This window comes from Phodopus roborovskii, unplaced genomic scaffold, assembly GCF_943737965.1.
Source record: "Phodopus roborovskii unplaced genomic scaffold, PHOROB, whole genome shotgun sequence".
Lineage (NCBI taxonomy): Eukaryota > Metazoa > Chordata > Mammalia > Rodentia > Cricetidae > Phodopus > Phodopus roborovskii.
Genome location: NW_026126605.1, coordinates 2,340,883 through 2,406,097, shown reverse-complemented (window position 1 = coordinate 2,406,097; position 65,215 = coordinate 2,340,883). Strand labels below are relative to the sequence as shown.

At 46.0% G+C, this 65,215-nt stretch overlaps 2 protein-coding genes across 2 annotated transcripts; both read left to right on the top strand.

Moving 5' to 3' along the window:
• Positions 1–14,732: 14,732 nt before the first annotated feature.
• Positions 14,733–19,916, top strand: Hmox1 (heme oxygenase 1). The gene is made up of 4 exons (XM_051205924.1): positions 14,733–14,871; positions 15,939–16,430; positions 17,906–18,005; positions 19,049–19,916. The coding sequence occupies exons 1-4, from the start codon at positions 14,752–14,754 to the stop codon at positions 19,165–19,167; spliced, it is 831 nt and encodes a 276-aa protein (XP_051061881.1). The 5' UTR covers positions 14,733–14,751; the 3' UTR covers positions 19,168–19,916.
• Positions 19,917–24,490: 4,574 nt separating this feature from the next.
• Positions 24,491–46,346, top strand: Mcm5 (minichromosome maintenance complex component 5). The gene is made up of 17 exons (XM_051205919.1): positions 24,491–24,587; positions 24,677–24,851; positions 25,021–25,147; positions 25,231–25,359; positions 28,964–29,136; positions 30,586–30,741; positions 31,983–32,149; positions 36,462–36,633; positions 37,658–37,769; positions 39,018–39,161; positions 39,449–39,514; positions 39,730–39,906; positions 41,575–41,687; positions 42,710–42,838; positions 43,770–43,912; positions 45,056–45,183; positions 46,004–46,346. Exons 1-17 carry the CDS (start codon positions 24,491–24,493, stop codon positions 46,103–46,105), a joined length of 2,310 nt encoding a protein of 769 aa, XP_051061876.1. The 3' UTR covers positions 46,106–46,346.
• Positions 46,347–65,215: the final 18,869 nt, after the last annotated feature.

Genomic DNA, 65,215 nt, shown 5'->3' with positions numbered 1-65,215 from the left:
CACAGAGATCTGCCTGCCTCTGCTTCCCGAGTGCTGGGATTAAAGACATGTACCACCATCACCCAGCCAATGTCTAGTGTCTCTTATTAAATCACTCTATGTCTTATTTTTCATGACACGGCTTCTCACTAAACCTGTACCTGGCCAACTGGGCTAAACTGGCTAGCCAGCGAGTTCCAGCCATCCTGCTGCCTCTGACTCCCAGCACTGGCTTTAGAAACATGTTTAGGTTGAGATTTATTTATTCTATTTTACAAGTGTTCTGCCTACATGGATTATGTAAACCACATGTATGCCTGGTGCCCATGAGAAGCCAGAAGAGGGCATCAGATCCTCTGGAGCTGGAGTTACAGAAGGTTGTGAGCCAACATGTGGGAGCTAGGAATCAAACACAGGGTTTCTACCATTTAGGGTGTGTAGGGTGATACACATTTAGAGTTCTCTGAATAACACAGAAGCAGAAGGCACTAGGTCCTTGTCATTAGGCTGATGCTGCTTGCTTAGGTTGGAATTAAAAAGTTACAATCAGCTACATGACTGAGTTCACTAGGGAGAAAGGGGGGAATTGGACCCTGAGGAGGATGGAGAATTTGAGTGGGGGCTGTGCTAGATGAGTGGGAGAGACTCACACTCTCTGGAGTATCAGCCTATGGAAAAAAGAGGGTAGGATTTTTTTATTTTGCTTATTATTTATTTGCCTTTTCTTTAGGTTGACATCCAATTTTGCAAAGTTGAAAAATAAGCTGCTTTGATTTTGCCTCTCCAGCTCCTCCAGTACTCATCTTAAAGTGAGAACCACTGTTTTTCATAAGGCCACAGTCCCAGCACACCAGAACCTGTCACGTGGCCTGTCCTCCCCTGAATTCTAATCTAACATCCTTGGATCACTGGTAATTTGATGAGCAAGCAACTTTCCCAAAGTCACACAGATAATAAGTAACTCATTTGGGACCAGAAAGATCTAGAATCTCTGGGGACTGCTCAGCACTCACTCAAAGTCCTCCAAACATCTCCCAGGAGCCTCTGCTCATGTGCTCACATGCCACATAGGAAACAGGAGAGGACAGCTCCCAGCCCCTTCAGCCATCAGTATCCAATCTCAGAGCACAGGGATTGATGCTACATAGTGAGAGTTACCTCTCACCTCTATCACATGACATTATCCACACCACTTGAGTTCATCCTGAACCCAGTTCTGCCCCAGCTTTATGAGCCTGGTGTCCCATCTGGAAACAGTGTGTTTAAGGTAGCAAGAACCGGTACCTCCCTGCCCCCATGGTTGTCTGCCTGCCCTGTAGAAGCTGACTGGTATATGGGGAAGGGAAAGCAGCTGGGCTGGTGAGGCTGAGGAAGAAAGAGGAAGTGCAAAGAAAAGGAAGGGATGACACAGCACTGAGGGAAAGAGCATGCTTTGATTTTTGGACACACCTGTGTCTGTGTCCATCAGGGACTAGCTGTAGAGGCCTTAGGGCTCCAGGCTGCTAAAGCTACTGCTGTCCCCAAGCAAAGCCTTGGTTTCGAGTTCTGGCAACATAGGAAGAAGAAGAGGAGCCAGCAAGATGACTTCCTGAGTAAGAGCACTTACCATCAAGCCTGACATGAGTTCAGTCCTCAGAACCCACATGGAAGAAGAGAATCAACTCCAGCAAATTTTTCTCTGACCTCCACATAAGAAAATGTAAAATAAGAAGATGAGAAGAAGTCATGTTTAATCCCACAGTTTATTTCTAATGGTCTCAAAGCCAGGTATGGAGTTGATTTTTCTTCTGTTGTTTAGTCATGCTGCTCATTGCTCCCATCTCCTGCTCTAGGAGCCATCACTATGTCTATCATGCCCACACAGGCCTATGCCAGAGTCTCGTCTCATGTGAGCAGCAGAGTTTGACTGAGGATTGAGGTGCTGGAGGTGAACACTAGTGAGCTAATCACAGGCAGCTCCATCAAGTTTACATTGAGCCACCTCTGCCTCAAGCTCAGGGTCCACATCCCTGATGAAAACGCCTCAGTGCTTCAGTAGCCACCAACTGCCAATAGCTCCTCAGATAGAGGTGGGACATCATGGGTCCTTCCCCAGTCCTTGCTGGGGTTTGGGGCTGGTTTGGTCATATGAAAATCATGTTCCAGCTACTGTGAGTTTGTTTACATGTGCAACTGTACTGTAATGTCCAGGCAAGGCAATTGCCTCACAGACATCCACTCCCTCTGGCTCTAACAATCTTTCCGACCCGTCTTATGAGATGATCTCTGAGTCCTAGGGTTGGGAGAAGGGGGGTCCGATTTTGACCTGAGTACTCCACTGTCTCTTCTCTGCTCATTGGTCTGTTCTTAATTTCCATGTTAATATCCATCTCCTGCAAAAAGAAGCTTCTCCGATGACAGCTGAGCGATGCACTAACCTATAAAGCTAAGAAATTAGGTGGCACACACTCTCGATCCTAGCACTTCCAAGGGAGGGAGATCTTACCGACTGAGCAGGCTCCTGAGCCCCACTAGGCATGACTTTCACAACTAGTGGGTATAAAATTTTTTTGTTTTGTTTTGTTTTGTTTTCTCTACTGGAGATGGAACATGGAGCTTTGTGCATGCTCTAAAATGTGCTACTTAAAACTTTGTGTAAAAGACAAGAATGGGATTAAGTGGAAGGAAAACAAGTCTTTGCTGAGCAGTGATTTTTGGTTTTAGCATATACGAAGCAATTTATTAACAGAAAATAACTTGTTTAAATAATTATTTATTTAATAATTGGAGGGGGGTTGTCTGTATGAGGGCACCAGATCCCCTTGAACTGGAATTATAGATAGTTGTGGGTGCTGGGAATTGAAGAATCTGACAGGCATGGTGAGGATGCCCAGCTCCTCACACTTCTGGGCCACATCCTGGGCAGGCATATGCCCAGGCATCCTGGGCTGCATACAGAAGACTCAAATCTGTGGGCTTTCTGTCCTCTCCAGACTCCTCCCTGATGAACAGGATTTTGATGTTGTTTTGTTTTTTGCTGACAGGGTTTGTCTGTGGAGCCCTAGCTGTCCTGGAACTCTCTTTGTAGATTACGCTGTCCTGGAACTCAGAGACCCGCCTCCAAGAACTGGGATTAAAAGGGCAATTGACAGATGGGCGTGGTGGTGCAAACCTTTAATCCCAGCACTCCCAGGCAGAGGCAGGCTTACTTCTTGAGTTTGAGACCATACTGATCTACAGAGTGAGTTCCTGGACAGTAAGACATCCAGGGCTGTTACACAGAGAAACCCTGTTTCCGGGGGGGGGGGGGGGGGGGGGCCAGGCCTGTTGAGCAGTTTTAAGACAAACAAGTGTGTGAAACTGCAGCTGGTTCCATGTTTCTGAAGCTCTAAACAGGGTCCGCAGACAACTTCTCCTAAACATGCTTCCAGGATTCAGAGAGGGGAGGAGGAGGGAGTCAGGGTGTAAAGTGAGCCAGCTGCTTCCAAGGAGCAGCAGCCTCAGCCGACTTGGCCAGTTGCTCTGTGGTCCTAAATAAGCCTTTAGGACTGAGCAACCCAATCCCCAACCCGGGCTGAGGCTTTTGTGCTGAGTCAAGGTCCAGGGCAGCGTGGTGCTGAGTCATGGTCCCAGGCAACGGTGCTGAGTCACGGTCCCAAGGTCTGTTTTCGCTGAGTCATGGTTCAAACTGCTCCGGATTGAACCCTAGAGGCGGAGTCCTGGCAGGAAGGAGAGCAGACGTGCTTAAACTAGCACGTCCTTGGGGTTGCAGAGATGGGGCCACCTCGGTTCAGGCTCAGATTCAGCCCTTAAAGGCGGAGAGCTACGAATGGACATAAAGCATACAGCTGGCTTGTGTTTTTGAAACACATCAAGGTGACAAAGCAGAGGTTTAGGAGAGCACAGAGGACAGAAACAACAAAGCTGTCCCTCAGATGCATAGGATTTGGGTATAGTTTGAGCTTATATAACGTGTGTATGTAGAATTTTAAAAAAAGAACAATTACCCAGTGTTGCAAATTGAATCCAGGGCCTCACACACTCTAGGTAGTACTCTACTGTCCATCTGCACTGACATTCCCCGGCTTTATTTAGAGTTTGAGTGCTAAGGACATATGTCAGTTGGCAGAGTGCTTGCATAGTAAGCAAGGAAGCCTTGGTTTGATCTCCAGCACCCACCACCTGTGGTGGTACAGGGGCATAAGCCCAGCACTCAGAAAGTGGTAGCAAGAGGGTCAGTTCAAAGCCCCTCTGGGCTACATGAGACCTTGCCGTTAATAAATTAGTTTGAAACAACAATTTCCAAGCATATACCACCACCGCCCATCCAAGTATGCCATTTTTGTATTTTAAGAATGTTTTAAATTGCATTTATTAGTGTGTGTGTGTGTGTGTGTGTGTGTGTGTGTCTGATGGCATTCAAAGGATGATTTTGTAGAGTCAGTTATCTCCTCCCAACTTTTCAAGGGTTCCAGAGAGTGAATTCTGGGAGTTGGGATTACTTCCATCCACTGAACCATCTTCCCAACCTCTTGTTGGCACAGCAATTATTTTGTGCTACAAGCTTAGGAAGAAAGAAAAGAAAATGCTCTTATTATATAGCCCCTGCTGTCCTGGAACTCAATTATCTCTGCCTCCTTAGCACTGGGACTAAAGACATTCACCATTATCAATAAGTACAAAGCTTAGTTGAAAAACGACCAAGGTACCAGGAGGTGGTGACGTACATCTCTAATCCCAATACTCAGGAGGCAGAAGCAGGTGGATTTTGTGACTTCAAGGCCAGCCTGGTCCACAGAGTTCCAAGACGACCAGGGCTATGCAGAGAAACCCTATCTTGGAGAGAGAGAGACCAAGGTAGGGTATGTTGGCTCATACCTGTAATTCTAGTACTTGGGAGTCTAAGGCAAAAGGCAAGTTAGCAAATTCAAGGGTAGCCTGGGGTTACATAGTGAAAACTAGGCCAGCAGGGCTATGGAAACACAACCCTTTTTCAAAACAAAACTACACACACACACACACACACACACACACACACACACACACACAAAATAACAACAAAGGCAGGAAATCCAGCTTCCACATGGAGGAAACCAGCCACAGGCTCGGAGGAAAGCAGTGGGGTCCCAGAGTCAGGAAACAGGAGCCAAGCAATTCTATTTTGTCTTTTCTGGTATATGGACCAGCTCTTCCTATAGCCTCTCTACCTTGTTATGGATACCCTAATCGCTTAGCAAACTCACATAAAAGTGCCTGCTCCAAATGGTTCTTCTTTTCCTATTTTTTCAAGACAGGATTTCTCTGTGTATCTCCATCTGTCCTGGAACTCACCTTGTAGACCAGGCTGCTATGAAACTCATAAAGATCAGCCTGCCTCTCCTTCCCAAGTGCTGGAATTAAAGGTGTGCATCACCAACTGCCTGGCCGAATAGTTTTTGTCTCTGCTTCCTTGAGGTCTCCTGTATCACATACTTTTATGTTACATACATGTGTATACTTTCTCCTTGTTAATCAATCATGTCAGTTAACTCCCAGACCCAGATAAGAGCTCTATACTTAAAGCACTTTGCCTCCACTTACAGTATAATGAACTATAGCAGTTGACTTTCCTGTTTGCAGCTGTACAGTAGTACAAAGAAACTGTCATCTAGGTATAACTTGGTAAAGAATTTAAGGGAAAAGGACAGTGGTCTGAAGTTTACTATTTGGTGAGGAGTAGGGACAAGGGTAAAGGCACACAAATAAATTTAGCAAAACTCATGTGTATGAGATACCCTGGCAGGTGGATCTCTGTGAGTTTGAAGCCAGCCTGGTCTACAGAGGGAGTTCCAGGGCAGCCCAGGCAGAAAAACTCTGTCTCAAACATGCAAACAAATAAAGGTGTACAGGAATTCTTTGGAGCTTTTTCATGTTTGTTTGTTTACTATTGCTGCTTTTCTGGGCATTTGAAATTATTTCCCCAGAAAAGTTTATTTGTCTGTGTGTTGAGTAGGCATGTAACAAGTCCCCAGACCTTAACACAACTAACTCCATGATGGAAGTACCATTCAAGCCATATAGACAGCACCACCTGCCAAAATGAAAACAAAGACCTAATCCATCAAAGTCCAACATAGTTCAGGGAAAGTTTCTAAATGAACTAACCTTGCTTTTTCTTTTTCTTTTTCTCTTTCTCTTTCTTTTTCTTTTCTTTTCTTTTTTCTTTTCTTTTCTTTTTTTTTTTTTTCTTCTGTAGTTCTGCTTTTGGCTAATTGTTCATGTTAAATGAAGTATGTCGACCCAGGATATGGATTTGGGCTTAAAAGCTCACCCTGAGAGAGGCTCAGGGCTACACTGGGATTCTGAGCACCCAGCGTGTTACCTGGCTGGTTAATAAATCCATGTTTGAGTGTTTTCTCTGGTGAAAGCCTCACAACAGGGAGGCGTGCACAGGTTGAGGTCAGAGGACAACTTTGTGGAATTGTTTCTCTCCTTCTGTCTTTACATGGGTTCTAGGGATCAAGCTTTGGTTGTCAGGGTTGCTTGGCATACTCTATCCACTGAGCCATCTTTTTGTTCCACCCTATTTTTATTTTATTTCATTTTACATTCCAACCACAGTTCTCCCTCCCTCCCCTCCTCGAATTCCTCCCAGCCACTGAGCCATCTTGCCAAATAAACAAATGAAAAGAGACATAAGAAGCTGATATTCACAATTTGTGGTGCAGAACAAGGTTTCAGATGCTAGTGACTTCCCCACCTTAATGTGTAGACTTTTGCAAATTTCTAGACTAGAGATGAGCTGAAACTGAATGGTGGAAGGGGAACTGGTTCTCTCTGACCAAATGTCATAGTGGACACTTCCTCTGCTCTTCCCCTGAGCCATGCCCAATTCTTATAGATACTAACTGACCCAGCCATCTCCCTCACAGAGTGGATGATATTTTTAATTTTCCTTTTGTCAATGAGGAAATAGAGGCTTCGTGGTTCAAGTGCACACAGCTTTCATCAGATCCTGCTTTGAGCTGCAAAACTTTGCTTGAAGTCTATTTCATTAGCATTTACAGTGCCCTCCATCATGCACAGTCAAGCAAAGCCAAGACTTGAAGTTATAGCCAGGTTCCACATGGAAATATGGCATTTGTGGTCTAGGTGTCCAAACAGGAGACCTCTAGCCTGCCTGATGCTGAGGGAGGCTAGGTAATGTTTGGAAAGGATGTGGCTCTATCTACCTACATTCAGTATTTAGGCCCAGTTGGTTGCTCTAAAGAGGAACATGCAGGATGCCAGGTACACCTGACTTCATGTTTTAGGTGAATGTGTGGCCTCCAGGTAGGGGTTGAGCCCAACTTTCCAAGCCTCCTACATTAAGTATGCAGACAATGCCTGTGTGGTGTCACCAAGCTCTGTCTTAGGAAGGTGATGCCCATGTCATCAGTATTGGGTTGCATACAGCTAGGTGGGTTGCGGTGTCTGGGGCACAGGGATCTGGAGGCTCCCTAACATGACTGGGAATAGAAGAAAGGAGGAAAACTTTGGCTGAGTCTGTAGCTTCACAGAGCTATAAGAGAACTGTAACAAACTTTATATATGTACAAAGTATGGTGAGTTCAGGCTCCATAATCTATGGAAACATTCCCACTGTCAAGGTTCTGAGCATATTCATCACTCCTAAGGGTTTTCTCACCTTGGTGAGCCTGGCTTTCTGCCAGGTAACATGCTATCTGATTAATTTACTTGACATTTTCTAGATTTTTATGTTAGCTTAATATATGTTATATTAACACACATTTATGCATGTGTTATCTTATGTTAGTTATATATTTTTATACATGTTCTTATGTAAATGGAATTCCACAGTTAAGTGCCCCACCCCCTTTTGGATTTTGACACAGGGTCTCTTTGTGTAGCCCTAGCTGTCCTGAAACTTGCTGTGTAGACAGGCTGGACTTGAACACACTGAGATCTGCTTGGTTGTTCATCCAGAGTGCTAAGATTAAAGGCGTGTGCACCACACCTTTTTGTCTTTATCCAGCATAATTCTTTTGAAGACATGGGTGTTGAGTATAAATTAGCAGTCCCTTTCTGTTTATTTTATTCATGTTTGTCCATATCATAGGTTATCTTAGTTTATGGTGAACATCTCTGAACAGTCTCTAAAAATCTAAGTCCTTGCTTGGACAGTATATGGACATTTAGTGCTTGAAGAAACTCCAACAGAATGTTTTGATCTAGGAACCTTTTCCCTTTACCTCCTAGGCTCTCTGGCTGGAAATAAAACAGAAAACAAAACAAACAAACAAACAAACAAACAAAAACAAGTGAAGCTGTGTCTGCTGAAACATGGCTTTAATCCCTCCCAGCACTCTGGAGGCAAAGGATCTGGAACTGTTTACAATCACCTGTAACTGATATTCTAGGGGATCTAATACCCTCTTCTGGCCTCCTTAGACATCAGGTACTCATGTGGCACATAGACATAAATGCAAGCAAACCACCCATAAATCTAAAATAAAATAATTAAAATAAAAGACACCTTAGGGGACTTTCTCTGGGGTTGGAAAATCTAATATTTTTGTATATTATGATAATGCTAAGCCTGCTTTGGGGCAGATGAGGGAGTGAAGAGCACAGAGCTTTTGGGGACCTTATTATCTTCAGTTCAAAATATCCTTGGCTAAAAAAGCATGTTATTAGGGTAACATTCTAATAACCCTCAATAAAATGTTTTCAGTAGCAATAGGAGTCATCCATCTTCTTAATTAAGCCCTTCTAGTAAGTGTGGAGTGATCTCACTGTGGGATGAATTTGTGTTTTGGTGTTCTTTCTCATACCTAGTGGGTATATTGTGGATAACTTGTTGGATATGTACACCATATGAAGATGAATTGTTGTGATTGGTGTCATAAAAAGTTAGGGGAGTACAAGTGGGACTTCTGGGCAGAGAGAGAGAACTCTGGCGAGAAGAAAAGCAAATTTGTGAGCAAGAAATGGAGAGGAAACAGAAGGTATCAGGTAGTAGAGAGATAACGCCATGTGGCAGAACATAGATTAATATAAATGGGTTAATTTAATTTATAAGAGCTAGTAGGACAAGTGTAAGTTAAGGCCTAGCTTTCATAATTAATAAGTCTCCATGTTGTTATTTGTGAGCTGTTGGTTCTGACAATAAAGCTTGCTACAGTAACTCCTACGTCTTTGGTGAATTGGCTGTTTTTCCTACTTCTACTTCCCAAGGCATGCACCTACATTAGTCTCTGGGAAAAAGTGGTATTTTAGGGGAGGCTAGCAACCTTGAGGATAACAGTCTTGCTGGTCCAGGGCTGGAAAGCACTTTTCTGAGTCTGGAATGCTTGGTGTAGGGACATGAAGGGAGTTGAGAGTCTTTTGCCAGGGAGGTGGGCTCTGCTATATCTCCAGGGGCCAGATGTGCCTAGATAAAGACCTTGCACTTTACTCCAGGGGCAGCAGGGAGTTGATGACAGGCATTGACCAGGGGTGGGCAGCTTCCTCTGTTACCACCTCCATGAAGTCACTGGAGGAGAAAGAAAAAGTAGGGATAAGGAGGGGTCCAGCTCTCTGATCCAGCTGTCCACGAGCTGTCTATCTATGTGAGGGTTTGTCATGGGGCTCTCTCTACCAGGGGTCAGGTGCCATTTATTCTGCCTTTCTGCTTTGGGCAGCTGTTTCATTAGGAATGCTCTTTTTCTGACCTACATGTGGCAGCATGTATTTCTCTGCCTGTCAGAGGGTTTCTACCTTACTTATGGACGCTCCTGTCATCGGAATTCCATGTCTTGGTATCGGGCAGGCTATTGGGAGTTTTCTCAGCTTTGGTCTGTATTCTCTGTTGGTACACAGTGTATATAAAGGCTGCTTATCCCACATGTCTCCTGCTGGTCTGTCTTAGGCATGGTGTAGTCAACATGCCCTCGCTTGAGGATTCCTGCTTGAAGATACCCACAAATCCCCTTACTGTCATCTAACTGGGACAAAAGGCACAAAGAACACCAGACCCCACCCAGAGCCAGGACCTCATTTTCCACAATAGCCTGGAAGCAAAACCAAAATCTTTGCCACCATCCCTTCCCCCAATGATGAGTTGTGGTTTCCTCACAGCTTTGTAGCTGCTTTTATGCTGTGTCATGGTTGTTGCAGACAAAGGGAAGACAGATTTTGCTGAGTCACCCTCTGCTTCCGCAGCTTTCCTCTAAATAGTTAGTTGGTAAAAGGGCAGCTTTAGCCTCAGGCAGGAGGAAATGAAAGCCTCTTGTTTGGTTCTAAATTGTTTGTAACACTTCAAACTGGTGTGCACACACATACACACACTCCCACATCTCCAACAACCCCCCAACACACACACACACACACATATATAGACACCCACACACATACATACAGACACCCACACACACATACACAAGCACACACACACCCACACACACCCATACATACACGCACAGAGTTGCTGGTATTCACCCTATTCCTCTCAGGTGCAGAAGCTGGCAATCCCATCTGCTGGATGGAAAGCTGACCCCTTTCTTAGGGGTCTATCCTGAAATCCACCAAGGGAACCTGTGAGATGGGATGGGTGGGAGGTGGAGCATGGGTAAGGCTGGATACTCCTGTAGCAGGAGTTCCCCCATCTTTCTAGCTTCCTGAGGCTGCCTGTGCATGTCAGCTTGCAGCTGTGTCCCCCAACTTTATAGGAGGCATGTCAGCATCTTTCTGTCTTCTTCTGCCACTTTCTTTCCTCATCCATCAACTGCATCTGGACCCATCATGCACTTTGTAATGACCCTGAATCCTGAGGGATGGTCCAGGACAGCCTCACATCTGCTTCAGAATTTTCCTCTGGTCTTGATATGAGGGTGTAGACATCTTTGAGGGGTGGGTATTCAGCTAGCCACTGAAGCAGGAAGAAAGTCATGGACTGGGGTCTTTTGGTTGCATGAGGCAAAGGACTCCAGAAAACTGAGTCAGTATGGGCATGTGGGGTGGGGAGCACATTCAGTGGGGCAATGGGAGGGGCTGGGAAGGGACCAGAACAGCCTGCTCTGGCTGCTTCTGTCCCCAAATTCTGTGTAGCCTATCTTCTAGCTACATTTGAGGCTCCCAGAGAGTAAGTCAGACCCCAGGAGTCTGAAACTCAGGGTAAGCAAAGGTTGTGTTTCTAATGGGCCACAGTCTGAGTCAGTGAGTGCTTCCTTCTTTGGGTGTCCCAGCTCCCCGTGTCAAAAAGGAGACTCACAGTGTGAGTTTCATTTTCTGGGGTCCTCAGAATAACAGACTCTAGATCTACAGATTTCTCATTATCTCCTCCTAAACTCCTGAACCCTCCATGACAGGGCTTGGGATAGGGTATTTAGAAGGGAGGCCTGGCTTCTTGTTACCAAGGCTAGAATCCTTGTTCTACCAATAATATATCTGAGTGACAAGAAGATTCATTGACTTCACTGTTCCTCATTAGAGTCAAGTAGACAAAAGAGAGATAGAAACAGTGGTTGAACAGCTCTTGTGGGCTATTGTAGGGATGGGTTGAGCCTCTGCACACAACAAGCACTCTGCAAAGGATGATTAGGACTGCACTTTGTGACCATAGCTTGGTTTCAGCCCTTTCTGGAAGCTTAGTGTCATGACAGCCCATCAAGAGCCTTTGTCCAGCCTCATTCTTGCTATTATTATTAACTGTTCAGAGTGGCACAAGTGGCACAGTACTCTTTACCAAGTACCACAGATTCTTGGGCACATGCAGATGAGCCTGGGCCATCCCATCTCTCTCTATGGGGGAATCCATCCTTGACAGGCAGTTGCCAACCTCCATTCACCATTTTTCAGAGCCAAGGATATGCAACCACCACTCTAAATGATATTCCTAAAAACAGAAGAAGAAACAAACAAAACTTGAAATCCTTGTTGACACGAGAAGTCACTTCTGAGCTGGAGAGATAGCTCAGAGGCTGACAGTACTTGCTGTTCTTAAAGAGGACCTGAGTTTGGTTCCCAGACCCGCATGGGCAGCTTCCCACCACCTGCTCTAGGGGACCCATCCTTTGGCCTTCTCCAACATTTGTATGCATGTGGCATAAATGCATATAGACACACATTCGGGCCCACACACATACACAGTCAGTACTGACTTCAAGGTCCTCTGCTCTTAGGCATCAGGAGTCATGGTGTGGACCAGGTTGTAGAAGAGTGCTGAGTTCTATATGAGAACCCTAGTAGCACACTTTATCCCCCTGCTCAGTTTCCCCACCTGTGAATCTTGAGCCATCTACCCAGCATGATATATAGGGATGAACCATAGAAGAGTTAGTCTCAGCAGGTGCTGGCAAACCAAGCAAGGACTGAGTGTCCATAAAGAAGGTGAGAAAACCAGCTGTCCTTAGAATTCTGGGAGGGCAGACTCAGGTAGATTCAGGGGCCTCTGGTGGGTCAGTCCCCAGAGTTTGCCCACCAGCATTTCACTCTGACAAGTGTTGTCCATTAGTTCTGGAACCTTCCAGATTCCAGAGGGGCTACTCCTGTCCTCTTGTAGAGAGGGTTCTGGAAAGGATCCAAATCCTGCTGACAGGCAACTCACTCAGGTTTCTTTTCTTTTCTTTTCTTTTCTTTTCTTTTCTTTTCTTCCCTTTCCTTTCCTTTCCTTTCCTTTTCTTTTCTTTTCTTTTAAGATCCTGTAACAGTGCTTGCCAGAGTCATATGACTTATTGCCTTGCAGACCAGGCCAGCCCGCCCTGGGGCGGGGTGTTGCAACACAAGCCAGAACTCGGGCTCAGCTGCGCGGTGGCCACGTGACCCGCTTACTTAAAGGGCTGGCCCCGGCAGCTGCTCACAGTCGCCTGTCACCTCCAGAGTTTCAGCAGACAACCATTGAGTGGAGCCTGCCGGATCACAGCCATCTCATCTCGCGCATAGCCCGGAGCCTAAAGCGGACAGACCAGCCTGAGCCAGCCCAGCCCAGTGATGGAACGTCCACCACAGCCCGACAGGCAAGCAGCTGCTTGGGGAGTGTAGCGACCTGCGTCCCCTGTCTCACCTGCCTGGGAATGCTGCAGGGCTAGGGGATGAGTTAGCGCCCATTCTACCTGTAGCAATGGGCAGCTGGAGGAAGAAAATGTGATTCACCCTCTGACACCCTGTGGGTGACAGGATGGGAGTGTCCTTGTGGTATCCAGGTTTGTGGTCTGGTGAGCACACTACTTGAGTCCTGGATCCTGGACTCGGTATTCTAAGGGGGCGGGGAAGATGTTTGGTGCTCCTAATGGCGCGAAGTGGTCACTTGTTAGGCTGGACATAACCTTGGTTGTGTAGTTCTCAACCTCACAGGAGAACTGCAGGTACAGGGAGGCAGCAATATCAGGACTAGAGGGGTTTAGGCTAAGATTGGGTCTCTCTCTACACCCCCTCCCTCCCAGGGTTGGCCTTGAACTCAAATTTGCTTCCCTTTGCTGGGACTAAAGATGCTCCACTACCATACTTGGCTTCTCCTCCTCCTCTTCTTTTTGTTTTTTTTCTTCTTTTCTTCCTTCCTCCCTCCCTCTCTCCCTCCCTCCCTCCCTTCCTTCCTTCTTTTCTTCCTTTCCTTTTTTGAGACATGGTTTCTCAATGTAACAGCCTAGGGTGTCCTGGAACTTACTTTGTGGACCAGGCTGGCCTTGATGGAACTCACAGAAACTCACCAGCCTCTGCCTCCCAACTGCTGGGATTAAAGGTGTGCCACCACCACTGTGTTTCATTTACTGTGCATGTAGAGTGGCCACATATGTGCCACACTAAACATGTAGAGGTCAGAGGACAACTTGAGGGGGTCATTTTTCTCCTTCCTCTAAGTGGTTTTTAAGGAAGATGGCGTTATCAGGCATGGTGGTAAGTGCCTTTACTGGCAGAGTGATGTCACACTGTTTACCCCTGACCCCTGTCCTTTAGCATTAGGAATTGAACTTAGGACTTCAGGTATTCCAGGCAAGCACTCTATCACTAAGGAACATCAGCCTTTTTTTTTTTTTAATTAAAGACAGTATCTGAACTAAGTTGTCTAGGCTGGCCTTGAACTCTCAAATACTCTAGCTGCAGAACTTTGAGTAAAGCTGGATTACAAAGACTGTTTAATGCAGACACTTTGACTATAATGTGGGTGTGTGTGCACGTTTTTGTTTTTGTTTTCTTCCTACATAGCCCTGGTGGTCCTGAAATTCACCATGTAAATAGAGCAGCCCTCAAACTCACAGAGGTCTGCCTGCCTCTGCTCCCAAGTACTCAGATTAAAGGCTACATCACCATGCCCAGCTGGTTGAGAATTTATAATAGAAACTTTTTGGAAGAAAAGCCTTCATGCTGGATCCAAATGCTTATCTGGGTGTCTACCTTTAGCCAGACAGTGGTGGTGCATGCACTCAGGAGGCAGATCTCTGAGTTCAAGGCCAGCCTCATCTACAAAAAGTCCCAGGACAGCCAGGCTACACAGAGAAACCCTGTCTCGAAAAGCAAAAAAAAAAAAAAAAATTCTACCCTTCTACCCTTTATTGAACATGATCATCCTTATGACTCCTCTCTGTGGATAGGCCATACCTTCCCTCCCTTCACTGGGAATAACTAGAATAGGAATTCTCCTAGTGTTTTGAGAGGCTACATCCCATAATATTTAATGGCTGCTGATTATTTGCATGGTTAAGACCATGGCTTGGTCTAGCTTGGAGGTTGGACCTATCTACAGGTCCAGTCTGTGACGGTGAAGTCTCAGCATTCTAGGTTGAGCTTGGGAAGAACCATCCATAGCCACCCTTTAACTGTCCTTCCTTCCTCTACAGCATGTTCAAGGATTTGTCTGAGGCCTTGAAGGAGGCCACCAAGGAGGTGCACATCCAGGCGGAGAATGCCGAGTTCATGAGGAACTTTCAGAAGGGCCAGGTGACCAGGGAAGGCTTTAAGGTATATGACATGTAGGTTGTCCAGAGCATTGGAGGAGGGCATAACACATATGCCTAGGGCTCAAGCCAGTAATTTAATGGGGAGGTTGGAGGTAGGGATGATGAGGGCTTGTCCAAGGAAGTTATCCTACTAATTTTGACACTAGCTCAGAGAAGAGACGATAGGATCACATATTAAGTTCTTGGCTGCTGTGTGATGTTGACAGAGTAGCCTGGGCAGCAGGACGGTTAAGTGAACACTTACTCTATGTTATCTCAATATTGAGGAGTAGATAAGAGGTTAAGAGGTATTAGGTGGAAAAGACCAAAACCAAACAGGTGGAAAAGACCAAAACCAAACAAAGATGGCCTAATTTCAGAGTGTGTACTCTTGACCTGGTTAACCTAGGGCCTTGCATGAACTGGATGGGTTCTCTCCCACTGACCTACAATCCTAGTTCTTGGATTATTGGACAGAGCCTCCCTACATAGTTCAGACACTCTCAATGCTCCTGAATCAGTCTCCTGAGTATTTGGACCACAGGCATGTACCACCACACCTAGATTTTTTTTTATTCAATTCCAATTTGTTTCTGAAGGCAAGAGGAAGTTTGCCTTAGTCCTGCAGTGTTCTATCCTCACAGTGAGATTGTCTAGCTCATTTAATCTCCTGAACTCATCTGAGAAATGGGGTTTTGACATCAGGGCTTTTAAAAATACTCAGTGTATACAATAGGCTCTGATTTTGCTGTTTCCTGGCACAGTTGTAAAATTGATGTCTAAGTAGGAAACACCAGATACAGCTGAGTGGTGGTGGTGCATACCCTTAATCTCAGCACTCAGGAGGCAGAAGCAGGTTGATCTCTATGAGTTCAAGACTATCCTGGTCTATAGAAAGAGACTAGGACAGTCAGGGCTACACAGAGGGACTGTGGGTTGAAAAATCAAAAAGAGAAGAAATAGAAAACATGAGACACACAATCAAGAACTCTGAACTGGGTGGGGGTAGGGGACTGTGGGCTGGTGGGGACAGGAAGCCTTCCAAAAGTCAGTCATGAAGGGACCTGAGAAATCGGCTCTGGTTTTCAGCTGGTGATGGCCTCCTTGTATCACATCTATGCGGCCTTGGAGGAGGAGATAGAACGCAATAAGCAGAACCCAGTCTATGCCCCGCTCTACTTCCCTGAGGAACTGCACCGAAAGGTTGCCCTGGAGCAGGACATGGCCTTCTGGTATGGTCCCCACTGGCAGGAGACCATCCCTTACACACCGGCCACACAGCAGTATGTGAAGCGCCTCCATGATGTGGGGTGCACTCATCCCGAGCTGCTGGTGGCCCACACATACACCCGTTACCTGGGTGACCTCTCAGGGGGCCAGGTACTGAAGAAGATTGCACAGAAAGCCCTGGGCTTGCCCAGCTCCGGTGAGGGCCTGGCCTTTTTTACCTTCCCCAACATCGACAGTCCCACCAAGTTCAAACAGCTCTATCGTGCTCGAATGAACACTCTGGAGATGACACCTGAGGTCAAGCACAGGGTGACAGAGGAGGCTAAGACTGCATTCCTGCTCAACATTGAGGTGAGCTCTACTGCTCTTTCAAGTTACATTCCTGTTATTGGAGGGTCCCAGAGTCACAGTTAAGTACAAGGACTTGGGACCAGGGACCTGTTTTGCTTCTTACTAGCTGAGTGATTGTGGACAAATCTCTTCATCTCCCTTTTCCTCAGTTCCTCTATTTGTAAAATAGAAATAATGATAGCATCCATCTTCACGGTGTGAGGGGTAAGCAAGTTGATGCAGTTCACCTTGGGGAAGGGCTAGTATGGGGTAAGCCTTGTGATGTCATTGCTCTCTTGTGTTGTGGGACATGACCGTCATGGAGATTGCATCCTATGACAGTGGAGTGACTGTAAGGGTACTTGTGCATTTGAGCATAGACAGGTTGGCTGTAAGGTTTTCAGAGGCTGAAATGCTTCAGATGGTATTTGTTTTGGAGATCTTCCTACACATCACAGAGGTATCTCATTTCTTTCTGCAAATGCCTCAGTATAAGAAAGAGGAAAATGTGGGCCTAGAAGTGTTTATTTTTTTATTTATTTTTTTGCCTGCATGTATGTATGTTTGGAATTACAGATGGTTGTGAGTTGCCATGTGGATTCTAGGAATTGAACCCGGGTTCCTTGGAAGAGCAACCGGTGGTCTTAACCTCTAAACCATCTCTCTAGCCCCTAGGAAAGTTGGTTTTGAGCAAGGACCTGAAAGATAGCACTGGATGGGTATAGTGTCCTGTTGATGGGATGCTATGGTAGTCAGGGTTCCAATTCATGACCTCCTGGCTCCCCACTCTCCAGCCTGGGATCTTTTAAAAGGTTCACCAGGCAAGCACCTGTTAGAGAATTATCCTTTCAAATCTCATTCCAACCACATCTAAACCATCTGTTTCTTTCTGAGGATATGAAGCTGGGTGGCACATATCTTTAATCCTTGCACTCCTTGGGAAGCAGAAACAGGCTGTTCTCTGAGTTCAAGGCCAGGCTGGTCTACAGAGCAAGTTTCAGGACAGCTAGAACTACACATAGGCAACACTGTCTGCAAACAAACAAACAAACAAACAGACTCAACCCAGCTGGGAGCTGGGTCTTGATTCTGACCCCTAGTCAATCTCAAGCAAGCCCTACTCCAGGAGCTGTGGATTCCTCACCTGAGGGACACTCTAGGGACAACTATGGCACATCTTTAGCAAGGATGAGCTCACCAATGTCCACACATTCAAATGTTGTTTCAGATGAGGCAAAATGGCTCCCCCTTGTGGGCACACATAAAATCATGAATTCCAGATTGAGGACAGCTGTTACTGGTGGCAGTTGGGGCACACAGGCAGGGGAACTAGCCAAACCTGTCATATCTCATTAGGCAGGTGAAAGATGCCCGGGTGTGTGGTAGTTTTCTTAAATTGTGTCATTTCTGCAATATTTCATAGCATGCTTCCAGCTCTGCCTGACCTGGGGTCACCACTGAGTCTCATTAACATGGCAGTATGTTTTGTCTTCTAGCTGTTTGAAGAGCTTCAGGAGCTGCTGACACAGAACCACAAGGATCAGAGCCCCTCAGAGATGGAGGGCCTTCGCCAGCGGCCGGGCAGCATGGTGCAAGGTAAAGGTGCCCTCTTGCCTCTGGCTCTTCTTGGCAGGAACATAGTCCAGCTATCTGTCTCTGTGATTTCTTTAGTCTCCTCTTTTCTGAATGTTTTAAATTAGAAATAGGGTACAAACAAAAGGGCCCAGGGTGACCCTGGGTGAGCTGTAAGGCTTTCTACCTCAGTTTCCCCACATTGGGAAGTCAGGTGGTTGGGCTCTAGTTACATTGGCTGAGATGTACAGAAATCTCTTAGAAGTCACTAGCGCAGAGAGAGAAGCATTTTTTTGAGGCAGTCACCCTAGGTTATCCAGGCTGGTCTCAAACCCTGGGATCAAACAGTCATCCTGTGTCAATTTTTCACAAGTAGCTGGGATTGTGTTTCTTTTTCCAGACCCACTGAAGGCTCCCGGAAGGCCCCCATATGAATCAGGGCTTTGAGAGCCTATTTTCAGTGCTGACCCTCCAGGGGACGCCAGAAAGACATGTAATTACTCGATCTTGGGTGTCAGCCCCCTCTCCTGTGCCTTGCTTCATGATAGATGGAGCTATCGTAGACTTCCAGAAAGACCTAAGCAACAGAAAATGTACCTTCCCTGAGCCTGCCACTTCTGGGACAGTGTTGCCCAGGGGTGGGTGATGAGAGGATGGGCAGGATAGGTTATGTCAAGCTGTCTTACTCAATGCCATCCTAACCCACTTTTGCATAAGGGTCTCCCCATTGGGATGGGACCCCATGGCCCTGTTACTAGTAGTATTGTTTCTAGTGGGCTGAAATGTGACCAGTTGATGGAATTAGCTACTTGGTTGGGTCAGGGGACTTTCCCTTATAGACATGACTGAGCATGGAAGAATGAACAGCTTGAGAGAACAGCTTGAAGGTATTCAAGCAGCAGCTGGTGGATACTCTGTGCTACAGCAGAATCGTGGCCTTGGCCTGGAACCGTACTAGAGACAGACACACTAAGTCTCCTTTTACTCTGTGTAATTTAATGTCATACAGCCAGGGCTGCATGTGTTTGACCTTTTCCATCTTTCTCTTTCAAACTCTACACCTGCAGAGACATCCGGAGGGAAGCCCCAGATCAGCACGAGTCCATCCCAAACACCACTCCTCCGATGGGTCCTGACCCTTAGCTTTCTGATGGCAACAGTGGCAGTGGCAATCTATGCCATGTGAAAGCAAATGTGCTGCCCCAGGGGCTGTGAACTCTACCAGTGAAGGGCCTTCTCTTCTGTATGAGAGAATCTTGCCTGGCTCCCTTCTTTTGGGCCTTAAGAAGCTTTTGGGGCTCCTAGACCCCTCCCTGTGTCTCCCTCTCTCTCTGCAAAGGAGGGAGATGCTTGACATATTTTTCCCTCACCAAAAGCATATCCAGACAGTGGCCTGAACTTTGAAACCAGCAGCCCCAATTCCTTCTGCAGATCCCAAAAACCATAGCCTGGCCAGGCGGTGGTGGCACACACCTTTAATTCCAGCACTCAGGAGGCAGAGGCAGGCGGATCTCTGTGAGTTTGAGGCCGACCTGGTCTACAGAGTGAATGCCAGGATAGGCTCCAAAGCTACACAGAAACACCCTGTCTCAAAAAACTAAAAAAGAAAACACACACACACACACACAAAAAAAAACAAGGCCTGAAGTGGCAGCTGTTCTGAGCCCAGTGCCTTGGTTGCTGGCATCCATGTTAACTGGCCATGACTACTTTCCTCTGGCGTCATGGCACTTTGATATCTGTGTGCAGAGATTTTCTGTCTTGTGTTTCTGTCTTTTTATTATTTCCCCCAAATGGCGATATTTTGTGTTGTTTTATTTTTTCTAACAAAGTGGGGCTGTCTTTTGAGGGGTGGGTGGGAAACAGGTATTTAATATTTGTAACCTTGTTCTCTGACTTTTGTGTGAAATAATAAATAACATTAGCTGACAGTCACTACAAGTGTCTTCATGTCTTGCTGCCCATGAAACAGGCCCTACCCTTCTCTTGTCTCTTCCATGCTTGGCAGGAGGGCAGGTGATGGTGACATTGGTAGCTGCAGTCTTGGACTGTGCTTGACGTGGGAAGTAAGCTTTAAACAGTTGGGCAGATCTTTGTGTGTGTGTGTGTGTGTGTGTGTGTGTGTGTGTGTGTGTGTGTGTGTGCAGGCCAAAGGTCAGTCTCAGGTGTTTAAGGAACAGTTCACCTTGGTTTCTATTTAGTTAGATAGGATCTCACTATATAACCCTGGCTGGCCTGAAACTTGTTATATTATGTAGACCAGCTGGCCTTGAACTTACTGAGATCATCCTACCTCTGCCTCTCCAGTGCTGGGATTAAAGGTATGTGCCACCATACCTGGCCAGCCCACCTTCTATTTAGAGATAATGTCTCACTGGTCTCTAGCTCCCTAATTCGGTTAGAATGGTGGTCAGTAAGCTCCAGGGTTCCTCCTGTCCCTGCCTCACCAGTGCTAGGATTACAAGCACACACACACCATGCCTAACTGGCCTATCTTTGGCTTCAGACACATTTACTGAGGCTGAAATGGGCAGATGCTGGGGTAAAGTTGTTATGCTTTGAATAATGGTACTTAGGGATAGAGGCAAATACCTAGGTTCAAGTTCTCTTTCTAACTTCGCTTGCGGTGTGTGTGTGTGTGTGTGTGTGTGTGTGTGTGTGTGTGTGTGTGTGTGCTGGGATGCACAGCCCTGTACTCACTATGAGGATACAGTCCTGTTCTTTCACTTTTATGTAGGTTCCAGAAGTTGAGTTCAGGCTTGGGCAGCAAGCATTTTAACTGCTAAACCATCTGCTATTTGTCTTTGGAGTTGGTCAGTTAACCCCTCTGGGACTTAGATCCACTACCTGTGACATTAATACAGTGATGTTGACCTCACACCCTTGTGTGTTGAGAAGCATGTTAAATCCCAAGGCCTTCCATCACCACAGCTCTCGTATGCAGACGGAAGCCAGTGTCTTCTGATTCTTGTACTGTAGGAGTCATATGTCAAGCTTGTGTAAATCCTCACAGCAAGCCTGCCCAAAGTCAGAAAGGATTTCAACCCAGGTGATGAAGGCCATGCAAACACTAAACATGGCTCCCACTGTGGGAAAGTAAAACTGTTCACTGAAGGCAGAGCAGGAGACAAAATAGCTGCTTTGTAACACAGGTACCAAATGTCTGGGAGTCAGCAGATCTTTGTCCCTCATATTGGCTCTATTACCAAGTCTGAAATCTTGGGTACATTGTTTCAAATCTCATTTTGCTCATGGGAAAAAATGAGCAATACCCCTCCTTCCACTGCTGATGACGGAAATACAGTGATGCAGAAACTCCAGAACTCCATGAAGGTACTTAGCCACAGAGCTCAGAGCTTTATGCCAAGAGGTGGGAAAGGCATTCAGGAGAATTCAGATATTCATACAACCAAGTAGGCACAGAAGCCATTCTTTATGAAATAAAGGCTAGAGATATAGATATATGCAAAGTATAGACATCAGATAGTAATGGTAGTTCCTACTCTGGACCCAGTTTCCTCATCTATAAATATATTCATTGTGATAAAATAAGAAAGGTTGAAGGGGAGATCCTGAAGAAATGGCTCAGCACTTAAAAACACTGCCTGCTCCTACAAAGGACCCCAGTTTGAGGTACCCACATAGTAGCTCACAACAGTTTGTAACTCTAGTTCCAGGGGATCCAACACCCTCTTCTGTCCTTTTTGGTACCAAGCACACATGTAGTGCACTGATACACATGCAAACAAAATATCCAAACATATAAAGTTAAACCAAAAGGCTGGGGATGTAGCTCAGTGGTAGAATGCTTACCTAGCATGTGGGATGCCCTGAGTTCACACATAGTATCTGAAGGGTGGGGAAGTAAAGGGAATGAAGAGGAAACAAAGAGAAATTTTTTTTGAATTCCACAAAAGAAGAGTTAAGTAGTTTCTATCAGTTGTCAAGAGATGAACAAAACCAGAGATTAGTTAAAACTGGACAGACTTCAAAGAGGAGTAAAACTAGCAAGAGGAAAAAAAATCCAGCATGAACTATTATATAGATAAAAACAAATATCTTAAACTTAAAAAAACCAACAGTTAGATGGTGGTGGTGCACACCTTTCATCCAATTACCTCTGTGAGTGGACCTCTGTGAGTTGGAGATCAGCCTAGTCTACAGAGCTAGTTCTCAGACAGCCAAGGCTACACAGAGAAACCCTATCCTGAGAAACAAAAATGCAAAACAAACAAAAAAAGAAAAACTTTGAAAAGGAAATGAGTAGATCAACACATCCCATTCTCCTCCCATTTTAGTGCGTGTAGGTTCACTCCTATAAGCAGCTGAACTTCAAAGTCGGCAAGTTGCCCATTTAACTGATTTGAAACACTTGCCAGCATTTGCCTATCCTTAAGTACATCTATCCATTCAAGTTTATTTATTTATTTATATTATTATTTGTGGTTTTTCAAGACAGGAGTTCTCTGTGTAGTTCTGGCTGTACTGGAACTGACTTTTTTTTTTTTTTAAATAAGATTTATTTATTTATTAATTATCCATGTGGTTGCTGGGATTGAACTCAGGACCTCTGAAGAGCAGTCAGTGCTCGTAACCTCTGAGTCATTTCTCCAGGCCCTGGAACTCACTCTTTATACTAGGCTGGCTTGGAATTCAGAGATCTACCTGCCTCTCTCTCCCAGGTGCTTGGATTACGGATTAGAGGTGTGTGCTGCCACCACCTGGCAACTTATTAATTTTTAAGATATATTTTATGTGTATGACTGTTTTGCCTGCATTACATGTTTACTGTATGTATGCCTGATACCTGTAGAAGCCAGAAGAGGGCATCAGATCTCCTGAAACTAGAGTTATAGATAGTTGTGACCACCATATATATATATGTATATGTATATGTATATGTATATGTATATGTATATGTATATGTATATATGTGTGTGTGTGTGTGTTGGAACTGAACTTGGATTCTATGTAAGAGCAGCCAGGGGTCTTAGTTGCTGAGCTATCTCTCCAGGACTGTCCGTTGCTTGACCAGAGTGAGCATTCATCACTCTGACTCTTCCTAAAACTCTTTTCTGTGCAGTAAGTCAAGTATCCCATCTGAAGGAGGCCCCAGCAAACCCTGTGGAATTACACCCCTGCTGTTGGTGACAACTGTTGAGAACAGACTCAGGGCCTAGATTTTGGTCAAAAAGAGAATAGAACAACTTAAAATAGAATGTGCCATATCTCTTGATTTACTTGATATTTTTTATAAACTACAAAAAAAATGCTCATACTTTACTCTCTGTAAACACACCTTTGAGTGGCTGTGGCACAAGTTTCCTTCCATGTATATAGTAGGAACTCAATCAAGGGGAAACTTGGCTGTGCCAAGTTTGTCATTTTTTTCAAGATTTTTGTTTGGAAATTTGATCATGAATTTCTAACGTTTTAAGCTTTGCCAAAGAATTAAAAACTTTCTACCACCATTATCATTCTCCTGAATTTGGATGAAAGAAAACACCTTTGGTAGCTTAGGTTTGTTGATACCATCTGTTCTATCTAGGGGCAGGCAAGTGAGCTGCCTAGGACAGCACCTCCTGCTGGGCTGGGGCAAGAAGACACCCAGTTACTCTGAAAAGGGTGATTTTTTTCTCATATAGTATTTACGTTTTTTTTTTTTTTTTAATTTATTTACATTGGTGTTTTGTCTATGCGAGGGTGTCAGATTCCCTGGAATTGTAGATACAGTTTGTGAGCTGCCGTGTGGACGCTGGGAATTGAACTAGGGTGCTCTGGAAGAGCAGCCCGTGCTCTTAACAGATGAGCACTCTCCTCCCCACTTTAAGGTGCCTCACTCAAGTGCTAGAACAAATCACCATACCCTTCCTGTGTCTGTGTATACCTTCGTGAGCTTTGTGCGTACCCAATTAGAAAGTGCTCTGCCTGCAGAGGCCGGAGAACATTTGACCCCCTGGAACTATAGTTACAGGCCTGTGACATGCCCGATGTGGGTGCTGGGAACAGAACCCAGGTCCTCCACAAGAGCAGTAAGATTTTTCCACCGCCCACAGAAGTCAGAGAGGACGCTGGATCATCCGCTGGAGCTGGAGTTACAGGCAGTTGGGAGGCCTTGACTTGGGCGTTGGGAACCAAGATTGGTCTTCTGCAAGGACAGCAAGCTTTACTGAGCCACTCTCTAGCCTCATCTTTTTACTTGAGTCGCCCAGACTGGCCTTGACCTGCGCCACCAGGCTCGGTTTCCTCGCAAGACCTAAAAGGGACGAGCTCAAAGCTCTGGCGACGCTCCGCCATCTTTGTGGGGCTCGGCTCGCGCCAGAGTCAACAGCTTCCTTCTCTCTCAGAATTTTCGCGCCAAAACATTCCTCTCACAAAATGGAGACCGGAAGACGGTGGTGCGTGATGTCACCAAGAATCGCAGCCAATCATCTTGGGAAGCCGGTCTGGGGGCGGGTTTCGACGGGCTCACAGTGGCCCAATAGCTGGCCGCGGGGCCGAGCGAGCCAATGGGAGCGCAGACGCAGCGGCGGACGAACGTCAAGGCTCGTTTTTCCCGCGAAAGCCGGCTCTGTTTAGGACAGCGGTGGTTCGTGTGGAGCGGCTGTGAGTACAGCCACTCAAGGACGCTGTGGGAGGCCTGGGCCGAGGCCGAGGAGGCTCGGCAGCCGCTCAGATCTGTCTCTCCGCCCCAGGTGCAGTCATGTCGGGCTTCGACGACCCCGGCATTTTCTACAGCGACAGCTTCGGTGGCGACCCCGGCGCCGACGAGGGCCAGGCCCGCAAGTCCCAGCTGCAGAGGCGCTTCAAGGAGTTCTTACGACAGTACCGAGTGGGCACCGACCGCACGGGCTTCACCTTCAAGTACAGGTGGGACCGCTTTCGTGAGCCGTTCTTAGGAGGACGCCCTTTCTTGCAGCCCCTCTGCAGGGCTGAAGGATCGAATAGTACGGTGTTGAGAGAGGTGGGGGCAGTGTGTGAACTGCGAACTTCCTCCTTTGAGCTCCCTGCCTCCCTGCCCCCTTGTTGACCACTGCAGGGATGAGCTCAAGCGGCATTACAACCTGGGGGAATACTGGGTCGAGGTCGAGATGGAGGACCTGGCCAGCTTTGACGAGGAACTAGCCGACTACTTGTACAAGCAGCCAGCCGAGCACCTGCAGCTGGTGAGTAGCACCCGTTTCAGAGTCTCCCAAAGCCTGCTGGCCCTGTTCCATCACCAACAGCTTACGCCTTTCCTCTTCTAAAGCTTGAGGAAGCTGCCAAGGAAGTGGCTGATGAGGTGACCCGGCCCCGGCCTGCAGGTGATGAGCTGCTCCAGGACATCCAGGTCATGCTCAAGTCAGACGCCAGCCCATCCAGCATTCGGATTCTGAAGGTGGGTCTGTTGAGTGACCAGTCAGGCTGGCATGACTGCTGTGTGGTGTACCAGATGTGTGACTCTCAGTAAAAAACTTGGTTTAAGTGAGCCTGCGTCCTTCCGTGTAAAGTTACTTAAGATTGATGTCCCAAGGGTAGGCAGAGTTGAATCTGGGAGAAAGAACAGTGACTTCCTAGCCATTGGGGAGTCTGAAAAACTAGTAAACACCATCCGTAGCCAAGCAGTGGTGGCTCTTGTCTTTAATTCCAGCACTCTGATTTCAAGGACAGCCAGGGCTACACAGAGAAACCCTGTCTTGAAAAACAAATACCAGCTGTAACTGGGAGGCAGAGGCAGGCAGATGTCTGAGGTCAGCCTGGTCTACATAGTGAGATCCTGTCTCCAAACACAGAAACAAAAAAAGACCAAAAAAAAAAAAAAAAAAAGTGTTGTGTGTGACACTGGCCATGGCTAAGTGGGGTGGAGAGTTGACAAACATAATGCTGGAGCTGAAACTGAACGATATGTAGCTAGCGAGGTCAAAACTTGGAAGGGATTCCACCAGGCTTAAGGAACAGCAGTACAGAGGCTCAGGTGATGGTGGTAGCCTGTTTGGAGGAATGGAAAGAAAGCTGTGCAGCAGCTGGGGGCCCCTAAGCTCCAATGTTGAGAGTGGAGGATAACATGTGGGAGTACAAATCTCTTCCACATATGGAGTTCCTGGGATTGAACTCAAGTGCTCAGGCTTGGAAGCAAAGCAGATGCCTTTACTTGTTGAGATAGCTCACTGGTTCTGGTTCCATCTTTTTATGAGGCTGGGGATTAGACCCTGGGACTTGTATGTCAGACAAAGCACTCTTGAAGGAACTCCAGCCTTAGACTCTGACACCTGAGTTTCAAAAAGTCTAGCTGCTCTGTAGAAGAGGATTTATAATGTAGGCAGAGATAGAAGCAGGAAGGAGGACATGAGAATCATTACTGTCCTAGCACTGTTGAAGAACAAAAGAACAGCACACGTGGCAGCAGTGCTTTGGAAATGCACTTGACCATCGAGCCATCTCTCCAGAACCCCAAAATGGAGTTTGAAGTAAATTACACAGGACATTTTATCCTCAAATGCTTTAATATGCAATTTTTATTACATTTATTTATGTGTGGTGCAGTGTGATGGACATCATGAGGGAATGTGTTCTCTTCTACCATGAGAGTCTTAGGGATTGATCTTAGGTACTTGGGCTTGGTGGCAAGTGTTGTCACCTCTTGAGCCACCCTGTGAGTCCCGTCCTAGTTCCTAATTTTTAAAAAGGGGTTTCTTACATATTTAATAAAATAAACCAATAGTCCTTGACATCATTGAATGTGTAGTCTTAGATTCAGATTTCATAGCTTGTGTTTCAGGAAGGAACAACTGTTATAATAAGCTGTTATAGATCTTCAGTCTTACTGCAGAACACCCCTCCTTACACTTGTGAATGTAATTCCTTTCTCAGTTACTAGCTTGTGGAAGAGGAAGGGCTGGTTGTCCTATAGAAGAATGTGTGACCTTGTAGACTTGTCTTGTGATCTGCTTAGCTACATTGATTGATGGACATCTATATTATTTGGAACCTAGTGGTTGGTTCAAAGGTCTGGTTGCCTTCCAGTTTGACATACTGAGCAGAAATTCTGATGGATGGTGTTGGTGCTTTGGCCTACATCCTATCACTGGCATTCTGTAGTCATAGTTTAAGAGCCTCAGTTTTATGCATGTGTCTGTTCTTTTTATCTAGCCCAAGGTGTCCTGAGGTGGAGAAGTGGTGGGGAGATTGACCCAGTTCCATAGATTTTGGTGAGGTTGGCACAAAAAGCAACAGAATGTGTGATAATGTCTCATTGTGGATAGTAAAGATAATAGCATCTATAAAGAACAGGATGAGAGTCCATTGGTATTTGTCATTCAGTTAATGATTGATAATAGGCCAATCTTTCTGTCTCTAGAAGGCTGTGGAGCTCTTTTTTGTTGTTGTTTAAGACAGGGTGTGTGTGTGTGTGTGTGTGTGTGTGTGTGTGTGTGTGTGTGTGTGTGTGTGTAGCCAGACAGGTTTTGTTGTTGTTTAAGACAGGGTGTGTGTGTGTGTGTGTGTGTGTGTGTGTGTGTGTGTGTGTCTGTGTGTGTGTGTGTGTCCAGACAGGTTTTTTTTTGTGTAGTCCTGGCTGCCCTGGAATAGACCAGGCTGGCCTTGAACTCACAGATAACTGCCGTCCTCTGCCTCCTAAGGGTCACGGAGTTCTTGAAACAAGTCTCATCATAATGCCATTTCTTCTGAAACTGTTAGCAATATATATCAATGGAAGTAAGGATTTTTTTTCTCTCTTTTTTTTTTTTTTTTTTTATTATTGAGACAGAGTCTTACTCTTATGTAGCTCTGGCTGTCCTGGAACTCACTAGGTAGACCAATCTAGTCTAAGCTCACAGAGATCTACCTGCCTTTGTTTCCCAAGTGATGGGATCAAAAGTATGTGCCACCATGCTCCTTTCAAGGAATCATTTTTTAAAAGCATGACTAAATAGCCCAACAGAAATGAATATGTTCTAAGAGGCACCTTACCTATCAGACTGATAAACAGTGGTCCCCAGGAAATTGGAATTTCCTCAGCAATTTCATACTGGGAAAAGAAAAGGTGGACCAGTAGTAGAAACTCCTCCAGGAAAGGAGTTTACATTATAGAAACAGTGATGGGTCATTGACAGGTGGGATCATACAACCTGATCAATCAAGACTGCTTAAATAAACATATCTCTGGCTCTGTTTAAACCTCTCATTTCAGGAGACAGGGTTCCACTTTTTCTCTTCCCAGTGTGGTTTTATTGGATAAATCTCTCTTCTGTTTTTTACTATTAATTTGGCTATTTTAGTTAATTAGGATGGGTAGCTTAACTTGTCTTTTTGGTATACAGGCATGACCCTCAGTTTGGTAACATGACCATAGTAACATCATATTTAAAAATTAGTGTTAGAAACACCTTTAATCCCAGTACTTGGAAGGCAGAGGCACATGGATTTTTTTTTTTTTTTTTTTGAGACAAGGTTTCTTTGTGGCTTTGGAGGCTGTCCCCTGGAACTTGCTCTGTAGACCAAGCTGGTCTCAAACTCACAGAGATGGCAGGTGGATCTTTTATGAGTTTGAGGCCAGGAATGTCCAGAGTGAGTCAGGCTCCAAAACTACGCAGAGAAACCCTGTGGGGGGGGGCAGCAAAACAAAACAAAAAGAATTAGTGTTACAGAGGGACTGGTTGACAGACCTTGAACTAGAAGCTGGACCTCTGCCCCATCCATGTCTGTTGTCTGTGGTATAACACATGAAATTGTCAGAGCTAGGGTTTGGGTCTCCTGGTTTTGCTAGAAAATGTGTTTCATGTTTCCTTTGTTTTCCCCAGTCTCCTTTCATTGCTCTGTAAGGCCTGTGAAAATGAGGCCCCTGTGCCTGAGGCTTCTGAACCTGATGTCCAGGTAGCCTGACAGTGGGGTGCTCTGAGCTAAACTATGAGTCTTGGCTTTGTCCTCCACCAGATCTTGTCCTCTGCACCTTCTATTGTTTTCTATTGTTTTAATCATCAAGCTTCCCTGTGTCTCTGTTACAGTCAGACATGATGTCACATCTCGTGAAGATCCCTGGCATCATCATCTCAGCCTCTGCGGTTCGTGCGAAAGCTACCCGTATTTCCATTCAATGCCGTAGCTGCCACAACACCCTCACCAATATTGCCATGCGCCCAGGACTAGAGGGTTATGCCCTTCCCAGGAAGTGCAATATGTGAGTCTATATAGCCAGGAGGGACTCTGGGAGAAGTGACCTAAATCACTTCAGCTCAAAGCTGACAACCCTGACAAGTGCTTCTTGTAACCGCTTGTTATAGGCCTTCTGTGAAGGGCTGAGTTGCACTATATTTTTGGGTGAGACAGGAACTACAAACCTGGCATGGTGTTCCTTCATGTGGTTGCCCCATGTGGATGTTCACCCTAAGGTTGTGGAGGAAGCAGCCCCGGGGGATTGAGTCTATTTGGAATCTTGTGTGTGTGTGTGTGTGTGTGTGTGTGTGTGTGTGTGTTGGGGGGGTCAGGGGTGGTTCTGTGTAGTCTTGGTTATTCTGAAGCTTTCTGTAGATCAGGCTGGCCTTAAACTCAGAAATCTGCCTGCATTTGTCTTCTGAGTTTTGGGTGGCATGTGCCACCACCACCCTGTTTATACGGGATCTTCTAAAGCAAACTAGCTTGCTGGGCTAGACCCAGTGTGCCCACAGTACCTCCTGAGAACATGGTTATACTACTTGATTTGTAGTGTATTGTGTCAGTACAGTGATAGTGAAATGCATGGCCTTTATTTACTTTATGGTTCTTAATAGGAAATGTTTGCTGACTCTGATAGAATGAACCCTACTTGCATCCTGGTTGCATTCTGGTTGCTCTTGGTTTTCTCTTCTGGTTTCTTCTCAACTTCCATCCACATTGCTTGAGGCATGCTGGCCTTGTTCTAGGCTGTTTTGTACCCTCAGCTGTGTCTCACTATATTGCTCCTCAGTCTCTTCCTTATCTAGGAGCAGGCTTGGCCTTCCATGGGCTGCCTTGGGTCTAGTGTACCTTGCCTTCTCTGCCTAACTGGTCTTCTCTCAGGCTGCCATTTTGTTCCTATTTCTTCAAGCTCCTTATATGTCTTCTCACCAAAGGTGCCTTCCTTATCCTATGCTTTCATTTGGTACACACATATCTGCTCACATCTCATTGACCTATTTTTACTGCATGCCCTATGCAGATAGTTTTCAACCTTGTTGGGAACTTAGCCTCACAGACCAGGGACTTGTGGCTCCCTACTGTGTCTCCTCACCTGTATTAGCTGAGTTGTCTTATTGTATAGGCACCCTCAGAATGGTCTAGAGGTGGAAAAAGGCCCAGGACTGTGGATGGAGTTTAGTAAGGGATTTGATGATATAGCCTCTCTTTCACATTTTGGGGACAAAGGCCTCAAGAGGGAGCTATGAGTGTAACTGCCACCTCAATGTGCCATGGAGAAGCCAACACTCCTGAAGTTCTGGCTTTGGATATAGCATTCTGCCATCATGGAAACTGTCCTTCCAGGCCTTTCCCCAAACTTATCCTAGCTTGGCCTTATATGGCTGCTGCATCTCAAGGCTGATTTCTTTGAATGGATGAGCCCTGCCTTTAGGTTTTCAGGGTAGCTCTGGTGACTGGTTCTTCCTCTGCCCAGGGATCAGGCTGGGCGCCCAAAGTGCCCATTGGATCCATACTTCATCATGCCTGACAAGTGCAAGTGTGTGGACTTCCAGACCCTGAAACTGCAGGAGCTGCCGGATGCAGTGCCTCATGGAGAGATGCCCAGGCATATGCAACTCTACTGTGACAGGTAAGTTGCCAGGGCTGTGGGTTGTTCTACCTGTCACTCAGGTGTAGCATCTGGGGCATGGTGCAGAATGGAGTCTGCTACTTCTCATGGACTTTGTCATCTCTTGTCTACCATAGTTCTCAAGGGAACTGTAACCGGGGGAGGTTAGATGACTTTGTGAGTGGAACTTAGGCACACAGCAGGATAACCAGCAGCAGTGCTAGCTCCTATTCTGCCTGCTGTACTACCCAGGCTTCCTGTTGAGTAGTTATAAAATGACCTGGGGTGAAGGCTTACAAGTCCCTGAGTGCTTTCCCTAGGCTCATATAACTGAGGTCGAGTGCAGATGTAAAGCTCTCTGGGGAGCGATGGGCACACAGTTGTCAGCTTTATCACTGGCAAGAATGTGCAGACTCAGAATCTTGGGAAAGCTACACCCTACGCCTCAGTGTCCTTTTTCATCAGTAAGATAGGGTCTGGACTATCTCAGACTGCCTGGAAATGAAGGTCAAGAGTTTAACACAATTCCTTAACTGAATATAGGGTTTTAGAGTATTTTCTGAGTATCCAGAGGGAGAATTAAGGTGTGGAATAAATATGAGGTTGATAGGACAGCATGAGTTTCACAAACAGTTCTGGGAAGCTGTGATTTGGTAGTATAGCAGCACCTTTGTGTTTTTTTTGGTGTTTTGTTTTTCTTTGAGATAGGTTATCTCTGTGTATAGTCCTGGCCAACAGTTGACAAGTCAGATTAAGTATCACCTGAGAGACACACAGTTCGAGTTTACACAGCTACTCTGGTCCTTTAAGCCACAATGGTTCTGGGGAAATTTGGAGAGTTGTAATCATTTACCATATTTTTAAGAGAGGTGACTAAAAGCCTAGAGGCAGATAGTGTTAGAGGCAGAAACTGAGAGTGGTCCTTGCAAGGAGTCTGGGAGGGTGTGGGGAGAAAATGTTTCCTAAGGAGGTGAAGTGAGACACTCATTGAGCCTGGCTATATATATAAAATGGAGCTAGGACTTCTGAAGTCTTGGTTCTACAGGTGTAACACATGACCTCCTGGGTTCAGTGAAAGTCAGCTCAGCATCACAAACACTATTTTCCAACCAGACAGACAAGGGTGTGTAGCAGGGAAGCAGGAGTAGGAAAGGTCCCCTTCCTCTACTGAGATAATCGAGCCAACTTGATAGTGATGATTGGGATAGAAATGCTAAGCTGACCACACTGGTACCCATTTGCTTTTCTTGCACTTTTCTCAGGTACCTGTGTGACAAGGTTGTTCCTGGTAACAGAGTCACCATCATGGGCATCTATTCCATCAAGAAGTTTGGCTTGAATTCCAGCAAGGGCCGGGACAGGGTGGGTGTGGGCATCCGGAGTTCCTATATCCGGGTCCTGGGCATCCAGGTGGACACAGATGGCTCTGGTGAGTTGCTCAAACCATTAGGATGTGCTGTGCTTTTTTTTTTCCCTCACCCCATGGTAGGACTCAAACCCAGAACCAGGCAAATATTCTACCACTCGTGGTATTTATTTTTATAAGTAAAAATTTGTTCTCTCAAAATGTCCACCAATTTATTGGTTTAGTTGTAGCTCCTGCCTAAATGTGTGTTTGAGTTGCATGACTCAATGTAGTATATTCGATGTGTGTGCTGGGCTGTATCTCAGTAGATGGAGAGGAAAGACGTGAATGAGGGTTGAGCAGTCAGACTCTAGTTGAAGAAAGCCCTAAGAAACAGGTATCAGACACTGAACTATTTGATTCTATTGAGGTGTTGTAAAGGAGCTAGAGTGTGGTCTGAAGGCTTCCTGAATCAGGGCTGTCAGCACTGGCTTTGAAGGATGGAGATGTGAAGAAGGGTCTTCCAAGCATAGAGGAGAGCTGGTGGGAACTCAAGCCTTGTATGGGGTGGAAGTAACTGGTTTCTAGTAGGAGTTGGGTTGAATGGCAGGCAGGGGCCAGGTAAATAGACTCCAGTCTCACTCACATTGAGTGGAGAACTCAGGGTGTAAACCCAGGGACAGTGGGAGCCACTTCTGGGTTAGTGTGTGGAGTTCTGAGTACTGTGTCCATATTCTGTGTTGGTAGAAACTCCTTGAGTTAAAACTAGAAAAGCCACCTGTTCTAGCCATATTCCAGACTTAATCTAATTCTTCTTGACTTGCCATCCCATACTTAATGTGGCTACAGTTTAGTACTTTTATATTCCACCTTCTGAAAGTGGCTTCTCTATAACCTTCCCTTTCTTTTAGTTGCTTAGCAAACCCTCTAAATCCTCTTCAGCCCCGCCTCCCCACTTTAATTCCTCCTTCATCTACAGGCATGCTGTTTGGCTGTTATACTTTCAGGCCCAGGATTGTCCACTTATTGCCCTGGTTTGAGTCTCACTGTTTGTTCTAGGCTGTTCTTCCAAGCCCCCTGCTTCTCCAAGCCCCTTGCTTCTGAGTCCATTGGTCCTACTTTCTCTATTTCTCAGCAGCTGACATGAGTCTTGCTGTTGTGAACAATCAATTGCATGGTTCTCTACTCATTCTGCATTATGAGAGAGAGACTTGCCAATGCTTCTCAGGGGCCATGTAATCTGTATAAGGAGTAGATTTTCCCCGCCGCCAGTCTGGTCCTGCTGCCGCGCCAGCCCCAAAAATATGCACAGAGACTCTGTATTTGATATAATTCTGTTGGCCAGGTACTAGTTTCTTATCGGCTAGCTCTGTCTTAAGTATTAATCCATTTCTGTTAATCTGAGTATTTCCACGTGGTTTCATCTTACTGGGGAATGGGCTGGCATTGTGCTCTCGCAGGCTCTCCATCTTGACTCCTCCTTACTACTTCCTCTTTTCTCATCTCCTAGTCCCACCTATCTTGCTTTCCTATTGGCCAACAGTGCTTTATTCATTAACCAGTATGAGAAACATATTTATAGAATGACATCTCCCATCATCTCCTCTTTTCTGTCTAAATAAAAAGAAGGGTTTTAATCTTAACATAGCAAAATATATCACACAACAGTTATCAAATAAGAATCACAGCAATATTTAGTCTATTAACATTTAGTAAAATTTAAGAAAATATTCCATTGTCAATTCTGTCTTTGTGAGTCTTAAGTCCCTATGTGTAACTTATCTGTAATCCTAACTAAGGAAAACTATAACCATAACTATCTGTCTTCAACTCTTTCAGAGACCACAGAAGGATAGTATATAAACTCTAAAAATGACAGAGACCTCTCACTGCCTGGTCAGTCACCTGAAGTTCTTCTGTAATCTTCCATCTTCAGTCTATAGGCCATAGTGTGTCTAGCACACTTCCTCAGCAAAGGAGGAAACTAAACTGTCCACCTGTATTGGCACTTTGTCAGTCACTTTTCTCTGTGTCCAGCAGACTGTCTGGCAGAATCTTCCATGAAGCAGAAACTCTGTAACAATGTCCATCTTGAATCAGCAGTCGCTTTTCTGTGGGTCCTGCATGTACAGTTTATACAGCATAACAGTCCAGACAAGAGCAGTATCTTGTCCAAATGGCTAGTCTTGCCATATTGGAAGTAAACTCCATAACGAGTTTCTTCAATGTTCATCTTCATCTTCCTTTCTGACTCAGGTGGTGTTGCCAGGAGCATTTATGTCTCACTGTCAAGAAAAACCCTCAACCATTTTAAATGCCATATTCTGTAGGTCTTTGAAAGGTTTGAAGAATGCCTATTTATCTCAAGTACATCTCTATATATCTAGAAATCCTCACTCACCTAACTGTAAGTTTTGACTATTATAGGTAACTATAATCTGTACTGTTATACACTACATTTCTAACTGAGCTATATAAACACAATACCTAAACAAAAGGAGAAATATACATATCACAAAATTGACCTTAAATTGTATCAATAAATGAAAATCCATTCCAACACAAAGTATTCATATCTATACCATAATCCCCTTTTACCTTTAAAAAGATTGGTTGTGGTCATTAACCATTTATAACCAACCCCATTTAAATGAAAACAAACATTTATAAATAATATTTGGGAATTTGGGCGTTGCTCTTTCCAAACTGCTTTCTGCTGGTAGGGGGCATTGTCATGGGGATCCTAAGGAGATGCAGAAATCCTGGCTGTAGTCTGCAAGGCTGCCTTGTTCAAGCTGTTTTGAATGTTGGATCACCAGGAACTCTGTTTCAGGGGATCTGTCTGGCTTGATCAAACCATGTTAGTCTGGAAGGAATCCATAGCTTTTCATTTTCTGTGGAAACAATAATAGAAATCCTTTTCCTCAGTAACTTGTCCTTAGACTTTAAATTTTGGAGTCAAAGCATTTTTAAAATATATAAATTGAATTAATCCAGCAGCATTTCTTTTATCAGTTGTTGTTATTTCCTCAGCAGTCAAACAATTTAAAGACAACAGAATAGCGTATAGTATCCACAGTTTTTCTGTGTTTTCCATCTTTATGTGGCTTTTTATTACTCTTTTTGTTAGTTCTATGTTTTCATTCTTTGAGACAGGGTTTCTCTGTGTAACTTTTATCTGTCCTGGAATTCACTCTGCTTTGTAATCACAAAGATCTGCTTGCCTCTGTCTCCCGTGTGCTGGGATTAAAGGTGTGTGCTACCACACCCAGCTCCTGTCTTTTTATTGTTTTTTAAACCATTTTATCCTTTTTCTCTCCCAAGCCTACGTATATTTTAGAACACACTGTAAACCTTTAGTGCTTTTTCTTAATGTGAATTTGTCTTTACTGTAAATCTTTATCTTTTATCTGGTAAACAACAACATTGCTAAAATGAATGTTATAGTTGTTTCTGCTGTGGTTTATCAAAGATGGCAGCGGGTGCTTTTACCGCCAGAAGTGAGAGTTGTGCTCACCGCCTTGGTCTACGATGCACCCAGTAGCATGCTGTTGGCTTGGAGATGTAGTCACTGCCATTGCCAGCTCTCGTATACACCAATAAATTGTTAGCAGTGCTTTTTTAAAGCCGTGCGGTTTTTTTTTTTTTTTTTTTGCCGCTTATGCTGAGTCAGGAAACCTCTCTTAAAGGAGCCATGGAAATCTTTGCTTGTCTCCGCAAAACAGAGTCCAACCCAGAAAAATGCTGTTATTAAGAAGCCTTGCTTGTCTCTATTGTTTTGTTGCTAAAGCCCTTTAAGCTTTTGTTAAATTTTAAGTGGAAGTTTTTATTAGCTACATTGTGGTGCCATATATAAGGAGTAAGGTTTTTCCTCCTACTGCTGGTCTTGTCCTGCCGCTGCGTCAGCCCCAATTAACACACTGAGACTGTATTTGATATAATGCTGTTGGCCAGGTACTAGTTTCTTATTGGCTACCTCTGTCTTAACTCATTTCTGTTAATCTAAGTATTTCCACATGGTCTCAAATCTGGCCTTTGTGTGTGTGTGTGTGTGTGTGTGTGTGTGTGTGTGTGTGTGTGTGTGTGTGTGTGTTTGTTCTTTTAAGACAGTTTCTCTGCTTATTTGTGGTTGTCCTAGACTTAACACTGTAGACCAAACTGGGGCTGGGATTAAAAGGCTTGTGCCATCATGTGATCTGGCCTTCTGATTGTTTGGAACCTTCTCTTCCTCACTAGACCATTGAGATTTGGAAGGCTGGGATTGTCCTGTACCCTAACTTTCCTGAGTTGAGACTGCCTTCCTGATGCTGAGGGTCCTATGTTTGTGTGTTGAGGGTTGAGGAGGTTCCTGATCTGGATTCTTTTGCTCACTTATACACCTGCCTGTCTGTTGTAGGCCGCAGCTTTGCTGGGTCTGTCAGCCCACAGGAAGAGGAGGAATTTCGTCGCCTGGCTGCTCTTCCCAACATCTATGAGCTCATCTCCAAGAGCATTTCCCCTTCCATCTTTGGGGGTATGGATATGAAGAAGGCTATAGCCTGCCTGCTGTTTGGGGGTTCCCGGAAGAGGTGAGGGGCCTGGGAGGATGGTGTTGATGACCAGGCTTTTGCAAGAGGACATCTGTGTTGAGGACCTAGTGCTCCAGGCCTCTCAGCCTGCTAGCATGGGGAGTACAGTGGGAAAGCATTGGGTTAGGGCTAAGGAGTTGGTATCTGCTCTAGACTGTGTGTCCTTAAGTGAGAGATACCACCTTGAAACAGTTTCTATGCGTGAATGAGACATGTGGAACACCTGACACTTAGAAGGAGTCATATATCCTTTCTTTTGTTTTGGATTTTCTTTTTTTGAAACATTTTTTTTTTTCTTTTTTTCCCTCATTATCTAGTCAGGCTGCTTTTGAAACTCATGATTCCCCTGACTTAGTTTCTCCCATATTCTAAGATGATAGGTGTGGTTCACCAATCCTTCTTCCTATGTCCTTTTGAAACTCTAAAAATAATAGAGCTACAGATAGTACCATAATAACAATGTAGTAGCTACTGTTTGAATACAATTTTTGTATGTCGTGAGCATTCTTGTGTTTAATGTGTCCTGAACCTAGCCCTGTCCTGTCAGTCTATAAGGACATTGCAGTTGTGTCCATTTCATAGATGAGGAAACTGGGGCACAGAGAATGAAGGGATTTTCTCCAGGTACCAGGTTGGGCTGGACCCTGCCCTGTGGCTATTCTCTGCAGTGTGAGTAGCCCTCAGATGTGCCTCCCCCACCCCAAAGCTGGGAAGAAGGAACGCAGTGTGCATATTTCTCAGTGCCGTTTGCTTTACATCTCTACTGGGAAATAAACTTGCCCTCCAGTGTTAGGCTAGGAAGCACAGAACTGGCTGTGAACATGTTTCTGGGCCACGCTCTCCCACCTGTTCTGAGACTTAGGGGAAGGTGACCAATCCACACTAAGCCAGGAATGGTGATGCATAACTATAATCCTGAAATCTGTAAGACTGAGGTGAATCTTAATCTGTGAGAAGATGGTGAGTTTAAGGACAGCCCCCAGATAGACTCTTATTCCGTCTTCCATCTACTTGTTGTGTCTAGGCTCCCTGATGGACTCACGCGCCGAGGTGACATCAACCTGCTGATGTTAGGGGACCCTGGCACAGCCAAGTCGCAGCTTCTGAAGTTTGTGGAGAAGTGCTCTCCCATTGGGGTAAGTGGCTAGGGACAACTTTCTCCCTGGCTTGGGTGTCCCAGCAGGGAAGAAAGTTCCGGGATATCCGTGGGATCTTGCTCAACCAGAACCTCTTTTTCTTGGATGTTAAGATGGCAGAACAGGTGTGGGAAGGAAAGGACAACAGGTATGTGTAGGTTAGGGGAGGATGGTAAGAGCATAGTTCGGTTTGCTTCAGTCCAGCAATACTCATGTGTGGACTTTGAATGCCTAGATGCCTGAGCATCAACTTATATAGTTGCTAAGTAATGACACTGCTAATGATAATAACTGGTATCAAGAAGGGCCAGATGCTTACTGAAGGGCTTGCCAAGTTTTTGCTCATTTAACTGTCTCCTCATGAGTGCTACCACCCATGTTATGCATTGGAGGTAGGAATGGAGCAATAAAGTATCTTGCTCAAGATCCCACTGCTGGGAAACTTAAGAATAAGGTTTGAGCCAATGTGTCTAATGACCCTGGTCCCTTGGGCCTGGGAGGATCATGGTAAGGGTTGATGCAATGACTGGTCAGTGGGCTGTGCAGTGGGGAAGTGGAGGTTTTAAATGGAGAGGGGCTTTGCCAAGTTTACTGCATTTACACTTTCCCATAGAAATACTATGGCCTGGAAATTTGAGTTCTGTTTTGGTATATCTTGTAGAAATCTTGTAGTTTCATTTAACTTGTATAACCTGTTTAACCTATAGTTCAGTATAGTTTGTTTTCAGTGTAGATGGAACCCAAAATCTTGTGCATGCTAGGCAAGGACTTTGCCACACTAAGCTGCATCCCAGGCCTACTGTAAACAAGTACTTGGCATTCCTGTTACTATAGTCTCATCTAAGTATGCTTCACATACATGCATCTCAATAGGTACTGTATGTCAAGGTTTCTGGCAGCATGTAGCATCCAGGTCTTCACAGATACATAGATGATGGACTCAGGGTAGAGGCAATCTTAAGAGTCAGGAGTTCCCTGCCCTGAGGCCAGCTTGAAATATGTCCTTTTCTGGGACTCAGTATCATAGGGCTGTAGCTTGGGTAAACCATTTTCCTTCCAAAGAGACTCTTAATCTAGGCTGAGGTCCAGGATGGCCCCTTTTCTTTCAGAAGAAAGAATGCTCAGTTGGGCCTCTCATTTTGTGCTGTATAGCCAGCTTTGCAGTGTGATGTGGAGAAGTCACAATCCTCTGGGCTCTTACCTTTGGGATTAGCACTAGGTGCTGACACCTCTCTTCTCTTTCCCAAGGTGTATACATCTGGAAAAGGCAGCAGTGCTGCAGGCTTGACTGCCTCAGTGCTACGGGACCCCTCATCTCGAAACTTCATCATGGAAGGTGGAGCCATGGTTCTGGCCGATGGTGGGGTTGTCTGTATTGATGAGTTTGACAAGGTGAGTCTTGTTATTAGTGACAGGTTTGGGGTGTATGGCCTCAGGTGTGGTAGCACACACCTCTTCTGAGAGACTTAAATATAGTTCTTTTGCCCATCACTCTGGTTAACTTAAGGATAAGTTGCTTTACCTCTCTGAGACACTTTGGAATTTGGGGAGAGTGAAAGCCAAGCTCATGTGATTGTCTGCCATTGGTTGACCTGAAGTCTAGACTATGGTATGGTAGCAGTTCCTAGTTATTCTCCTGCCACGGTGAGGATTCTGGTAGACATGTTTTTCCAATGCAGATGCGGGAAGATGACCGTGTGGCAATCCATGAAGCCATGGAGCAGCAGACTATCTCTATTGCCAAGGTGAGTGACCCTTCCATCCTTCATCAGTCCAGCTTTCTTCTTCAGCCTGCTCTGTTGGATGTACCAAGTTCTGTTTGCTTAGGACTGTGCTGGCAACAGCAGGTCTGGAACATGCACACTGTGTATTGGATGTATGTGTATGAATTCATATATGAAGAAGAGGCCTGTCCCAGGATTTTTGGTTATCTCCTCTTTTATTTCCATTTCCTCCTCAGGCTGGGATCACTACCACCTTGAACTCTCGCTGTTCTGTTCTGGCTGCAGCCAACTCAGTGTTTGGCCGATGGGATGAGACAAAAGGGGAGGACAATATTGATTTCATGCCTACCATCTTGTCCCGATTTGACATGATCTTCATTGTCAAGGATGAGCACAATGAGGAAAGGGACATGGTATGTTTCAGGGACTGGGCTGGTGGCTCTAGATGGATTCATGGTCCTGAGGATGTACCAGATTTTGCCAGTGAAATGCTGATATTCCGATAGGTTGTGAGTGGGAAGCACATGAAATGATTGTGTTAGTGGCTTTCAGAGTCCTGTGACCTAGTCCTATTTATGCCCTGAGGGAGATGCTTTGTGATTTTTAGCAAGACGCTACCTCTGAGCTTCACTCCTTGCCCTTGTTAGTTAATTTCTCAAAGAAAATAATTATGGAATTTAGTAAGGCCGTAGGTTTAGGGCATAGGTGGACTGGGCTGTTGGCCTGGCTATCTTGTTTCTGCTTCATTCTCAGGGTTTCTATTGCTGTGAAGAGGCACCATGACCATGGTGACTCCTATAAAGAAAAACATTTAATTGTGGTGTCTTATAGATTTTCCAGAATAGGACAGCTATCAGAGTAAATCTCTTGTTATATGCCATTATCCTGGGACTGTTTCTTGCTTGATGTTGCTCTTGCTGGTTGTAGGTCTAAGTTTGTGTATATTTTTACCTTTCTTTCTTGTGGATTATACTTGATAGTTGTTATCATTGTGTATAGTTTTTGTATCAGGCTACAAAAAAGGGGGAAATGTAGTGGCATCTTGCTTTGCCAGTGAACTTGTGGTGATGGCCATATACTAGGGGCATAGTTTTAGGTGTGCAGATGAGACCCCTTATTAGGAAGAGGAAGGGTTGGCTCACTGTTTTGGTTTGTGGTGAGAGCATCAGAAGGGCAGAGACGGTGTCTTCTGGAGCAGGGAGACTACGTTGGTTATTTACTATTATTTCTGTGTTTCTGTAATAAATACCTGTTTATCATTTATCTAGGGTCTTGTGGACCCTTTTAAACCCCGCCTTCAATGATGGGAAGCAAGGTAGCATTCAGACAGCCATGCTAGAGAGGGAGCTAAGAGTTCTACATCCTGACAGCAGGAAGTAGTCTGAGATCCTGCGCGTGGCTTGAGCATTTATGAGAATACAAAGCCCTCCTCCATAGTGACACACTTCCTTCACTAAAAGCCACACCTCCTAATAGTGCCGCTCCCTTTGGTAGCCATTTTCTTTTAAACCACTATAGGTGGGCAGGCTTAGTGGCTTAGAGATGCAGGCCTGTACTTTCAGTGGAGACTGAGGCAGGAGAACTGCAAGTTAAAGTCCAGCTTGAGCAACTCAAAATAAGTAAAGTAAAAAAGTGTTGGGGATTTTGCTCAGTGGTAGAGTGATTCTTTAGCATGTAAGAGGTTCTGGCTCAATTCTTAGTATCAATAGAACCAATAAAATATACTAGAACTACTGGGAAAGGCTTGTTAGCTGTTGATTGAACTGCCCCTAAAGGAAGAGGAAGAAGCCTTTTCCAGTAGTTCTAGTAGAAGTCCCAGGATGGACTCTGACTGATTTGGATATGTCTAGTGTCCACACCAAGACAAGACAGGGTTTCTGTGTGTAGTCCTGGTTGTCCTAGAACTCAACTCTGTAATCAGTCTAGCCTTGAACTCACTGCTTAGCTCTGTGTCCTCCTAGTCTACACTTGCTGCAGTAGACAGGCCACAGGGACTGGAGCAGAAGCACTTACTGTAGCATCATTACTTCTTCCTGTCTGCTCAACATCTGCCCTGACCCAGTATTCCCTCTGCTCCTTAGATGCTGGCCAAACATGTGATCACTCTACATGTGAGTGCACTGACACAGACACAGGCTGTGGAGGGTGAGATTGAACTAGCCAAGATGAAGAAGTACATTGCTTACTGCCGAGCGTGAGTGCTGGGAGAAAACCCTGTTGGGTGTCATGGGCTTTATGGGTGGGACAAGAACAGGCCTATTATGCTTTTACCCAGGATTACCTGGCAACCATGTTTTGTACTTCGTTCTTCTCTCATCTACCACTGTGACCCCTTCATGAGTGTAAGATTATTTGTTTCAAAATTATTGTTGTGAAGCCCACAACAATGGGCAGGTTGCTCAAGCTTTCTGAGCCTGTTTCCCAAGGTTGATGTTTTATAAGGACTGTTCACAATGGTTAAATTCTTGGCATCTCCCTGCACTAGATCAGTACTCAGAGGATTGTAGCTGTAACTGTCATTGGAACCATACACATGATGTTTCTTCTGTCCTAGGCTTGCTTTTGTTTTTCTGTATATAAATGTCTGTTCTAGAAAGCTGAGGTGCAAGGTTAGATACCGTATCTGAGGCCATATGTGGCATGTAGTGGGAACATACAGGTACCTGCTCCAAAGGCTGTGTTCCCTTAACCTTATTCAGATTCTCAGTATCTTTGAAAGGCCTAGGCCCCATAGATGGAGCAGGTTGATCATAGCAATTGAGTAGTTCCCCAGTTTATGCACCTCTACTAGAGTGAGTGGGCATCAGAGCCTGATGTTTCCTGTGTCTGAACTTTGGGAAGCCTTGTGGGAGGTTCTCATTTGTCTGATCTTAAATCAGGGAGGAACTGGAGACTGCTGGGAAGTCTGCCTCTGGTGGGCCTTCTGCTGCTCTGGAGGCTTAGTGCTGGAGGGTTGCATACACCTGGTGGTCAGGCAGCAGGAAAAGTCATTTTCTGCACATCTTCCCTGACTCTGCTGACCAGCTTTCTCAGAGAGATGCCATGTAGATCTCTGACATTTGCTCATAGCTGGCCCAAGTTTCTCTTTCAATGATTTACCAGCAGGAAACTGCTGTGGGAACAATTCATGTCTGTAAGCCAAATAAAGGCCTGGGGACAGGATGGGCAACTGAGATCCCTTCCTGGCTTTACTCTAGTTCACTCTGCAATCTGTAGGAGGTGTGGCCCTCGGCTGTCTGCAGAGGCAGCAGAGAAACTGAAGAACCGCTATATCATCATGCGGAGTGGAGCCCGGCAGCATGAGAGGGACATTGATCGCCGTTCCAGCATCCCCATCACTGTGCGGTGAGCAAATGGGCCTCATCTCAGAGTAGGGAGTTGGCCACTGCCATCCTATTAATACAGGCCCAGGGTGGTTTGAGCAAATGGGGCCTCTTAATTATCTGTCTTTGTGTGTTTGAATCTGGGGTGATTGGGTGGGCCTCTGTAGTTTGCCTGACTTACCTTCCTCTCTGGTCAGCATACTGAGGTAAAGGGAGGACTCTGTCTTAGTTCCTGACCAATTATATAACTACTAGGAAATTGATCTTTACTGTGTCTCAAACTTTTCATACTTTGGCCATTAGGATAGTGTATTTATAGACAACATACTGAATAAGAGCTGAGGCCAACTAAGCTGAATCCTGCCTCTATCATTGATTAGTTACAAGTAGATTTAGTTGTGTATAAAGAAACCCAATGTTTCTTAAGTTGGAAGTTTATTTTCATTTCGGAACTAGGGCATAGGTGGTTTTTCAGAGCCGTCCATCATTGCCAACCTTTCAGTCCCATATGGGTCTAGAAGTTCCAGCCATCTTTTCCACATTTGGACATTAAGAGGACATACTTTTTTTTTTTTTTTTTTTTTTTTTTTTTGAGACAGGGTTTCTCTGTAGCTTTGGAGCCTAGAACTTGCTCTGTAGACCAGGATAGCCTCAAACTCACATGCTTCTTTTTAAGGACATTTCTGACATTTTCATATGATGCATAGATTTTAGAGCTCACTGGCCACAACATGGTCACACAGACACCTTTTCCAGAGAGGCAGGAAATATCCTTTACTAGACAGCATGTGCTGGAATGAAAATTAGGTTTTAGTACTAAGGATATAGGGTAATACATAATGGGGGTAGCCAGCCATCTCCCCTATAGTTGTAACTATGCTGGCCATGCTCCTTCCTGGAGGATCAGGGGAGGGAAAGTGGATTGAGGCCTCTGATTACTCTTGTTCCAACAGGCAGCTGGAGGCTATTGTGCGTATCGCTGAGGCTCTTAGTAAGATGAAACTGCAGCCCTTTGCCACCGAGGCCGATGTGGAGGAGGCACTGAGGTTATTCCAGGTGTCCACACTGGATGCTGCTTTGTCTGGCAATCTGTCAGGTGAGTAGGTGCTAGACTAGAGTCTTGACCCTAGGGTAGAGATTTAGTTAGCTGGTGGCCTGCAGGTTGCTGCCTAGATATGTTTTTGATAATGGCCTTGTCCCCACTTCTCCCTTGGCTATTTTCACTATTATGGGAACTTCTCCCTAGACTTCTTGAGCCTGTTCATTAAAAGTACTTACTTTCTTATAGGCCTGTCATAGGTGAAGAATGGATATTTCTCCTCCCTTCTGTGTTGAGCTCAGAACTGTAGTTTCCCAGTCCGTGATCTCATTTTTCTTGACAGCCATATCTGGGATGCCAGGTTGTCAGTCCTTTCCATTGTGGAGATGAGACTGACATAGAGCTTCTGTGGTACCTTGGTCACCACTGTTAGCGGAACATAGGCCTGTTGGCCCCTGAGCCCTAATGTGTGCTGCCTGCTCTCAGCCAGTCTTCTGAGACTAGTGTTGTGCCGGCCTCTTCAGAGTTAGTTCCACTCTAGTCTGGTAGGGATTCTAGCTTAGCATTGCCAGTCACTGTCTAGGTGCCAGAGCTGTAAGAAAGCAGTTCTCAACATCCCTGTCCTACCCATTTCATGTGCTTTCTTCCCTTTCTTGGTGGGATATGGTGAGGAGGTAGGTATAGATAGTGAAAGGAATGGGGTGGAGAGTGGTGACAGCTGGGCCAGGTTTGTTGGAAAAGGAATGATACTCTACCATCTGGTGAAGATTATAAGCTTCTCCCTTACCTAAGACTTCTCATGAATGGCTCCTCCTAGCAGGCCCTGCCTTCCCTTCCTTCTTGCTCTGCAGCTCAAAACTTGTACTTCCACTAGGCATGGTGATACAAAGGCAGGAAGATGTCTTTGAGGATTGAGGCCATCCAGGGGTATACAGTGGTCCCTAACTCCCAGTTATCATGGTGACTTTGTCTCTGCCACCTGTTGCTGGGCCTGTTGGATGGCCTATGAGCACTCTTCTCCATATTTCTTGGTTCTCACTTCCCTGGTGAGGCCCCCATTGTCACTTAATGCAGTGTTCTGTCTTTAATTTCCTCTCGGGCCTGGTTCAGGCCATTCTACTTAGAGGCTGTCTTTTCTCTGTCCCTCCCAGTATAGATGAACTGGGGTTTCTAGCACCCAATTTCCTATTGCACTCACAGGTGTAGAAGGCTTCACTACTCAGGAGGACCAAGAGATGCTGACCCGTATCGAGAAGCAACTCAAGCGCCGCTTTGCCATTGGCTCCCAGGTGTCTGAACACAGCATTGTTCAGGACTTCACCAAGCAGGTGAGCCTTCCTAAACACTGAGGGCCTGTAAACCACACCCAGGATATAGAGGATATCCTGGTTCCCTTGATCTGTGTTCTATGTTCAACAGTGGGGTACTGGGAGGAGTGCTGTTTGAGCCACTATTCTTTCCCTAGGAAATGCTACAGTTGGGGTTGGCTGGTTATATATACCATGAAGTGGGAAAGTTTTAGAAGCCAGGTCTGGAGAAACCACCACCCAATTTCCCCATTTCTTAGTCTTTCCCTTATTGCTTGGCTTCTTACAGGGTAGAGAGCCAAGACATAGATGAATGGGCCCTGTCGTCCATTGGGCAGAGGGCTATTGATCTCTTGCAGAGGAGCTGCTGCTGTTGGATGCCAGGAGAAACCTGTGCCCTTTAAAATAAGGAGGATAGGCCTGGTTTCTGTTCTTGGCTTCCCTTCCCGTGTATCCCCTCAGTTTGCTCCTGGAATAGTTTACACAGTAGCTGGTATTGCCCTGCTCTACAAGTGAGAAGATTAGCATTTACTGAGTCTGGGGCTGGAAAAGTTAGGTTTCCAGGGTCACAGGGACTTAAGTGTTAGCTCACTTAATTGCTATATGACCTCAAACAAGTGATAGCCTCTGCTTGTTTCTTTCTCTGAGATAATCCCTAATACTGGTTGTATAAAGTTGACATAGGACTGTACTTGCCTGGTATACAGGAGGCATTACAAAATCAAGGGAGAACAAAGGTGGAAGCTTTTGTCTGATGGAAAGTTGTCTATGAGCAAGGGGTTTCTTGGGTTCCTGTGTGTCTTGATATATCCCTGTATCTATCTTCTGTTCCCTCCTATAGAAGTATCCAGAGCATGCCATCCGAAAGGTGCTGCAGCTCATGCTGCGCAGGGGAGAGGTCCAACACCGCATGCAGCGCAAGGTGCTCTACCGCCTCAAGTGAGCCCAGTGCCTGTCAACCCTCAAACCTGAATGTGGTCACTGCTCCACCTCTTGTGTTTTTGCACTTCTGCATACGTCTATCACAAGGAGGATGTACTGCCTTATCCCCTGACTGCTATCTGCAGCCCCTGGAAATGTGCTTTGGTTTCTTAGCCTCATATACTGTGTTTGTAGGTGCCTTGCCCCTGTCTTGCCTCCTCTGCAAGATAGGTCTGGAGCAGGAAATAAAGTAAGTCCCTGGCTGCTAAGAGCAATGGAGCCAGGGTGACAGTGGTTCTTTCTGTGTGAAGTGTGGGGTTGACTCACTCAGCTTTCCCTAGCAGCATCTGATGGGAGAACTGGATCATTTCACTAAGTCTTTCTGTCTGTGCCTAAGTTTTATAATATGCAAACAGGTTTGACATTGCCTTACAGGGTTGTACTTGATCTCAGTGAGTGAGTGGTTGTCTGAAAATTCAAGTAGGCTGCAGTGTAGAAAGCCTCCAGCGACATTTAGGGTTTTACTTACAGAAAAGTGAGCTAGATGAGTTTCTGGGATCTCCATACTGTTTATCTATTCCTGAGAAGGGAACCAGACTTCAGGCCTTATCAGTAATAGAGCTGGGAGGACTTGACACAAGTCCAGCATGAAAGGAAGTACTAGGAAAGAATTGTTAAAGGAAGATGCCCCAATACTTTTGTTATCAAATGCTTTTAGAAATTTAGAATTCACAAAAGTAAGGACAAGTGAATGAAATAAAGTATCTGTTATTTAAAGTATATTTATAAATGGGAAGCATCAAATGAATTGAGCTTAGCAGTGCCAAAACTCATCAGTCACTGACAGTAAAGCCATTGTAGGAATGAAGTTGCAGCAAACAGGAAGTACAAGCACAAACCTCTCATAGTTGTGTCCTATGCTGAAATTGCTGCTGCCTGACTCATGTTCAGAACCAATTCTTTTTGATTGGTTTGCAAACTTGGAATGGAGTGTGCTTGTCTAGAAGGCAGGGCTGGTGAGAGCATTCATCATGGGTACTTGAGGCCTTGAGTAGAATGCATGAACACCTTGGCCTGCAGAAGTGGTTGGTGGAGTGGAAAACACAGGTATGGTACCCGTCTCTTGGTAGACCATTGCTGATAGGCACAATGCTAAGGGATATGATAAGATTGGCTTCCAGGGAATTGGGGAGTGTTTGGGGGTCTTCAGCAGCATGAGGAGAAATTGGCCAGGAAAATCCCGACCAATTGGGGATTGGTTGGTTTCTGAATCTGAACTGGATCCTAACCCTTAATTTTCCAAGACACTGGCCTGAGCTGATGTGGTCAAGAGTGTGAGCCTCCGTTTGTCCGCCCACCTCCTTTCTCCCGTCTCATGTCCCACAATCTTTGAACAGTGCTCTGATGACTTAGCTGAGGACAGCATCAGTCCTGCCCGCTGCTGTGCTAACAAGGACTGGCTTGTATTGCTTCTGCCAGCAGCTTGATATTTTTCACCTCTTGTTATTTTGGAATGCTTGGGCCTCCTGGTGGTCCCTTGCCCAAGATAGACATTTCACATCCTTGATTGGCCTTTCAGCTTAAATAGTATTTGTCCTTGGCTATATGTGGTGATTCCCCTGCAGACTTTCCACCAGGCAGGGAAAAATAATTCATGAAGAGACAGCTCAGCTCAGCCCAATTTTATCGTAAGGAGGGGGCGGGGGCTAAGGGCTGGGGCTGGACAAAGATTTCTAGTCTGACCCAGGTATTTTACTCGAGTCATATTTAAGCATAGCACCGTTTTGGAAAGAGAAGTATTCAGATATCAAGTAACTCAGCCCCAAGTGCACAATTTAAGACATGTTTACATTGAGATTCTTTTCAAAGTACATTTGTCTTTCACAAGAATGGATACTGTTGACTCAGATAGTGCCCAAGATTTTGAGTCTAGAGAGCTTGACTGAACATAACACCTGAGGTGTCAGGATTAGCCTGGCTCTAAGAAGTCACTTAGACTGTTGTAAAGTACAAGTAACATCTGAGCAATGGTGCATAACTTTGATCCCAGTACTTGGTAGGTAGGACTGTTAAAACAGAAACTCTTAAAAAACCAGAGGTGAGCTGGGCAGTGGTGGCGCACGCCTTTAGTACCAGCACTCAGGAAGCAGAGGCAGGTGGATCTATGAGTTCTTGGCCAGCCTAGTCTGAGCAAGTGCCAGGATAGGCTCCAAAGCTACACAGAGAAACCCTGTCTCAACTCCCCCCCAAAAAACCTCCCCCCCCAAAAAAAAACCCTCAAAGTTGAGGAAAAAGTAGATTTTATGATCTAAAAGCAATACTCAGATTGATGGGAATGTCTGGGATAAGTAAAAACAAATCCTGAGAGATATGGCAGAGCCTGTCTCTCAGGCAGCAAATGAAACTACCTCATTCCTGGCCTCAGTGCTCAACTGTATGCTCAAGGCCTTTTCACCCTCTATAGTCTTAAATTCATGTCATGCAGTGACAGGATTGTTGTGAACGCAAATGAGATGAGGTGGGCTCTGCTGCATTTGCCATATCATACCTGTCTGGCCCAATTTACATGTGGGAGAGGATTCTATGATTTACACCTTGGTGTGTGTGTGTCTAGATTTTCTGGTCGAATTCTAAGCTGTTAGTTAATGACAGAAACTGTTGGGAATCACACTGGTCACTGTAGCTACCATAAAAGTCTTGTATCTACCTGTACTTAAAATGCAGTTACAGTGCCTATTTGGCTAGGCAACCCTCTAACTCTAGCACTTGTGTGGGGGTGGGGTGAGGTGGGCTACAAGTTGGGGTACAGGAGGTTGGCCCTGTCTCAAAAAAAAATTACATACTAGTGAACATATTTTAGAGAAACATAAGTACTAGAATAAAACCCATTCTTTTTTTTTCTTCTGAGCTAGGATTTCTCTATATAACAGTCCTGGGTGTCTTGGAACTCTCTGTAGACCAGGCTGGCCTTGAACTCAGAGATCTGGTTGCCTCTGCCTCTAGAGTGCTGGGGTTAAAGGTGTGTGCCACCACTGCCCAGCCCATTCTCTTAATTTTTTAATTAAATTTTTATTGATTCTTTGGGAATTCTACATCATGCACCCAATCCCACTTACTACCAGCTCCTTTACATCTGCCCTTGACCCCTGCAACCTCCCCCACCCCCTCCAAAAAAAAATTAGGACAAAAAAAATACTTCGTCAACCCCTGTGGGCCTGACCTGCTCCTCCAGTTGTGTGCAAGTACCACTCAGCTCCTTTGTCTCCCATCTTTGTCACAAGGCACACAAACCACTCCTTTCTCCACCACATACTTGCTTATCACTGCCGTCACAGTCTCAAGTTCCTTCCACCTGTTGTCAGTGTTCACAAACGCTCTTTCCACCATTCTCTTACTAAATAACAAAAATAAGGAATTTCAGAAATGCAAAAAAAAAAAAAAAAAAAAAAAAAAAAACAGGCTGAGAAAGATTTCCTCAGCCACAGACTGTTGGAATGATGGCAGGAGATGAATGATCCACAGTCAGGGTAGCTTTATGATTTCAAGTAGAAAATTCTCATTTATATTGTATGTGTGTGTGTGTTTTATGGTTTTAGATGTGTAACTTTCATTTATGTTGTGTGTGTTGGTTTGAGTGACATGGCACATGGGTGGAGCTCAAGACAACTTCAGTCTGTTCTCTCCTTCCATGTTATATGAATTCTGGGGAGAGAACTCAGGTCATTGGATATCTGTTGCAAGCACCTTTACCTATTGAACCACACAGGTCCTTATGTTTAAGCATGAACAGTGTCAGATTGGTATTGGACCAAGGGTTGCAGCTCAGTGGCCAAAGGCTTGCCTGGTAATGATTCAAGAATGTGTTAGAATGGTTTTCAATTAAATCATAAGTGAGGGTTTTTTTTTCCTTTTACTAGTAGACATAGTGATGGTATAAGTGCATGTTTTTAAATCATAACTCAGCTGCTTACTGTACTGATTCCCACCTTAATTTCCTGCTAAGAAATAGGGGTGATGTGACCACCTTTCTAAGGATGAGGCAAGGCCAGTGGGTGAGGCAGGCTCTCCTAGGTACTGATGAGCTGCCCTGACAGCAACAAATTTTGGAGAGTTCCAGGCCAACAGGCAAGTTAGGATCCTTTTGATTCTTTAAGAAGCTCAAGAACAACCATGAAGGCAGGTTGGTATTAGCACTGTCTTAGTTAGGATTTTATTGTTGTGAAGAGAGATACTATGAGGAAAATATTTAATTTAGATGGCTCGATTATAGTTTCAGAGGTTCAGTCCATGTTGGGAGCATGGTGGCATGCAGGCTTGGTGCTGGAGCTGAGAGTCCTGCATCTTTCAGGCAACAGGAAGTTTAAACACTGGGCAATGTCTTGAGCATAGGAAAGCTCAAAGCCTGCCTTCCACAATGACACTTCCTCCAGCAAGGCCATACTCACTCCAACAAAGCCACACCTCCTAATATTGCCACTCTATGAGATGGGGTCCAATACATCCAAAGTACCACAAGCAGCTTCCCTATTGTCCAGCAAAGGGTGCTGTGGACAAGGTAGAATAGATTCTAAGGTAAAGGGTGGAGAGGTACTGTGCATCCATTGGTTTGCCAGATCAGATGTGTACACTCAGAAGCTGGAAGTCCAAGGTGTGGTTAGCTGGGTTGATATCTGAAATCTGGTCTGCAGGGTCTTCATGTCATCTATTTTTGGTGGGTGGGTGTGTGTGTGCGCGCGCGTGCACGTGCATGCATGCATCATGTACACGCTTGTTGGTGTGCATCCAAATAATGCACACCAAGGCTGGATTAGGAACTGCATTAACATAATTAGTATTTTTAAAGGTAGGATTTCACTATGTATCCTGGCTGGTCTGGAACCTGCTATATAGATCAGATTGGCCTCAGACTCACAAATCTACCTGCCTCTGCTGGAATTAAGGACAAACACACCTGTCTCTTAACTACTTTCTGAAAGTTTTACATTTAGGTCTGAGGTGCTGGGGTCTAGGGCTTTTGACATGAATTTGGTGGAGGAAACAGGGTCTCTAGGACAGGAGGAATAGGGGCTGGGATGCAAATCCCAGTTGCCAACAGTGTTTTTGGCCTCTTGGAAGGTTACAACCCTTTATCTATTGTGAGACACCATGAAGAGGAAAAGGCATTAGATGGGGAGCAAAGTAGCTCAGGAGTCAGGAACTTTGGGCAAAAGTGAACTAAGTTCCTGCTCTTGTGGTGTGGGGACATATTTCATGGAGGGGCCAGGGCTTTCTGGTGTTTTTCTTTGCCAGGATATTCAGGAATTCATGTGCAGGTTTCCCAACACCTGCTTATGAGTGAGTGAGTGTTGTTAGTTCTACACTCATTATGTCCCAGGCATTACAGCAGACACCCACACATTTTACAGCATTCCTTGCCCTCAACTCTGTGAGTTACATACAGCCCCTAAGTGGCAGAGTCTCTCACCCTGTGAGTATATTGGGGCAATAAGCTGATATCAAGACTTGGCTTCCAAGGCTTGTGTAGAGGCTGAGGTAGACCTCACTGTGTCCTGGGCCATGAATGTCTGGGATCCACTAGGGAAGAGCAGCAGCTTATTGGAAGTTTACCTCTCTGGGCTTCCCTGGAGGTGCCAGAGCTGGTGTGAGGCTGTTTGTCACTAAAAGTGGTGTGTGTGTGTGTGTGTGTGTGTGTGTGTGTGTGTGTGTGAGTGAGTGAGACAGACTTGGGGACATTAGGGGTGGCAAACAGACCCTGTTGAGTGCCCAGTACTCCATGTGTGAAAGATGAGCTATTAAGTTCTCATGGGAGCAGGTCTTGGAGGCTTTGTCTCAGGGAGACACTATTGGCCTCCCTGAGCTTCCATTTCTGAGGACACATTGGTGGGCTGGGCTGAGTGCTCTGAAGCAGCCTAGTCTTGCCTCTTTTGTTTTTTAGTTTCCTTTTTTTTTTTTTTTTTTCTTTTTCTTTTTCCTTTTTGAGGTAGCCTCACTAGACTTGATTGTACTGAAACTTTCTGTATAGCTCCAAATCTACACAGACCTGTCTGTCTCTGCCTCTTGAGTGTTAGAATTAAAGATATGTACTTATGCTTGATGCCATTGTCAGACTCCCCTAACAGAACATTTTATTGGAAGTGGGTTCTCTTGGTGTCCACAAGGTGGTGACAGAGCACCAGTCACAGCCCAGTTTGTCCAAGGCTCTGCTGCAGCTTCCCTGGGGCCACAGCTAGAATCCAGAAACTTCCCTGATGGGCCTCAGCAACCCAGAGGTCTCTGGAATTCAACACTGGCTTTGTGATCATGGGCTTTTTTGTGCACTGAGGTGGATATACCTGACATACTGTTGTTAACTGTTCACCACTGCGGACCTAAGGAAATAGGTATCCCCATCACAGAACAGGAAACCAGCATATTGAGGTTAAGTGCAAAGCACTGAATGAAGGGCACCTGTTCTCCAAGTCTGCTGACTACTTCTGAGAATTAGAGGCTTAGAAAAATCTTAGTGATCTTAGAGACAACTTAGTGAAACCTCATGAATGATCTGGCTGTGTGTTCTTGGTGGCCCTGTGCTTTGAGATGCAGCCATGGGGCTGGCAGGGAGAGGGGGTGGCAGGCTGCATTATATAACTGCAGCCTGGGAACCAGGGTACTGTTTTGACAGTTCTGTTGACAGCTCCCACATGGACATGCTCCTATGCTGGGCGGGGAAGGGAACATCATGGGAGTCTGGAGGCATCTTCTCCCAGGCTTCAATGATAAACCTGGCAGCTCTCCAGCTTGGGCCCAGGCCATCTGCTTAGTCCTTTGCTCAAGCCCAGCCTGTCTGGCCTCCTCTGGCTGAGTCAGCGAGGGTCTAAAGGAGGCGCTGGCAGGGTTTCCTGAGGGGAGAGATGACAAGGTGGGGGTAGGCATAGGCAGTCATAAACTTAGAATGCAGGGGAGAAAAGGACTGCTGGGGGCAGTGACTCTGGGATGGTCCACTTTCTAGCACCCTTGATGTTTATCTCTTAGAGGAATAGCCCTATGAAGGTGAAGTTGTATGGGTACTGGGGGCATGCTCTTGGCATCATAAGAAAACCTTGATCTTGGAGCTGAACAGGCTTGGAAAGACTCAGATTACTATCCTGAGTTGCAAATGGAGAGACTGGTGTCTTGAAATGGCAAATACTGCCTTTGATTCCTGGGAGTTGGCTCAGCACAACTTACCTGGGATGTCTATTTGCTGTTATCAGGCCATAGTCCTCTAGGAAAGCTAGATTGAATGAGGACTGTTTCCCATCTCCCATGGCAGTTGGTTACCTAGAGAGAGCATGTCATTTGGTTAGACATACAATATTCAGGACCAGAAGATGAATGAATGCCTTTGGGCTTCTTTACCACACTTCCTTTTGGGGGCACCATTTTAGTGTGGAGATCCCTGCATTATTCACCTTCCGCCCTGCCTTTCTGTGTGGTGGACCTGCAAGGGATGGAGTGGAGGCAAATGAGGCTTCCTATGAGCCTTTTTACCATCAGTGACAGGCCTAGGCACATTTGGTGCAAAGGAGCTGAGGGCATTTTTTCTTTGGCCCACCTCATCCGTTTTGTCTGTCCCCTTTCTCTGAGGCATTGGGCCAGCAACTGTAGCCTGTGGTGACTCCTCTTGGCTCTGGTCTAGATAGCTCTGGTCTAGGTCATGGCTAAACTGGCCGTAGAAGACCCCCTCCTGGTCCCTTACTCCTTGTGAGTAAGTTGCTCTTTAATGACTAGAATCTGGCAGTGGAGGGACACTGAAGAGGGATTGGAGAAGGGATAAGACATCTCGAGAGCTGGCACCAGGCCCTGCTCCCTTTTTGCTGGGGAGCACACTACTCTTCTAACTGGGATGAATATTACCTGCCCACAGCAGTGAGGCCCTGACTTAGCAGCCAGGAGATGGGAAATAGGCTTCTTTAAATCTAGCTTTTCTAGGGGACTGTGACCTGATAACAGTAGAGGCAGAGGTACCAGCTGGCTGTGCTGAGCCAACTCCCAGGAAACAAGTATTTGCCATTTCAAGCTACTAGGACATTTGTTATGTAGCTATAGAGGTCCCTATATACACATCACTTCTTCCTAAGGTCCATCTGTCCTTTCCTTCTGCTTCCCATTGTCCTAAGGCTTGATTAGGACTCAAAAGCTCAAGTTCTAGGTGACTTACTGGCTGAGGAGCTGACCTTGGATGTATCATCTTGCCATCTCTGGGTTCATTTTCCTTTTGGGTAGAATACTCTACTGAATAGTAATGCTCTCCCCAATGTTCAGCCCTTTAAGCGTGCAAAGCCTTTCCCTGCTGTTGTTCTGCCTTGATCTCCCTGACTACTCTGAGAGGCACTGAGGACAGGTCTGTACATCTCAAATGGCAGATGACCAGTCTGAGGCCCCAGGATGAAAGATGGTGTGACAAGGGACTTGTAGTAGGGTCCCTGTGGTAGCTGCAGGGCAGCATGGGGGATTGTGACCACATTGAGAATAAGTAAGGTTAGCCTCTGTCTACATGAAGGCCATATAGCCTTCACTCTGGGTGCCTGCCTGGAAATTTCTTGGCTACTTTTCCAAGATTCTGTGCAGCTATCATTCTGGATAGCATCTAAATCATGCAATCAGATGCTCTCACATGGGCAGGACTCTCAAAGACTGAGATTTGTGGAGAGAGGATCAGGGAACCAGAGCATTGAATGATCAGTGGTGCAAACAGGAATAACCCGGAGGTAGCAGCCATTATGCTGGCTACCCAGTGTCACAACTTTCCTGTGGCAGTTGGAGCCACTCAGCTTTGGCAGTCCAGGTCTGTTGTGAGTTTGAAGCCATTAATAACAAAAACATAGCCACTTAACATCTTGTTCAACCAGCCAGAATGGACTTAGTTGACACACGGAATGCTGACTGAAGTACCCTTTCCATAGGGTATGGGGACAAGATCACTGGAAATCACAAGAAGCAACCAGAATAACCCCTTCCTCTTTCCCTCAGCCAAGAAAAAGAGGTGCTTCATTCTGTGCCACCTATTAATATGAGGTTGACCCTGCTTGGGTCAGTCATTTCTCTTGGATTGGTCACAGCTTTTCGTAGAGATGAACCACAACAATGGATTGGTTGAGTCTAGATCACTTATAATTATTGTGGGCAGACAGGGCAGGGCTTATCCCCAGAAGTGTAATGAGAAATCCTGGGGTGCATGTAAGGCATTAACTGACAGCCTACAGAAGGAAATGACTAATAGACACTACAGGGTGCATTGTTGTCACTGAGGCTGAGAACAAGGGACTGATATAGGAGGTGGTGTCCCTGCCCACATGAGAGCATCCCTACTCCACAAAGCTGCACCCAGGTAGGATGCAGAGCTGCTCATCTTCACCTCAACCATGCTTTGTGAAAGGGGAACAGATTGAGAAGGAATAAGAAACTTGAGATTTAGGGAGAAACACAGGAGCTTAGATTAGGCCTTCCAGGGTTGTTGGGGCCAGAATACAGGCAGTACTGGGCCGTGTGACCCAGCCAGGCTGAGGATGATGAGGGTGATCTCAGAAGACCCCAGTGGGGCCTCAGGACAGTGTGCATAAAGTGCCTATGCTTGTGCTTGGCCTAGGTAGGCTCCTGGAGACAGCAGGTTAATTCCTAGGGAAGGGAAGAAGTCTGCTGGATGGTGAGTCTTTCAGATTATGCAGAACAACTTTACTGTTGCCATGGTTACCAAATACCAGGAGTAGGGCTTATTTTGAAACTTGGCCTACACAGCCATGGCCTTGTCTCCGGTACCCCTGCTGCAGCTTTTATCCGATATGCCTGTCTCCTGATGGTTAGGCACAGCAGTAGGAGCTGGATGCAGCCCTGGCTGACAGCAGTCCTCTTGCCCCCTCCCACTAGCTTTCCAAACTTGGCTTTCTTGGGCTGGAGGTGTGATGTGATGCCTGAAGTCTTTTCCTACCCCATCACAGGCCTGCTGGGCCACCTTTTGGGCTTTTCTTCTTGAGACTAGGCAAAGGGTATGGCTGCCCCCTGCTTTCTATGCATCCATCAGAAAGCACCATGTGCATAAGATGAAAAGGACGGTTGTGCTGGCTGATTTTATGCCAACAAAATAATAAGAGTTAATGGAAACAGGGGAGCCTCAATTGAGAAAATGCCTCCATAAGATCCAGCATTTTCTTTACTGATTGATGGGGGAGGGTCCAGTCCATGTGGGTGGTGTCATCCCTGGGCTGGTAGTCCTGGGTTCTATAAGAAAACAGGCTGAGCAAGCCATGGGGAACAAGCCAGTAAGCAACAGTCTTCATGGTGCTCCTGCATCAGCTCCTGCCTCCAGGTTCCTGCATTGTTTGAGTTCCTGCTCTGACTTCCTTCAGTGATGAACAGTGATGTGGACGTGTGAGTTGAAGTAAACCCTTTCCTCCCCAGGTTGCCTTTGGTCATGGTGTTTAATCATAGTGGCAGTATTCCTGACTAAGACAAGGGAAGAAGGTTGTCTTGGCTACCTTTTTCATGCTGTGACAAGATACTGGCAAAAGCAACTTGCTGAAGGAAGGCTTTGTTTTTGCTCACAGTTTCATGGTACAGTTTATCATGGTGGGGCAGCCATGGCAGCAGGAACTTGAGGCATCTGGTCACATTATACCTGTATCAGGAAACAGAGAGGTGAATGTCACTCAGGGCCTCACTCCAGTCCATGCAATGATACAACCTTTATTAGGGTGTGTCTACCCATCTCAACTACCCCAATCTGGAAACTCCCTCACAGACCTGCCTAGTCTTGGTTGGAATCTTAGCGATGCTAGATCCTGTCATGTGGACAATATTAACCATCACAAAAGAGGAGGCTTACCTGAAACTGCCTATTACTAGGTGTCACTGGCAGTTTTCTACATCTTTCCTCAGTCCTAATTCCCACAGGAGGCATTTCTGAAATGATAATACAGTGTGGAATGGAGTTCTGGAGTGCCCTTGAACCTCATGTCAGGAGGACATAAATTGGTGGTAATGGCTTTTGCAGAAAAATCTCAGGAGAAGTGGGCCTTAGCTCAGAGACAGAGACCTGAGCCACAGCAGTGGCCTTAGGTTCTAGGAAGCTTAGGCCTTTTGGGGAAGCCTGCAGAAGGAGGCTGCATGCCAGAAAGATGCTTTCCCAGATCCTACATTAGATATGGAAACCTGAGTTGCCTTATCTTCAATGAGCTTCAATGGCCGTGGCCCAGAACTAAGTGGGATATTTAAAAAATGCTACTGCAACAGTGTCAGAGAGAAGATGTAACTGTGTCCCCCTGGCATTGGACATGGCCAGACATGCTGTATGACACAACCTTACAGTCCTCTCAGGACCATGTGGGGGTGGTCTGCTTCAAGCCACAGACTACTGCTAGAGCATAGAATCCCATGCCTCAGTGGAGACAACCACACTGGGCTCACCTTGTTTGTGGGTACCTCTTCATTGTCATGGAGCAGGAGTATGAAGCAGTGTCCAAGGATCCTGTGTCCAAAGGGCCCTTCCCAGGAGGGGAAAGGGAAAGGATTTGTGCAGAAGATGGCAATGTCTACAAAGAGGGGAGAACAGGGATCAAACTGCTTCACTTGCAGGTAGGACGGCTCAGGGGACAAAGCCACTGCTTTGAAACATCCATGGGGCATCGTGTGGAAGTCTGTGACCTAGGGGGCAGGCTGGAACCAGTGAGAACTGGCTCAGTCCAGGAAGGCCAGTCCCCAGCAGCAGACTATGATGCCTTGCTGCTGTCCACTGTGTCCCTGGGCTGACACTGTTTATGTGGCAGGAGGGAACCAGGCCACCTGCTTTAATCCTACTCTACCACTGCTGATGCTGCAACTGTGACAACTTACTGAGTACCTTGGTGTCTCAAGTGCTATATTCATGAAGTGGGGACAGAGATGGTACTCTGCTGCTTAAAAGAGATGGTGCTGTCAAAGATATCCAGAGGGCTGGAGAGATGGCTCAGAGGTTAAGAGCACTGGCTGCTCTTCCACAGGTACTGAGTTCAAGTCTCAGCACCCACATGGTGCCTCACAACCATCTGTAGTGAGATCTGGTGCTTATTTCTGGACTGCAGGGATTTATGCAGACAGAACACTGTGTACATAATAAATATTAAAAAAAATACCCAGAGTGCCTGGCAAGTAGTAGGGTACCATCCCATCTGTGCTGGTGTTAGTACTGTGGGTCAGAATTGGTTAGAGCTAGGGGATAGAAGGGAGGGAAGAGGGGAGATGGAGAGAAGGGAGAAGTGGCTAGGCAAGGCTGGCAATTGTAAAGCCACAGATCCAGCCTTCTAGGCATGGGACTGGAAGGCACAGAGACAGAAGAGGACACAAAGGGCCATGTTTGTGTATCTGGACTTAGCTGATGAAGAGATGGGCCTGGGACCCCCAAAGACAAAGCACTCCTGGCTGTGCTTCAGTGCCTGCTGTTAGGGTTCTGTGCTCAGTTCTTTGGCCATGCTTGGAAACTGTTTGGGATTAGGCATGGTTCATCCCACTGAAGATTCCTAGGCCCTGTCACTCAGGTGGACTTGGGGAGTCCCTCCCTAGGCCTTGAATGCATGTAGGTCGGGAGGTGTGGGAAATTGTCAGGCTGGCAGGGGGTGGGCAGTATGTTAGAGACAGGCAGGTAGCCTTCACAATGACAGCAATCATCACCAGCATCAAGTATAAGGAGAGACAGAGCTATCTATCATCAGCTGTTACAAGCTTTCCTGCTTCCTTTCAGATGGGGTATGTCTGGGATGATCCAAGGAATGTACTCTCTGTGGCTCCTTTACAGTGGGAATGCCCATGTGACCACCCTCTGTCAATGAGAAGGAAGCAGGGGCTCAGTAAGTAGGTTACTTTAATATGAGGGGCTACATTGTCTGGGTGAGAGCCTCAACCAAGGGGTTACTCTGGCCTGGCTTAGCCCCATAAGACTGCCACTTTTTAGTATTGTGGCCTTCCTGAGCTTCAGTTGGTTTTTCTGTGAGGCAGGAATCAATGTGGCCTCATGGTGGGCACATCTGAGAGCAGCTGCTTCTGCTGTGGACCCTGGTAGACCCTCAGCCCTTTTGGGCTTTGGGGGCACAACAAAGCTATATCAGATGTATGTGGTTGTGCTTGGAATATGTGCTGAGAATTCCTAAGATGGAACACTGAAACCTGGAGTGACACTCAGACTGCCACTCAACTACACTACACTACATCTCAACATCCACTATGAGTCTGTCATCAGCTGTGATCCTGAGTGTTTTCTTAACTAGGGTATCTTGGGTTTTTCTCCATGCTTCCACTGCCAGCAGACCGCAAGCACCCACGTATACACTGACCAGTGAATGAATTCTGAGGGTCCACTCAGCAAACACTTCCTCACGCCTGGGTCTTTAAACAATAAAAAACCAATCAAGTGCCTGAAGAAATGGCTCAGCAGTTGAGAGCACTTGTTGCTCTCGCAGAGGACCCAGATTAGGTTTCCAGAACCCATGTGGAGGCTCACAACCATCCATAATTTCAGTTCCAGAAATAAGCCTTCTGACTTCTCTGGGCACCAGGCATACATTTAGTGTATATACACATATGTAGGCAAAACACTCATACACATAAAATAAGTACATTTAAGAAATTAAAAAATAAAAGCTAGGCAAAACCAAGGCCAGCACTTGGCCCCATCTAATGATCTGAGTTTGATCCTGAGGACCCACATGGTGGAAGTAGAGAAGTGACTCCTGCAAGCTGTCTTCTGATTTTGGTGTATGCACCACACAGGCATGCAATCCTGCATGCTCGCACGCGCGCGCGCGCACACACACACACGTATGCACACACGCATGCACACACACCATTAGTAAAATTGTAACAACATCAACAAAAAGATTAAAAACAACACAAAACATAGGCAAAATGGCCAGAGAAAGTACCCCGAATTTCTGCATTGGGGGCATATCTGAATAGAATAGGAAGTGATTCCTTGAGCAAAGGGAAGTAGCAGCCTGTGAAGGAGGCAGGATACTGGTAGAAGGAAAGAGAACCTGCCGTCCTCCCATAGAAGGGGGCCTTTATAAGGACCTGGCTGGGACACTTTACCATCTACATTCACCAACAAGTTCTAGTGTCTGGAAATAGGGCCAAAGGAAAGCCTCTAGTTTGATTCTAGAGCCCAGTCTCATGCCAGCAGCACATAAGATCTTGTTTACTGCCCAGTCACTGAGTGTTCAGTACACAGAATGCTCAGATTTGTGTATATGAATGGCTGATGGAAGTAGATGACTCCACAGCTTAGAGGGCAGGACAGACACAAGACTGTCCCATCAGAATGCCACCTGTGGGCCCTGGAGAGAGACTAGTGCTCTGAGGATCTTGAAGCTCTGGGAACTGAGAACCTTCCTGGATTCTGCTCTGGAACATCCTAGATTGTTTTGTCCTTAAGTGATCAGCCCAAAGAAATTCCTGTTCATTTTGAAACAGGCTATTGCAAAGTTAGCTTGAGACTCCAGGGCTGCTCCAGGCTGGGTTGCAGTCTTTACCCTGTTGGTTGTTGATCTGTGTCAAACCCCAGTCATCTGCAAGTGACATACACTCTCTTAACCACAGAACCATCTCTCCAGATCTTTGATTGTGTTTTTGGAGACAGGGCTTCATTTGTAGTCCAGGTTGGCCTTGAATTCACTATGCAGTCCAAGCTGGCTTAGAAATTATGGCTGTCCTCCTTCCTGAGTGTCCCTTGTGCTGGATTTACAGGTATGTTCCATCAAGCCTGACATTAAAACTCTTTATTGTGGGAGATTTCAAACACAAGGAAAGGTAGAAGACAGAGGAAGGAACTCTATGGTGTTACCATTCAGTTTGGCTATCTGTCTGTGTCCATCCCTCCCTTGTTCCCATATATCTGGGTATTTCAAGTACATTGATTGGGCTTTGAGTGCTGTCTGAGCAGGCTCTGAGTATGGGAGGAGATCTGGATAAAGAATTAGGTGCAGAGCAATATGTGGATGGAGGCACCAGGAGCAGGGCTCTGTGAGGGACAGAGAGGAAACAACAATCAGCATGGCCTCTCTGCAGCCTGGGGTATTCTGGCTTCAGGGAACAAAGATTGGGTTTGGGCCGCAGGCTGCAAGGTCCTTGGTCATATGCAGCTTTGGATGAGTCACTTAATGGGGAGAACTATGTGCTCCTCATAGTTGTTTGATCCCATAGCTGTGTGCTCCTCACAGCTGTGGGCTCCTCATAGCTGTGTGCTCCCATAGCTGTGTTCTTCATAGTTGTGTGCTCCCATAGCTGCGTGCTCCTCACAGCTGTGTACTCACAGCTTTGTGCTTTCATAGCTCATGTTCCTTGTAGCTATGTGCTCCCTTAGCTACTTGCTCTCCATAGCTGCATGCTACCTGCTCCGAGGTGAGCTGTGTGCTCCCTGTAGCTGCTATATGTTCCCTGTAGGTATGTGTTCGCCATATCTGTGTGCTCTCAGGTGAGCTGTGTGTTCTCAATAGCTTCATGCTTCCAGGAGCTATCAGATTTGTTTTCCTCATCAGCAGAATAAGGATAATGCAGTCCGCCTCCTGGGATGCTGGTAGAATTAAATGAGGAAATTTGAAGAGAACCAGCCTACGGGTGGATTCCCATCAGCAGTGTACTTTTGGGTGACCTTATTCAACCTTTCTGAACCCCAGTTTTCTAATCTGGAAGACAGGGAAAGGAATGTCTGGTGAAGCTGTTAGGAGAGCAGAAAGGATAGCCCCTGGACCCCTTCATACATGATAGACTTGTGGAAGGTTCACTGTCCACCCTGGGGTGTCCATTCTTTGCTCAGTTCCCACTCCAGTGTCTGCCCACCCTGAGGACCAGCCATTTCACCTCATGGAAGAATCAAGCCTAGGCCTGGGATGAAGGCCCTCTCTTGATGTTGTGTGGTAGGGTTAGACAATTGGCCCAACCATCTCCTCTGAACCTTTAGCATCTTCAGATACAACTGTGTTCCTAGGCTCTGTGCCCAGATGAGTCCAGATGAGAAGCTGACCTGTCTGAGGCCAAAACCAGTACTCTTTTTGCTCCTCTTCCTCCAGGTGGAGGTACTGCATATATGGTTGGGCCTTCTGGTCCCTCCATCCATCTTACCCTCAGGTACATAGAGCGGATGCTTGGCAAGCTGAATTTGACAAGTGAAGAAATGAATAAATGAATGACACTCCCATATAGAAGAGATTGAATGAGGACATTTTGGAAATCATTATCCTCTCTTCCCAAAAATGTCTGTCTCATCCTTACACTATAGTCTAGAAGTTCACCTGGACCCATCATTGCCCATTTTGGATCAAAAATAGACAAAACCACCCTTCCCATCACCTGAAGCCTACCTGCATCCCCAGGATGCTGAAAGGGGGCCTTGACAACCATATTTTTCAACTGAAGCAAAAAGTATCCATCATTGTTTGAGATGGAGAATGACAGCAAGGACCAGCTGAGAAGGTTGCCAGAGCAACAGAAATATATAAGTCAAACTTTGTGGGTCTCAGTGTGGAGACAGTATCTGTGGTGGTTTGAATAAAAATGGCCCCCATAGGCCCATAGTGAGTGACATAATTAGGAGGTGTGGCCTTGTTGGAGTAGGTGAGGCCTTGTTGGAGGAAGTGTGTCACTGGGCTTTGAGTATTTCAGTATTCAAACCAGGCCCAGTGTCACTGTCTCTTCTGCTGCCTGCCAGTCTGGGTGTAGAACTCTCAGCTACCTCACCAGCACCGTGTCTGTGTGCCACCATTATTCCCACCATGATGATAATAGCTGCAAGCCATCCCAGTTACATGTGTTCTCCTTTATGAGAGTTGCTGTGGTCATGGTGTCTCTTCACAGCAATAGAACCTATGTAAGGTAATAAAGTACATTGGGGCCCTTGCTAAAGAGCTCTACTGTAGTCTCTTAGAGGTGGGAGTGAGGCAAACCTGCCTCCCTCCTAGGGCCATGGTGGCTAACATTGCTCCTTGGCTCTCTGACTCCCAACACAGGCACTGGGTAGCCAGGTCAGGGTGGCTGCTCCAGGTTGGCAGAGCTGTTGATACCTCATGGTGCCACTGTATTACTGGCCTTGTAGAAGCAGATGATGGGGCAAGGGACCTCTGAGGCTCAGTTTTGTTGGCAGTGGCTGCTGAGAAGGCGAAAACAGATGCCCTCCAGCAGGGAGAAGGGATGAGAGTGGAATCCAGTCTAAGGAGAAGAGGATGAGCCAGTCCTGCAAAAGATCATGCAGGGAGCTAGGACCCCCACCAGGAGGGCCAGCATTCCCTTTTGTGTGTCAGGTTCTGCACCACTGCTGCTGAAGCTGAGTCTTTGATCCTCCTTTTATCTGCACACCTCCCACAGCCTGCACCCTACTGTTGCTGTTACCTTGTATGACAACTGCACACCAGACAGTGGGACTGAAATTTATCATGACACCTACTATCATTTGAAGGCTAACTGGTCCTGCAAGTACTGACCCCACTCCATCGTGGTCTTCTGGCTGCAACATGCCAGCAACTGTTCTTTTTGCCTGCAATGCCCTTTGCCTCAGGCTGACTTCCTTGCCTTTGTACCTGCCAAACTGCAGATTACTTTCCTTCTGGCCTTGGCCACCCACCTGTATTCACCAGATTCATTGCTGGTGTCCCTCTTTGAAATGGTGCTGGTTCTGGGCTCTGATTGTCTGCCTGATAGAAAGTAGATACCAAGTGACATCACAATGAGTGACTGCCTCAGGCTTGGCTGTGATCAAGTAGCTTCAAGGGCAGTAGCTCCAAGGGCACTTGTTCCAGGTTAAATGAAAGGTCTAAAGAGCTCTGGTGAGGTTGAACTGTATTGCCATGGTGTGTAGGGATAGGACCTATCTCTGAAGACATCCCAGCTTCCTGAGCTCCATGTACATGTTAGGAACAGACCCCTCCCACCCAATCTGTCCCAGGGTGACTAGTTCTTTTGCAAATAGAAGGAAGTTGAAATAATTATGCCTCATGCAAGACTTGTTCCTGTTCAGCAAGTATTTGTGTGCTGAGAGTGAGGGGTGGGCTCATGTGGCCTAGCTGTTTGCTCACATGTTCCCAAAGCTGGCTCACTTCATGTTACCACTCTCAGTACCTACCCTATTCCTGACAGGGGCTTATAGGTATCCTCCCTTTGCAGATGAGGAAACTGAGGCAGAGAGACACTATGAGGGCTACTCCAGGTAAATGGAGGGTGGAGGTTTAGTTGCTGGTTGGACAGAAGGTAGAAGCATGCATGGAATCTGCCTACATTTGGCAAGGGCTCTGCCTGCTTCACTTTAGCCCCTTGGCCCTCTGCCTGGTCCCTTCCTCCCAGAACCATCTCCTATTGTCCAGCAGTCCTGACAAATCACAGCTGGCCAACCTCCCTGCAGACTTCATATTCCTATTCCAGATGTGGAGAAATGGTTCTGTGGTCCAGTGATGAGAGCTCTGCTCCCTTGCTATGTTTCAGTGCTATCCCTTCAGGCGGGACAGTGAAGACAGACAACAGACAAACAGAGAGCATTGGAGACAAAAAGACAGGCAGAGCTGAACACAGAATCAGAGAGACAGAGAGACAGACAGAGAGAGAGAGAGAGAGAGAGAGAGAGAGAGAGAGAGAGAGAGAGAGAGAGAGAGAGAGGTAAAAGGTGAGACAGATTGAATCAGAAAGAGGAACAGGGTGAGTGGTGGTGGTGATAGAAGGGCCTACTCAGAGATGGATACAGGTAGACACTCTGAAAGCCAGGCCTTGAGGAAGGCTTTCCTTGCCCCACAGTGGGGTGTCATCTCTCCACCTCTTCTCAATGCCACCCAGTTCATCCCAGAAATACCTGCCTGAGGCTGGGAGGCTGCATAAGGGTTGGAATGGGAGGGCCCTGAACTCTTGACCATGAGACACCCCCTTTTAAGGGCTAGTGCCTCTTTTATCAAGTGGGACTCTGTGGGCCTGTGTGCATCAGGCTGTGGGGGGTGCAGACTCCAGAGAAGGCTTCTTTGTTTTCTCTGTGCCTCCCCACCCTGTCACGCCTTCCAGCTGTGGGACAATCTCAGGCTTCCTCTCAGACCCTCCTTTGTTGAGTACATATTTACCCCTCAAGGGTGTCCTGGGGAATGTTGCCCTCTCCATCAAACAAATAGATGTCATAGAGGAG

Bases quoted from the DNA above. Each gene is read 5' to 3' on its own strand.
- Hmox1 (XM_051205924.1), top strand. From the start codon at position 14,752: ATGTTCAAGGATTTGTCTGAGGCCTTGAAGGAGGCCACCAAGGAGGTG. The intron at 14,872-15,938 runs GTATATGACATG...TCTGGTTTTCAG, and splicing joins TGACCAGGGAAGGCTTTAAG to CTGGTGATGGCCTCCTTGTA. The intron at 18,006-19,048 runs GTAAAGGTGCCC...CTACACCTGCAG, and splicing joins GCCGGGCAGCATGGTGCAAG to AGACATCCGGAGGGAAGCCC.
- Mcm5 (XM_051205919.1), top strand. From the start codon at position 24,491: ATGGGAGCGCAGACGCAGCGGCGGACGAACGTCAAGGCTCGTTTTTCC. The intron at 25,148-25,230 runs GTGAGTAGCACC...CCTCTTCTAAAG, and splicing joins CAGCCGAGCACCTGCAGCTG to CTTGAGGAAGCTGCCAAGGA. The intron at 39,907-41,574 runs GTATGTTTCAGG...TCTGCTCCTTAG, and splicing joins ACAATGAGGAAAGGGACATG to ATGCTGGCCAAACATGTGAT.